Raw genomic sequence first — 70786 nt, forward strand, 5'->3', positions numbered from 1 at the left:
AGCAGAATCCATGTAGCGTTATTCAGGTTGGTTCTTGAGCTCTAGGAAGCATTCCAGGTCTCTTAGTACAGGGGGGTCTGTACTAGGATGAGACAACTACAGGAAGGATGGCCTGTGTGTTTGGTGAGTTGTGAGCAGTGCACCACTGGGAACAACTAGATGCCGAGTCATGGCAAGTGATTGGCTTCTTTTCTTAGACTCCAGAAAGTAGTCAGTTGAAACAGCTCAAGTAGCTCCCTTCTAAAGCACGTTGGAGGTACTAAACAGAGAAAGACACATGAGAGTCAGGGCTCTGCGGGCCATTTTGAATATAATACTGAAGGGAATCTTTATTTTCCTCATTGGTATTTAGAGAGTTGTGGGCTCAGTTCTCCCTGAGAAACTCTTTACTTGCATAGGTTCTCTTCATAGCACAATTGGCTTAGTGATGACAAGTGAGTTGCTAGGAAAGAAACTTGGATCTTGCCATTCTTTGATAGCTGCTCATCCTTCAGTAATCTGTAGTGAATTGGCGACCCCATTGAACACTAGCCTCAAGCTAACGTTCCTCTTGTATCATGCCACAGGTTGGCATGCAGCAGTATCCATGTAGCGTTTTTCAGTGTGGTTCTTGAGGTCTAGGAAGCATTCCAAGTCTCTTAGTACGGGCGGGTCTGCACGAGGATGAGAAACGCTCTAAAAGGACGGCCAGTGTGTTTGGGCCTTTGTGAGCAATGCAGCGTTGGGAACAGCTAGATGCCGAGTCAGGAGCAGTGAAGGGCTTATTTGGTAAAACCTCTAGATTGTGGCAAGTTGAAACAACGGAAGTATCTCCCTTCTAAAGCAACTTTAAGGTACAAAATAAAGACCTAGCAGGGTTAGGGCTCTGAGGACCCTTTTGAACATAAGGCTTGAAGGGAAACTTTATTTTCCTCTTTGGGATTTAGAGAGTTGTGGGCTCAGTTCCCCCTGAGAAACTCTTTAGTTGCACATTTTCTCTTCATAGCACAAATGGCTTTGTGATAAGTGAGTTTCTAGGAAAGAAATATGGAGGTGGCCGTTCTTTGGTAGCTACTCCTCCTTCCGTAATCTGTAGTGAATGGGCGACCCCACTGAACACTAGCCTCAAGCTAACGTTCCTCTTGTATCATGCTGCAGGTTGCAGGCAGCAGAATCCATGTAGCGTGATTCACTGTGGTTCTTGAGCTCTAGGAAGCATTCCAGGTCTCTTAGTACTGGCGGGTCAAGACTAGGATGAGCAACGTACTAGAAGGACGGCCTGTGTGTTTGGGCCTTTGTGAGCAATGCAGCGTTGGGAAGAGCTAGATGCCGAGTCAGAGGCTGTGAAGGGCTTCTTTGGTTAAACCTCTACATTTTTGCAAGTTGAAAGAACTCATGTATCTCCCTTCTAAAGCACCTTGGAGGTACAAAGTAGAGAAAGAATCAGCAAGGTCAATGCTCTGCTGGCCCCTTTGAAAATCAGTCTTGAAGGGAAACTTCATTTTCCTCATTGGGATTTAGAGAGTTGGGGGCTCAATTCTCCCTGAGAAACACTGTAGTTGCACGAGTTCCCTTCATAGCACAATTGCCTTTGTGATGACAAGTGAGTTTCTAGGAAAGAAACTCGGAGTTTGCCATTCTTCGCTGGTGCTCGTCCTTTGGTAATCTTCAGTGATTTGGCCATCCCGTTTGACCACTAGCCTCAAGCTAACGTTCCTCTTGTATCATGCCACTTGTTGGCATGCAGCAGAATCCTTGTAGCCTTATTCAGTGTGGTTCTGGAGCTCTAGGAAGCACTCCAGGTCTCTTAGTACTGGCGGATCTGCTCTTGGATGAGAAACGTACAAAAAGGATGGCCTGCTTGTTTGGGGAGTTGTGAGCAGTGCACCCGTGGGAACAGCTAGATGCCGAGTCATGGGAAGTGATTTGCTTCTTTTGTGAAACCTGTAGAATGTGGCAACTTGAAACAACTCAAGTATCTCCCTTCTAAAGCACGTTGGAGGTACTAAAGAGAGAAAGACACATGAGAGTCAGGGCTCTGCGGGCCATTTTCAATATAATGCTGAAGGGAAACTTTATTTTCCTCATTGGCATTTAGAGAGTTGTGGGCTCAGTTCTCCCTGAGAAACTCTTTACGTGCACATGTTCTCTTCATAGCACAATTGGCTTAGTGATGACAAGTGAGTTGCTAGGAAAGAAACTCGGAGTTTGCCATTCTTTGCTGGTGCTCGTCCTTTGGTAATCATCAGTGAATTGGCGACCCCGTTTGACCACTAGCCTCAAGCTAACGTTCCTCTTGTATCATGCCACAGGTTGGCATGCAGCAGAATCCATGTAGCGTTATTCAGTGTGGTTCTTGAGCTCTAAGAAGCATTCCAGGTCTCCTAGTACTGGCCGGTCTGCACGAGGATGAGAAACGTACTGGAAGGACGGCCTGTGTGTTTGGGCCTTTGTGAGCAATGCAGCATTGAGAACAGCTAGATGCCGAGTCAGGGGCAGTGAAGGGCTTATTTGGAAAAACCACTAGATTGTGGCAAGTTGAAACAACGGAAGGATCTCCCTTCTAAAGCCCCTTTAAGGTACAAAATGGAGAAAGAACGAGCAGGGTTAAGGCTCTGAGGACCCTTTTGAAAATAAGGCTTGAAGGGAAACTTTATTTTCCTCTTTGGGATTTAGAGAGTTGTGGGCTCAGTTCCCCCTGAGAAACTCTTTAGTTGCACATGTTCTCTTCATAGCACAATTGCCTTTGTGATGACAAGAGAGTTTCTAGGAAAGAAATTTGGAGGTTGCCATTCTTTGGTAGCTGCTCATCCTTCCATAATCTGTAGTGCATTTGCGAGACCATTGAACACTAGCCTCAAGCTAAAGTTCCCCTTGTTTCATGCCGCAGGTTGCAGGCAGCAGAATCCATGTAGCGTTATTCAGGTTGGTTCTTGAGCTCTAGGAAGCATTCCAGGTCTCTTAGTACAGGGGGGTCTGTACTAGGATGAGACAACTACAGGAAGGATGGCCTGTGTGTTTGGTGAGTTGTGAGCAGTGCACCACTGGGAACAACTAGATGCCGAGTCATGGCAAGTGATTGGCTTCTTTTCTTAGACTCCAGAAAGTAGTCAGTTGAAACAGCTCAAGTAGCTCCCTTCTAAAGCACGTTGGAGGTACTAAACAGAGAAAGACACATGAGAGTCAGGGCTCTGCGGGCCATTTTGAATATAATACTGAAGGGAATCTTTATTTTCCTCATTGGTATTTAGAGAGTTGTGGGCTCAGTTCTCCCTGAGAAACTCTTTACTTGCATAGGTTCTCTTCATAGCACAATTGGCTTAGTGATGACAAGTGAGTTGCTAGGAAAGAAACTTGGATCTTGCCATTCTTTGATAGCTGCTCATCCTTCAGTAATCTGTAGTGAATTGGCGACCCCATTGAACACTAGCCTCAAGCTAACGTTCCTCTTGTATCATGCCACAGGTTGGCATGCAGCAGTATCCATGTAGCGTTTTTCAGTGTGGTTCTTGAGGTCTAGGAAGCATTCCAAGTCTCTTAGTACGGGCGGGTCTGCACGAGGATGAGAAACGCTCTAAAAGGACGGCCAGTGTGTTTGGGCCTTTGTGAGCAATGCAGCGTTGGGAACAGCTAGATGCCGAGTCAGGAGCAGTGAAGGGCTTATTTGGTAAAACCTCTAGATTGTGGCAAGTTGAAACAACGGAAGTATCTCCCTTCTAAAGCAACTTTAAGGTACAAAATAAAGACCTAGCAGGGTTAGGGCTCTGAGGACCCTTTTGAACATAAGGCTTGAAGGGAAACTTTATTTTCCTCTTTGGGATTTAGAGAGTTGTGGGCTCAGTTCCCCCTGAGAAACTCTTTAGTTGCACATTTTCTCTTCATAGCACAAATGGCTTTGTGATAAGTGAGTTTCTAGGAAAGAAATATGGAGGTGGCCGTTCTTTGGTAGCTACTCCTCCTTCCGTAATCTGTAGTGAATGGGCGACCCCACTGAACACTAGCCTCAAGCTAACGTTCCTCTTGTATCATGCTGCAGGTTGCAGGCAGCAGAATCCATGTAGCGTGATTCACTGTGGTTCTTGAGCTCTAGGAAGCATTCCAGGTCTCTTAGTACTGGCGGGTCAAGACTAGGATGAGCAACGTACTAGAAGGACGGCCTGTGTGTTTGGGCCTTTGTGAGCAATGCAGCGTTGGGAAGAGCTAGATGCCGAGTCAGAGGCTGTGAAGGGCTTCTTTGGTTAAACCTCTACATTTTTGCAAGTTGAAAGAACTCATGTATCTCCCTTCTAAAGCACCTTGGAGGTACAAAGTAGAGAAAGAATCAGCAAGGTCAATGCTCTGCTGGCCCCTTTGAAAATCAGTCTTGAAGGGAAACTTCATTTTCCTCATTGGGATTTAGAGAGTTGGGGGCTCAATTCTCCCTGAGAAACACTGTAGTTGCACGAGTTCCCTTCATAGCACAATTGCCTTTGTGATGACAAGTGAGTTTCTAGGAAAGAAACTCGGAGTTTGCCATTCTTCGCTGGTGCTCGTCCTTTGGTAATCTTCAGTGATTTGGCCATCCCGTTTGACCACTAGCCTCAAGCTAACGTTCCTCTTGTATCATGCCACTTGTTGGCATGCAGCAGAATCCTTGTAGCCTTATTCAGTGTGGTTCTGGAGCTCTAGGAAGCACTCCAGGTCTCTTAGTACTGGCGGATCTGCTCTTGGATGAGAAACGTACAAAAAGGATGGCCTGCTTGTTTGGGGAGTTGTGAGCAGTGCACCCGTGGGAACAGCTAGATGCCGAGTCATGGGAAGTGATTTGCTTCTTTTGTGAAACCTGTAGAATGTGGCAACTTGAAACAACTCAAGTATCTCCCTTCTAAAGCACGTTGGAGGTACTAAAGAGAGAAAGACACATGAGAGTCAGGGCTCTGCGGGCCATTTTCAATATAATGCTGAAGGGAAACTTTATTTTCCTCATTGGCATTTAGAGAGTTGTGGGCTCAGTTCTCCCTGAGAAACACTTTACGTGCACATGTTCTCTTCATAGCACAATTGGCTTAGTGATGACAAGTGAGTTGCTAGGAAAGAAACTCGGAGTTTGCCATTCTTTGCTGGTGCTCGTCCTTTGGTAATCATCATTGAATTGGCGACCCCGTTTGACCACTAGCCTCAAGCTAACGTTCCTCTTGTATCATGCCACAGGTTGGCATGCAGCAGAATCCATGTAGCGTTATTCAGTGTGGTTCTTGAGCTCTAAGAAGCATTCCAGGTCTCCTAGTACTGGCCGGTCTGCACGAGGATGAGAAACGTACTGGAAGGACGGCCTGTGTGTTTGGGCCTTTGTGAGCAATGCAGCATTGAGAACAGCTAGATGCCGAGTCAGGGGCAGTGAAGGGCTTATTTGGAAAATCCACTAGATTGTGGCAAGTTGAAACAACGGAAGGATCTCCCTTCTAAAGCCCCTTTAAGGTACAAAATGGAGAAAGAACGAGCAGGGTTAAGGCTCTGAGGACCCTTTTGAAAATAAGGCTTGAAGGGAAACTTTATTTTCCTCTTTGGGATTTAGAGAGTTGTGGGCTCAATTCCCCCTGAGAAACTCTTTAGTTGCACATGTTCTCTTCATAGCACAATTGCCTTTGTGATGACAAGAGAGTTTCAGGAAAGAAATTTGGAGGTTGCCATTCTTTGGTAGCTGCTCATCCTTCCATAATCTGTAGTGCATTTGCGAGACCATTGAACACTAGCCTCAAGCTAAAGTTCCCCTTGTTTCATGCCGCAGCTTGCAGGCAGCAGAATCCATGTAGCGTTATTCAGGTTGGTTCTTGAGCTCTAGGAAGCATTCCAGGTCTCTTAGTACAGGAGGGTCTGTACTAGGATGAGACAACTACAGGAAGGATGGCCTGTGTGTTTGGTGAGTTGTGAGCAGTGCACCACTGGGAACAGCTAGATGCCGAGTCATGGCAAGTGATTGGCTTCTTTTCTTAGACTCCAGAAAGTAGTCAGTTGAAACAGCTCAAGTAGCTCCCTTCTAAAGCACGTTGGAGGTACTAAACAGAGAAAGACACATGAGAGTCAGGGCTCTGCGGGCCATTTTGAATATAATGCTGAAGGGAATCTTTATTTTCCTCATTGGTATTTAGAGAGTTGTGGGCTCAGTTCTCCCTGAGAAACTCTTTACTTGCATAGGTTCTCTTCATAGCACAATTGGCTTAGTGATGACAAGTGAGTTGCTAGGAAAGAAACTTGGATCTTGCCATTCTTTGATAGCTGCTCATCCTTCAGTAATCTGTAGTGAATTGGCGACCCCATTGAACACTAGCCTCAAGCTAACGTTCCTCTTGTATCATGCCACAGGTTGGCATGCAGCAGTATCCATGTAGCGTTTTTCAGTGTGGTTCTTGAGCTCTAGGAAGAATTCCAAGTCTCTTAGTACGGACGGGTCTGCACGAGGATGAGAAACGCACTAAAAGGGCGGCCTGTGTGTTTGGGCCTTTGTGAGCAATGCAGCGTTGGGAACAGCTAGATGCCGAGTCAGGAGCAGTGAAGGGCTTATTTGGTAAAACCTCTAGATTGTGGCAAGTTGAAACAACGGAAGTATCTCCCTTCTAAAGCAACTTTAAGGTACAAAATAAAGACCTAGCAGGGTTAGGGCTCTGAGGACCCTTTTGAAAATAAGGCTTGAAGGGAAACTTTATTTTCCTCTTTGGGATTTAGAGAGTTGTGGGCTCAGTTCCCCCTGAGAAACTCTTTAGTTGCACATGTTCTCTTCATAGCACAAATGGCTTTGTGATAAGTGAGTTTCTAGGAAAGAAATATGGAGGTGGCCGTTCTTTGGTAGCTACTCCTCCTTCCGTAATCTGTAGTGAATGGGCGACCCCACTGAACACTAGCCTCAAGCTAACGTTCCTCTTGTATCATGCTGCAGGTTGCAGGCAGCAGAATCCATGTAGCGTGATTCACTGTGGTTCTTGAGCTCTAGGAAGCATTCCAGGTCTCTTAGTACTGGCGGGTCAAGACTAGGATGAGCAACGTACTAGAAGGACGGCCTGTGTGTTTGGGCCTTTGTGAGCAATGCAGCGTTGGGAAGAGCTAGATGCCGAGTCAGAGGCTGTGAAGGGCTTCTTTGGTTAAACCTCTACATTTTTGCAAGTTGAAAATCTCATGTATCTCCCTTCTAAAGCACCTTGGAGGTACAAAGTAGAGAAAGAACCAGCAAGGTCAATGCTCTGCTGGCCCCTTTGAAAATCAGTCTTGAAGGGAAACTTCATTTTCCTCATTGGGATTTAGAGAGTTGGGGGCTCAATTCTCCCTGAGAAACACTGTAGTTGCACGAGTTCCCTTCATAGCACAATTGCCTTTGTGATGACAAGAGAGTTTCTAGGAAAGAAATTTGGAGGTTGCCATTCTTTGGTAGCTGCTCATCCTTCCATAATCTGTAGTGCATTTGCGAGACCATTGAACACTAGCCTCAAGCTAAAGTTCCCCTTGTTTCATGCCGCAGGTTGCAGGCAGCAGAATCCATGTAGCGTTATTCAGGTTGGTTCTTGAGCTCTAGGAAGCATTCCAGGTCTCTTAGTACAGGGGGGTCTGTACTAGGATGAGACAACTACAGGAAGGATGGCCTGTGTGTTTGGTGAGTTGTGAGCAGTGCACCACTGGGAACAACTAGATGCCGAGTCATGGCAAGTGATTGGCTTCTTTTCTTAGACTCCAGAAAGTAGTCAGTTGAAACAGCTCAAGTAGCTCCCTTCTAAAGCACGTTGGAGGTACTAAACAGAGAAAGACACATGAGAGTCAGGGCTCTGCGGGCCATTTTGAATATAATGCTGAAGGGAATCTTTATTTTCCTCATTGGTATTTAGAGAGTTGTGGGCTCAGTTCTCCCTGAGAAACTCTTTACTTGCATAGGTTCTCTTCATAGCACAATTGGCTTAGTATTGACAAGTGAGTTGCTAGGAAAGAAACTTGGATCTTGCCATTCTTTGATAGCTGCTCATCCTTCAGTAATCTGTAGTGAATTGGCGACCCCATTGAACACTAGCCTCAAGCTAACGTTCCTCTTGTATCATGCCACAGGTTGGCATGCAGCAGTATCCATGTAGCGTTTTTCAGTGTGGTTCTTGAGCTCTAGGAAGCATTCCAAGTCTCTTAGTACGGGCGGGTCTGCACGAGGATGAGAAACGCTCTAAAAGGACGGCCTGTGTGTTTGGGCCTTTGTGAGCAATGCAGCGTTGGGAACAGCTAGATGCCGAGTCAGGAGCAGTGAAGGGCTTATTTGGTAAAACCTCTAGATTGTGGCAAGTTGAAACAACGGAAGTATCTCCCTTCTAAAGCAACTTTAAGGTACAAAATAAAGACCTAGCAGGGTTAGGGCTCTGAGGACCCTTTTGAACATAAGGCTTGAAGGGAAACTTTATTTTCCTCTTTGGGATTTAGAGAGTTGTGGGCTCAGTTCCCCCTGAGAAACTCTTTAGTTGCACATGTTCTCTTCATAGCACAAATGGCTTTGTGATAAGTGAGTTTCTAGGAAAGAAATATGGAGGTGGCCGTTCTTTGGTAGCTACTCCTCCTTCCGTAATCTGTAGTGAATGGGCGACCCCACTGAACACTAGCCTCAAGCTAACGTTCCTCTTGTATCATGCTGCAGGTTGCAGGCAGCAGAATCCATGTAGCGTGATTCACTGTGGTTCTTGAGCTCTAGGAAGCATTCCAGGTCTCTTAGTACTGGCGGGTCAAGACTAGGATGAGCAACGTACTAGAAGGACGGCCTGTGTGTTTGGGCCTTTGTGAGCAATGCAGCGTTGGGAAGAGCTAGATGCCGAGTCAGAGGCTGTGAAGGGCTTCTTTGGTTAAACCTCTACATTTTTGCAAGTTGAAAGAACTCATGTATCTCCCTTCTAAAGCACCTTGGAGGTACAAAGTAGAGAAAGAATCAGCAAGGTCAATGCTCTGCTGGCCCCTTTGAAAATCAGTCTTGAAGGGAAACTTCATTTTCCTCATTGGGATTTAGAGAGTTGGGGGCTCAATTCTCCCTGAGAAACACTGTAGTTGCACGAGTTCCCTTCATAGCACAATTGCCTTTGTGATGACAAGTGAGTTTCTAGGAAAGAAACTCGGAGTTTGCCATTCTTCGCTGGTGCTCGTCCTTTGGTAATCTTCAGTGATTTGGCCATCCCGTTTGACCACTAGCCTCAAGCTAACGTTCCTCTTGTATCATGCCACTTGTTGGCATGCAGCAGAATCCTTGTAGCCTTATTCAGTGTGGTTCTGGAGCTCTAGGAAGCACTCCAGGTCTCTTAGTACTGGCGGATCTGCTCTTGGATGAGAAACGTACAAAAAGGATGGCCTGCTTGTTTGGGGAGTTGTGAGCAGTGCACCCGTGGGAACAGCTAGATGCCGAGTCATGGGAAGTGATTTGCTTCTTTTGTGAAACCTGTAGAATGTGGCAACTTGAAACAACTCAAGTATCTCCCTTCTAAAGCACGTTGGAGGTACTAAAGAGAGAAAGACACATGAGAGTCAGGGCTCTGCGGGCCATTTTCAATATAATGCTGAAGGGAAACTTTATTTTCCTCATTGGCATTTAGAGAGTTGTGGGCTCAGTTCTCCCTGAGAAACTCTTTACGTGCACATGTTCTCTTCATAGCACAATTGGCTTAGTGATGACAAGTGAGTTGCTAGGAGAGAAACTCGGAGTTTGCCATTCTTTGCTGGTGCTCGTCCTTTGGTAATCATCAGTGAATTGGCGACCCCGTTTGACCACTAGCCTCAAGCTAACGTTCCTCTTGTATCATGCCACAGGTTGGCATGCAGCAGAATCCATGTAGCGTTATTCAGTGTGGTTCTTGAGCTCTAAGAAGCATTCCAGGTCTCCTAGTACTGGCCGGTCTGCACGAGGATGAGAAACGTACTGGAAGGACGGCCTGTGTGTTTGGGCCTTTGTGAGCAATGCAGCATTGAGAACAGCTAGATGCCGAGTCAGGGGCAGTGAAGGGCTTATTTGGAAAATCCACTAGATTGTGGCAAGTTGAAACAACGGAAGGATCTCCCTTCTAAAGCCCCTTTAAGGTACAAAATGGAGAAAGAACGAGCAGGGTTAAGGCTTGAGGACCCTTTTGAAAATAAGGCTTGAAGGGAAACTTTATTTTCCTCTTTGGGATTTAGAGAGTTGTGGGCTCAATTCCCCCTGAGAAACTCTTTAATTGCACATGTTCTCTTCATAGCACAATTGCCTTTGTGATGACAAGAGAGTTTCAGGAAAGAAATTTGGAGGTTGCCATTCTTTGGTAGCTGCTCATCCTTCCATAATCTGTAGTGCATTTGCGAGACCATTGAACACTAGCCTCAAGCTAAAGTTCCCCTTGTTTCATGCCGCAGCTTACAGGCAGCAGAATCCATGTAGCGTTATTCAGGTTGGTTCTTGAGCTCTAGGAAGCATTCCAGGTCTCTTAGTACAGGGGGGTGTGTACTAGGATGAGACAACTACAGGAAGGATGGCCTGTGTGTTTGGTGAGTTGTGAGCAGTGCACCACTGGGAACAGCTAGATGCCGAGTCATGGCAAGTGATTGGCTTCTTTTCTTAGACTCCAGAAAGTAGTCAGTTGAAACAGCTCAAGTAGCTCCCTTCTAAAGCACGTTGGAGGTACTAAACAGAGAAAGACACATGAGAGTCAGGGCTCTGCGGGCCATTTTGAATATAATGCTGAAGGGAATCTTTATTTTCCTCATTGGTATTTAGAGAGTTGTGGGCTCAGTTCTCCCTGAGAAACTCTTTACTTGCATAGGTTCTCTTCATAGCACAATTGGCTTAGTGATGACAAGTGAGTTGCTAGGAAAGAAACTTGGATCTTGCCATTCTTTGATAGCTGCTCATCCTTCAGTAATCTGTAGTGAATTGGCGACCCCATTGAACACTAGCCTCAAGCTAATGTTCCTCTTGTATCATGCCACAGGTTGGCATGCAGCAGTATCCATGTAGCGTTTTTCAGTGTGGTTCTTGAGCTCTAGGAAGCATTCCAAGTCTCTTAGTACGGACGGGTCTGCACGAGGATGAGAAACGCACTAAAAGGGCGGCCTGTGTGTTTGGGCCTTTGTGAGCAATGCAGCGTTGGGAACAGCTAGATGCCGAGTCAGGAGCAGTGAAGGGCTTATTTGGTAAAACCTCTAGATTGTGGCAAGTTGAAACAACGGAAGTATCTCCCTTCTAAAGCAACTTTAAGGTACAAAATAAAGACCTAGCAGGGTTAGGGCTCTGAGGAACCTTTTGAAAATAAGGCTTGAAGGGAAACTTTATTTTCCTCTTTGGGATTTAGAGAGTTGTGGGCTCAGTTCCCCCTGAGAAACTCTTTAGTTGCACATGTTCTCTTCATAGCACAAATGGCTTTGTGATAAGTGAGTTTCTAGGAAAGAAATATGGAGGTGGCCGTTCTTTGGTAGCTACTCCTCCTTCCGTAATCTGTAGTGAATGGGCGACCCCACTGAACACTAGCCTCAAGCTAACGTTCCTCTTGTATCATGCTGCAGGTTGCAGGCAGCAGAATCCATGTAGCGTGATTCACTGTGGTTCTTGAGCTCTAGGAAGCATTCCAGGTCTCTTAGTACTGGCGGGTCAAGACTAGGATGAGCAACGTACTAGAAGGACGGCCTGTGTGTTTGGGCCTTTGTGAGCAATGCAGCGTTGGGAAGAGCTAGATGCCGAGTCAGAGGCTGTGAAGGGCTTCTTTGGTTAAACCTCTACATTTTTGCAAGTTGAAAGAACTCATGTATCTCCCTTCTAAAGCACCTTGGAGGTACAAAGTAGAGAAAGAACCAGCAAGGTCAATGCTCTGCTGGCCCCTTTGAAAATCAGTCTTGAAGGGAAACTTCATTTTCCTCATTGGGATTTAGAGAGTTGGGGGCTCAATTCTCCCTGAGAAACACTGTAGTTGCACGAGTTCCCTTCATAGCACAATTGCCTTTGTGATGACAAGTGAGTTTCTAGGAAAGAAACTCGGAGTTTGCCATTCTTCGCTGGTGCTCGTCCTTTGGTAATCTTCAGTGATTTGGCCATCCCGTTTGACCACTAGCCTCAAGCTAACGTTCCTCTTGTATCATGCCACTTGTTGGCATGCAGCAGAATCCTTGTAGCCTTATTCAGTGTGGTTCTGGAGCTCTAGGAAGCACTCCAGGTCTCTTAGTACTGGCGGATCTGCTCTTGGATGAGAAACGTACAAAAAGGATGGCCTGCTTGTTTGGGGAGTTGTGAGCAGTGCACCCGTGGGAACAGCTAGATGCCGAGTCATGGGAAGTGATTTGCTTCTTTTGTGAAACCTGTAGAATGTGGCAACTTGAAACAACTCAAGTATCTCCCTTCTAAAGCACGTTGGAGGTACTAAAGAGAGAAAGACACATGAGAGTCAGGGCTCTGCGGGCCATTTTCAATATAATGCTGAAGGGAAACTTTATTTTCCTCATTGGCATTTAGAGAGTTGTGGGCTCAGTTCTCCCTGAGAAACTCTTTACGTGCACATGTTCTCTTCATAGCACAATTGGCTTAGTGATGACAAGTGAGTTGCTAGAAGAGAAACTCGGAGTTTGCCATTCTTTGCTGGTGCTCATCCTTTGGTAATCATCAGTGAATTGGCGACCCCGTTTGACCACTAGCCTCAAGCTAACGTTCCTCTTGTATCATGCCACAGGTTGGCATGCAGCAGAATCCATGTAGCGTTATTCAGTGTGGTTCTTGAGCTCTAAGAAGCATTCCAGGTCTCCTAATACTGGCCGGTCTGCACGAGGATGAGAAACGTACTGGAAGGACGGCCTGTGTGTTTGGGCCTTTGTGAGCAATGCAGCATTGAGAACAGCTAGATGCCGAGTCAGGGGCAGTGAAGGGCTTATTTGGAAAAACCACTAGATTGTGGCAAGTTGAAACAATGGAAGGATCTCCCTTCTAAAGCCCCTTTAAGGTACAAAATAGAGAAAGAACGAGCAGGGTTAAGCCTCTGAGGACCCTTTTGAAAATAAGGCTTGAAGGGAAACTTTATTTTCCTCTTTGGGATTTAGAGAGTTGTGGGCTCAGTTCCCCCTGAGAAACTCTTTAGTTGCACATGTTCTCTTCATAACACAAATGGCTTTGTGATAAGTGAGTTTCTAGGAAAGAAATATGGAGGTGGCCGTTCTTTGGTAGCTACTCCTCCTTCCGTAATCTGTAGTGAATGGGCGACCCCACTGAACACTAGCCTCAAGCTAACGTTCCTCTTGTATCATGCTGCAGGTTGCAGGCAGCAGAATCCATGTAGCGTGATTCACTGTGGTTCTTGAGCTCTAGGAAGCATTCCAGGTCTCTTAGTACTGGCGGGTCAAGACTAGGATGAGCAACGTACTAGAAGGACGGCCTGTGTGTTTGGGCCTTTGTGAGCAATGCAGCGTTGGGAAGAGCTAGATGCCGAGTCAGAGGCCGTGAAGGGCTTCTTTGGTTAAACCTCTACTTTTTTGCAAGTTGAAAGAACTCATGTATCTCCCTTCTAAAGCACCTTGGAGGTACAAAGTAGAGAAAGAATCAGCAAGGTCAATGCTCTGCTGGCCCCTTTGAAAATCAGTCTTGAAGGGAAACTTCATTTTCCTCATTGGGATTTAGAGAGTTGGGGGCTCAATTCTCCCTGAGAAACACTGTAGTTGCACGAGTTCCCTTCATAGCACAATTGCCTTTGTGATGACAAGTGAGTTTCTAGGAAAGAAACTCGGAGTTTGCCATTCTTCGCTGGTGCTCGTCCTTTGGTAATCTTCAGTGATTTGGCCATCCCGTTTGACCACTAGCCTCAAGCTAACGTTCCTCTTGTATCATGCCACTTGTTGGCATGCAGCAGAATCCTTGTAGCCTTATTCAGTGTGGTTCTGGAGCTCTAGGAAGCACTCCAGGTCTCTTAGTACTGGCGGATCTGCTCTTGGATGAGAAACGTACAAAAAGGATGGCCTGCTTGTTTGGGGAGTTGTGAGCAGTGCACCCGTGGGAACAGCTAGATGCCGAGTCATGGGAAGTGATTTGCTTCTTTTGTGAAACCTGTAGAATGTGGCAACTTGAAACAACTCAAGTATCTCCCTTCTAAAGCACGTTGGAGGTACTAAAGAGAGAAAGACACATGAGAGTCAGGGCTCTGCGGGCCATTTTCAATATAATGCTGAAGGGAAACTTTATTTTCCTCATTGGCATTTAGAGAGTTGTGGGCTCAGTTCTCCCTGAGAAACTCTTTACGTGCACATGTTCTCTTCATAGCACAATTGGCTTAGTGATGACAAGTGAGTTGCTAGGAGAGAAACTCGGAGTTTGCCATTCTTTGCTGGTGCTCGTCCTTTGGTAATCATCAGTGAATTGGCGACCCCGTTTGACCACTAGCCTCAAGCTAACGTTCCTCTTGTATCATGCCACAGGTTGGCATGCAGCAGAATCCATGTAGCGTTATTCAGTGTGGTTCTTGAGCTCTAAGAAGCATTCCAGGTCTCCTAGTACTGGCCGGTCTGCACGAGGATGAGAAACGTACTGGAAGGACGGCCTGTGTGTTTGGGCCTTTGTGAGCAATGCAGCATTGAGAACAGCTAGATGCCGAGTCAGGGGCAGTGAAGGGCTTATTTGGAAAAACCACTAGATTGTGGCAAGTTGAAACAACGGAAGGATCTCCCTTCTAAAGCCCCTTTAAGGTACAAAATGGAGAAAGAACGAGCAGGGTTAAGGCTCTGAGGACCCTTTTGAAAATAAGGCTTGAAGGGAAACTTTATTTTCCTCTTTGGGATTTAGAGAGTTGTGGGCTCAGTTCCCCCTGAGAAACTCTTTAGTTGCACATGTTCTCTTCATAGCACAATTGCCTTTGTGATGACAAGAGAGTTTCTAGGAAAGAAATTTGGAGGTTGCCATTCTTTGGTAGCTGCTCATCCTTCCATAATCTGTAGTGCATTTGCGAGACCATTGAACACTAGCCTCAAGCTAAAGTTCCCCTTGTTTCATGCCGCAGGTTGCAGGCAGCAGAATCCATGTAGCGTTATTCAGGTTGGTTCTTGAGCTCTAGGAAGCATTCCAGGTCTCTTAGTACAGGGGGGTCTGTACTAGGATGAGACAACTACAGGAAGGATGGCCTGTGTGTTTGGTGAGTTGTGAGCAGTGCACCACTGGGAACAACTAGATGCCGAGTCATGGCAAGTGATTGGCTTCTTTTCTTAGACTCCAGAAAGTAGTCAGTTGAAACAGCTCAAGTAGCTCCCTTCTAAAGCACGTTGGAGGTACTAAACAGAGAAAGACACATGAGAGTCAGGGCTCTGTGGGCCATTTTGAATATAATGCTGAAGGGAATCTTTATTTTCCTCATTGGTATTTAGAGAGTTGTGGGCTCAGTTCTCCCTGAGAAACTCTTTACTTGCATAGGTTCTCTTCATAGCACAATTGGCTTAGTGATGACAAGTGAGTTGCTAGGAAAGAAACTTGGATCTTGCCATTCTTTGATAGCTGCTCATCCTTCAGTAATCTGTAGTGAATTGGCGACCCTATTGAACACTAGCCTCAAGCTAACGTTCCTCTTGTATCATGCCACAGGTTGGCATGCAGCAGTATCCATGTAGCGTTTTTCAGTGTGGTTCTTGAGGTCTAGGAAGCATTCCAAGTCTCTTAGTACGGGCGGGTCTGCACGAGGATGAGAAACGCTCTAAAAGGACGGCCTGTGTGTTTGGGCCTTTGTGAGCAATGCAGCGTTGGGAACAGCTAGATGCCGAGTCAGGAGCAGTGAAGGGCTTATTTGGTAAAACCTCTAGATTGTGGCAAGTTGAAACAACGGAAGTATCTCCCTTCTAAAGCAACTTTAAGGTACAAAATAAAGACCTAGCAGGGTTAGGGCTCTGAGGACCCTTTTGAACATAAGGCTTGAAGGGAAACTTTATTTTCCTCTTTGGGATTTAGAGAGTTGTGGGCTCAGTTCCCCCTGAGAAACTCTTTAGTTGCACATGTTCTCTTCATAACACAAATGGCTTTGTGATAAGTGAGTTTCTAGGAAAGAAATATGGAGGTGGCCGTTCTTTGGTAGCTACTCCTCCTTCCGTAATCTGTAGTGAATGGGCGACCCCACTGAACACTAGCCTCAAGCTAACGTTCTTCTTGTATCATGCTGCAGGTTGCAGGCAGCAGAATCCATGTAGCGTGATTCACTGTGGTTCTTGAGCTCTAGGAAGCATTCCAGGTCTCTTAGTACTGGCGGGTCAAGACTAGGATGAGCAACGTACTAGAAGGACGGCCTGTGTGTTTGGGCCTTTGTGAGCAATGCAGCGTTGGGAAGAGCTAGATGCCGAGTCAGAGGCTGTGAAGGGCTTCTTTGGTTAAACCTATACATTTTTGCAAGTTGAAAGAACTCATGTATCTCCCTTCTAAAGCACCTTGGAGGTACAAAGTAGAGAAAGAATCAGCAAGGTCAATGCTCTGCTGGCCCCTTTGAAAATCAGTCTTGAAGGGAAACTTCATTTTCCTCATTGGGATTTAGAGAGTTGGGGGCTCAATTCTCCCTGAGAAACACTGTAGTTGCACGAGTTCCCTTCATAGCACAATTGCCTTTGTGATGACAAGTGAGTTTCTAGGAAAGAAACTCGGAGTTTGCCATTCTTCGCTGGTGCTCGTCCTTTGGTAATCTTCAGTGATTTGGCCATCCCGTTTGACCACTAGCCTCAAGCTAACGTTCCTCTTGTATCATGCCACTTGTTGGCATGCAGCAGAATCCTTGTAGCCTTATTCAGTGTGGTTCTGGAGCTCTAGGAAGCACTCCAGGTCTCTTAGTACTGGCGGATCTGCTCTTGGATGAGAAACGTACAAAAAGGATGGCCTGCTTGTTTGGGGAGTTGTGAGCAGTGCACCCGTGGGAACAGCTAGATGCCGAGTCATGGGAAGTGATTTGCTTCTTTTGTGAAACCTGTAGAATGTGGCAACTTGAAACAACTCAAGTATCTCCCTTCTAAAGCACGTTGGAGGTACTAAAGAGAGAAAGACACATGAGAGTCAGGGCTCTGCGGGCCATTTTCAATATAATGCTGAAGGGAAACTTTATTTTCCTCATTGGCATTTAGAGAGTTGTGGGCTCAGTTCTCCCTGAGAAACTCTTTACGTGCACATGTTCTCTTCATAGCACAATTGGCTTAGTGATGACAAGTGAGTTGCTAGGAAAGAAACTCGGAGTTTGCCATTCTTTGCTGGTGCTCGTCCTTTGGTAATCATCAGTGAATTGGCGACCCCGTTTGACCACTAGCCTCAAGCTAACGTTCCTCTTGTATCATGCCACAGGTTGGCATGCAGCAGAATCCATGTAGCGTTATTCAGTGTGGTTCTTGAGCTCTAAGAAGCATTCCAGGTCTCCTAGTACTGGCCGGTCTGCACGAGGATGAGAAACGTACTGGAAGGACGGCCTGTGTGTTTGGGCCTTTGTGAGCAATGCAGCATTGAGAACAGCTAGATGCCGAGTCAGGGGCAGTGAAGGGCTTATTTGGAAAAACCACTAGATTGTGGCAAGTTGAAACAACGGAAGGATCTCCCTTCTAAAGCCCCTTTAAGGTACAAAATGGAGAAAGAACGAGCAGGGTTAAGGCTCTGAGGACCCTTTTGAAAATAAGGCTTGAAGGGAAACTTTATTTTCCTCTTTGGGATTTAGAGAGTTGTGGGCTCAGTTCCCCCTGAGAAACTCTTTAGTTGCACATGTTCTCTTCATAGCACAATTGCCTTTGTGATGACAAGAGAGTTTCTAGGAAAGAAATTTGGAGGTTGCCATTCTTTGGTAGCTGCTCATCCTTCCATAATCTGTAGTGCATTTGCGAGACCATTGAACACTAGCCTCAAGCTAAAGTTCCCCTTGTTTCATGCCGCAGGTTGCAGGCAGCAGAATCCATGTAGCGTTATTCAGGTTGGTTCTTGAGCTCTAGGAAGCATTCCAGGTCTCTTAGTACAGGGGGGTCTGTACTAGGATGAGACAACTACAGGAAGGATGGCCTGTGTGTTTGGTGAGTTGTGAGCAGTGCACCACTGGGAACAACTAGATGCCGAGTCATGGCAAGTGATTGGCTTCTTTTCTTAGACTCCAGAAAGTAGTCAGTTGAAACAGCTCAAGTAGCTCCCTTCTAAAGCACGTTGGAGGTACTAAACAGAGAAAGACACATGAGAGTCAGGGCTCTGCGGGCCATTTTGAATATAATGCTGAAGGGAATCTTTATTTTCCTCATTGGTATTTAGAGAGTTGTGGGCTCAGTTCTCCCTGAGAAACTCTTTACTTGCATAGGTTCTCTTCATAGCACAATTGGCTTAGTGATGACAAGTGAGTTGCTAGGAAAGAAACTTGGATCTTGCCATTCTTTGATAGCTGCTCATCCTTCAGTAATCTGTAGTGAATTGGCGACCCCATTGAACACTAGCCTCAAGCTAACGTTCCTCTTGTATCATGCCACAGGTTGGCATGCAGCAGTATCCATGTAGCGTTTTTCAGTGTGGTTCTTGAGGTCTAGGAAGCATTCCAAGTCTCTTAGTACGGGCGGGTCTGCACGAGGATGAGAAACGCTCTAAAAGGACGGCCTGTGTGTTTGGGCCTTTGTGAGCAATGCAGCGTTGGGAACAGCTAGATGCCGAGTCAGGAGCAGTGAAGGGCTTATTTGGTAAAACCTCTAGATTGTGGCAAGTTGAAACAACGGAAGTATCTCCCTTCTAAAGCAACTTTAAGGTACAAAATAAAGACCTAGCAGGGTTAGGGCTCTGAGGACCCTTTTGAACATAAGGCTTGAAGGGAAACTTTATTTTCCTCTTTGGGATTTAGAGAGTTGTGGGCTCAGTTCCCCCTGAGAAACTCTTTAGTTGCACATGTTCTCTTCATAACACAAATGGCTTTGTGATAAGTGAGTTTCTAGGAAAGAAATATGGAGGTGGCCGTTCTTTGGTAGCTACTCCTCCTTCCGTAATCTGTAGTGAATGGGCGACCCCACTGAACACTAGCCTCAAGCTAACGTTCCTCTTGTATCATGCTGCAGGTTGCAGGCAGCAGAATCCATGTAGCGTGATTCACTGCGGTTCTTGAGCTCTAGGAAGCATTCCAGGTCTCTTAGTACTGGCGGGTCAAGACTAGGATGAGCAACGTACTAGAAGGACGGCCTGTGTGTTTGGGCCTTTGTGAGCAATGCAGCGTTGGGAAGAGCTAGATGCCGAGTCAGAGGCTGTGAAGGGCTTCTTTGGTTAAACCTCTACATTTTTGCAAGTTGAAAGAACTCATGTATCTCCCTTCTAAAGCACCTTGGAGGTACAAAGTAGAGAAAGAACCAGCAAGGTCAATGCTGTGCTGGCCCCTTTGAAAATCCGTCTTGAAGGGAAACTTCATTTTCCTCATTGGGATTTAGAGAGTTGGGGGCTCAATTCTCCCTGAGAAACACTGTAGTTGCACGAGTTCCCTTCATAGCACAATTGCCTTTGTGATGACAAGTGAGTTTCTAGGAAAGAAACTCGGAGTTTGCCATTCTTCGCTGGTGCTCGTCCTTTGGTAATCTTCAGTGATTTGGCCATCCCGTTTGACCACTAGCCTCAAGCTAACGTTCCTCTTGTATCATGCCACTTGTTGGCATGCAGCAGAATCCTTGTAGCCTTATTCAGTGTGGTTCTGGAGCTCTAGGAAGCACTCCAGGTCTCTTAGTACTGGCGGATCTGCTCTTGGATGGGAAACGTACAAAAAGGATGGCCTGCTTGTTTGGGGAGTTGTGAGCAGTGCACCCGTGGGAACAGCTAGATGCCGAGTCATGGGAAGTGATTTGCTTCTTTTGTGAAACCTGTAGAATGTGGCAACTTGAAACAACTCAAGTATCTCCCTTCTAAAGCACGTTGGAGGTACTAAAGAGAGAAAGACACATGAGAGTCAGGGCTCTGCGGGCCATTTTCAATATAATGCTGAAGGGAAACTTTATTTTCCTCATTGGCATTTAGAGAGTTGTGGGCTCAGTTCTCCCTGAGAAACTCTTTACGTGCACATGTTCTCTTCATAGCACAATTGGCTTAGTGATGACAAGTGAGTTGCTAGGAGAGAAACTCGGAGTTTGCCATTCTTTGCTGGTGCTCATCCTTTGGTAATCATCAGTGAATTGGCGACCCCGTTTGACCACTAGCCTCAAGCTAACGTTCCTCTTGTATCATGCCACAGGTTGGCATGCAGCAGAATCCATGTAGCGTTATTCAGTGTGGTTCTTGAGCTCTAAGAAGCATTCCAGGTCTCCTAGTACTGCCCGGTCTGCACGAGGATGAGAAACGTACTGGAAGGACGGCCTGTGTGTTTGGGCCTTTGTGAGCAATGCAGCATTGAGAACAGCTAGATGCCGAGTCAGGGGCAGTGAAGGGCTTATTTGGAAAAACCACTAGATTGTGGCAAGTTGAAACAATGGAAGGATCTCCCTTCTAAAGCCCCTTTAAGGTACAAAATAGAGAAAGAACGAGCAGGGTTAAGGCTCTGAGGACCCTTTTGAAAATAAGGCTTGAAGAGAAACTTTATTTTCCTCTTTGGGATTTAGAGAGTTGTGGGCTCAGTTCCCCCTGAGAAACTCTTTAGTTGCACATGTTCTCTTCATAGCACAAATGGCTTTGTGATAAGTGAGTTTCTAGGAAAGAAATATGGAGGTGGCCGTTCTTTGGTAGCTACTCCTCCTTCCGTAATCTGTAGTGAATGGGCGACCCCACTGAACACTAGCCTCAAGCTAACGTTCCTCTTGTATCATGCTGCAGGTTGCAGGCAGCAGAATCCATGTAGCGTGATTCACTGTGGTTCTTGAGCTCTAGGAAGCATTCCAGGTCTCTTAGTACTGGCGGGTCAAGACTAGGATGAGCAACGTACTAGAAGGACGGCCTGTGTGTTTGGGCCTTTGTGAGCAATGCAGCGTTGGGAAGAGCTAGATGCCGAGTCAGAGGCTGTGAAGGGCTTCTTTGGTTAAACCTCTACATTTTTGCAAGTTGAAAGAACTCATGTATCTCCCTTCTAAAGCACCTTGGAGGTACAAAGTAGAGAAAGAATCAGCAAGGTCAATGCTCTGCTGGCCCCTTTGAAAATCAGTCTTGAAGGGAAACTTCATTTTCCTCATTGGGATTTAGAGAGTTGGGGGCTCAATTCTCCCTGAGAAACACTGTAGTTGCACGAGTTCCCTTCATAGCACAATTGCCTTTGTGATGACAAGTGAGTTTCTAGGAAAGAAACTCGGAGTTTGCCATTCTTCGCTGGTGCTCGTCCTTTGGTAATCTTCAGTGATTTGGCCATCCCGTTTGACCACTAGCCTCAAGCTAACGTTCCTCTTGTATCATGCCACTTGTTGGCATGCAGCAGAATCCTTGTAGCCTTATTCAGTGTGGTTCTGGAGCTCTAGGAAGCACTCCAGGTCTCTTAGTACTGGCGGATCTGCTCTTGGATGAGAAACGTACAAAAAGGATGGCCTGCTTGTTTGGGGAGTTGTGAGCAGTGCACCCGTGGGAACAGCTAGATGCCGAGTCATGGGAAGTGATTTGCTTCTTTTGTGAAACCTGTAGAATGTGGCAACTTGAAACAACTCAAGTATCTCCCTTCTAAAGCACGTTGGAGGTACTAAAGAGAGAAAGACACATGAGAGTCAGGGCTCTGCGGGCCATTTTCAATATAATGCTGAAGGGAAACTTTATTTTCCTCATTGGCATTTAGAGAGTTGTGGGCTCAGTTCTCCCTGAGAAACTCTTTACGTGCACATGTTCTCTTCATAGCACAATTGGCTTAGTGATGACAAGTGAGTTGCTAGGAAAGAAACTCGGAGTTTGCCATTCTTTGCTGGTGCTCGTCCTTTGGTAATCATCAGTGAATTGGCGACCCCGTTTGACCACTAGCCTCAAGCTAACGTTCCTCTTGTATCATGCCACAGGTTGGCATGCAGCAGAATCCATGTAGCGTTATTCAGTGTGGTTCTTGAGCTCTAAGAAGCATTCCAGGTCTCCTAGTACTGGCCGGTCTGCACGAGGATGAGAAACGTACTGGAAGGACGGCCTGTGTGTTTGGGCCTTTGTGAGCAATGCAGCATTGAGAACAGCTAGATGCCGAGTCAGGGGCAGTGAAGGGCTTATTTGGAAAAACCACTAGATTGTGGCAAGTTGAAACAACGGAAGGATCTCCCTTCTAAAGCCCCTTTAAGGTACAAAATGGAGAAAGAACGAGCAGGGTTAAGGCTCTGAGGACCCTTTTGAAAATAAGGCTTGAAGGGAAACTTTATTTTCCTCTTTGGGATTTAGAGAGTTGTGGGCTCAGTTCCCCCTGAGAAACTCTTTAGTTGCACATGTTCTCTTCATAGCACAATTGCCTTTGTGATGACAAGAGAGTTTCTAGGAAAGAAATTTGGAGGTTGCCATTCTTTGGTAGCTGCTCATCCTTCCATAATCTGTAGTGCATTTGCGAGACCATTGAACACTAGCCTCAAGCTAAAGTTCCCCTTGTTTCATGCCGCAGGTTGCAGGCAGCAGAATCCATGTAGCGTTATTCAGGTTGGTTCTTGAGCTCTAGGAAGCATTCCAGGTCTCTTAGTACAGGGGGGTCTGTACTAGGATGAGACAACTACAGGAAGGATGGCCTGTGTGTTTGGTGAGTTGTGAGCAGTGCACCACTGGGAACAACTAGATGCCGAGTCATGGCAAGTGATTGGCTTCTTTTCTTAGACTCCAGAAAGTAGTCAGTTGAAACAGCTCAAGTAGCTCCCTTCTAAAGCACGTTGGAGGTACTAAACAGAGAAAGACACATGAGAGTCAGGGCTCTGCGGGCCATTTTGAATATAATACTGAAGGGAATCTTTATTTTCCTCATTGGTATTTAGAGAGTTGTGGGCTCAGTTCTCCCTGAGAAACTCTTTACTTGCATAGGTTCTCTTCATAGCACAATTGGCTTAGTGATGACAAGTGAGTTGCTAGGAAAGAAACTTGGATCTTGCCATTCTTTGATAGCTGCTCATCCTTCAGTAATCTGTAGTGAATTGGCGACCCCATTGAACACTAGCCTCAAGCTAACGTTCCTCTTGTATCATGCCACAGGTTGGCATGCAGCAGTATCCATGTAGCGTTTTTCAGTGTGGTTCTTGAGGTCTAGGAAGCATTCCAAGTCTCTTAGTACGGGCGGGTCTGCACGAGGATGAGAAACGCTCTAAAAGGACGGCCAGTGTGTTTGGGCCTTTGTGAGCAATGCAGCGTTGGGAACAGCTAGATGCCGAGTCAGGAGCAGTGAAGGGCTTATTTGGTAAAACCTCTAGATTGTGGCAAGTTGAAACAACGGAAGTATCTCCCTTCTAAAGCAACTTTAAGGTACAAAATAAAGACCTAGCAGGGTTAGGGCTCTGAGGACCCTTTTGAACATAAGGCTTGAAGGGAAACTTTATTTTCCTCTTTGGGATTTAGAGAGTTGTGGGCTCAGTTCCCCCTGAGAAACTCTTTAGTTGCACATTTTCTCTTCATAGCACAAATGGCTTTGTGATAAGTGAGTTTCTAGGAAAGAAATATGGAGGTGGCCGTTCTTTGGTAGCTACTCCTCCTTCCGTAATCTGTAGTGAATGGGCGACCCCACTGAACACTAGCCTCAAGCTAACGTTCCTCTTGTATCATGCTGCAGGTTGCAGGCAGCAGAATCCATGTAGCGTGATTCACTGCGGTTCTTGAGCTCTAGGAAGCATTCCAGGTCTCTTAGTACTGGCGGGTCAAGACTAGGATGAGCAACGTACTAGAAGGACGGCCTGTGTGTTTGGGCCTTTGTGAGCAATGCAGCGTTGGGAAGAGCTAGATGCCGAGTCAGAGGCTGTGAAGGGCTTCTTTGGTTAAACCTCTACATTTTTGCAAGTTGAAAGAACTCATGTATCTCCCTTCTAAAGCACCTTGGAGGTACAAAGTAGAGAAAGAACCAGCAAGGTCAATGCTGTGCTGGCCCCTTTGAAAATCCGTCTTGAAGGGAAACTTCATTTTCCTCATTGGGATTTAGAGAGTTGGGGGCTCAATTCTCCCTGAGAAACACTGTAGTTGCACGAGTTCCCTTCATAGCACAATTGCCTTTGTGATGACAAGTGAGTTTCTAGGAAAGAAACTCGGAGTTTGCCATTCTTCGCTGGTGCTCGTCCTTTGGTAATCTTCAGTGATTTGGCCATCCCGTTTGACCACTAGCCTCAAGCTAACGTTCCTCTTGTATCATGCCACTTGTTGGCATGCAGCAGAATCCTTGTAGCCTTATTCAGTGTGGTTCTGGAGCTCTAGGAAGCACTCCAGGTCTCTTAGTACTGGCGGATCTGCTCTTGGATGGGAAACGTACAAAAAGGATGGCCTGCTTGTTTGGGGAGTTGTGAGCAGTGCACCCGTGGGAACAGCTAGATGCCGAGTCATGGGAAGTGATTTGCTTCTTTTGTGAAACCTGTAGAATGTGGCAACTTGAAACAACTCAAGTATCTCCCTTCTAAAGCACGTTGGAGGTACTAAAGAGAGAAAGACACATGAGAGTCAGGGCTCTGCGGGCCATTTTCAATATAATGCTGAAGGGAAACTTTATTTTCCTCATTGGCATTTAGAGAGTTGTGGGCTCAGTTCTCCCTGAGAAACTCTTTACGTGCACATGTTCTCTTCATAGCACAATTGGCTTAGTGATGACAAGTGAGTTGCTAGGAGAGAAACTCGGAGTTTGCCATTCTTTGCTGGTGCTCATCCTTTGGTAATCATCAGTGAATTGGCGACCCCGTTTGACCACTAGCCTCAAGCTAACGTTCCTCTTGTATCATGCCACAGGTTGGCATGCAGCAGAATCCATGTAGCGTTATTCAGTGTGGTTCTTGAGCTCTAAGAAGCATTCCAGGTCTCCTAGTACTGGCCGGTCTGCACGAGGATGAGAAACGTACTGGAAGGACGGCCTGTGTGTTTGGGCCTTTGTGAGCAATGCAGCATTGAGAACAGCTAGATGCCGAGTCAGGGGCAGTGAAGGGCTTATTTGGAAAAACCACTAGATTGTGGCAAGTTGAAACAATGGAAGGATCTCCCTTCTAAAGCCCCTTTAAGGTACAAAATAGAGAAAGAACGAGCAGGGTTAAGGCTCTGAGGACCCTTTTGAAAATAAGGCTTGAAGAGAAACTTTATTTTCCTCTTTGGGATTTAGAGAGTTGTGGGCTCAGTTCCCCCTGAGAAACTCTTTAGTTGCACATGTTCTCTTCATAGCACAAATGGCTTTGTGATAAGTGAGTTTCTAGGAAAGAAATATGGAGGTGGCCGTTCTTTGGTAGCTACTCCTCCTTCCGTAATCTGTAGTGAATGGGCGACCCCACTGAACACTAGCCTCAAGCTAACGTTCCTCTTGTATCATGCTGCAGGTTGCAGGCAGCAGAATCCATGTAGCGTGATTCACTGTGGTTCTTGAGCTCTAGGAAGCATTCCAGGTCTCTTAGTACTGGCGGGTCAAGACTAGGATGAGCAACGTACTAGAAGGACGGCCTGTGTGTTTGGGCCTTTGTGAGCAATGCAGCGTTGGGAAGAGCTAGATGCCGAGTCAGAGGCCGTGAAGGGCTTCTTTGGTTAAACCTCTACTTTTTTGCAAGTTGAAAGAACTCATGTATCTCCCTTCTAAAGCACCTTGGAGGTACAAAGTAGAGAAAGAATCAGCAAGGTCAATGCTCTGCTGGCCCCTTTGAAAATCAGTCTTGAAGGGAAACTTCATTTTCCTCATTGGGATTTAGAGAGTTGGGGGCTCAATTCTCCCTGAGAAACACTGTAGTTGCACGAGTTCCCTTCATAGCACAATTGCCTTTGTGATGACAAGTGAGTTTCTAGGAAAGAAACTCGGAGTTTGCCATTCTTCGCTGGTGCTCGTCCTTTGGTAATCTTCAGTGATTTGGCCATCCCGTTTGACCACTAGCCTCAAGCTAACGTTCCTCTTGTATCATGCCACTTGTTGGCATGCAGCAGAATCCTTGTAGCCTTATTCAGTGTGGTTCTGGAGCTCTAGGAAGCACTCCAGGTCTCTTAGTACTGGCGGATCTGCTCTTGGATGAGAAACGTACAAAAAGGATGGCCTGCTTGTTTGGGGAGTTGTGAGCAGTGCACCCGTGGGAACAGCTAGATGCCGAGTCATGGGAAGTGATTTGCTTCTTTTGTGAAACCTGTAGAATGTGGCAACTTGAAACAACTAAAGTATCTCCCTTCTAAAGCACGTTGGAGGTACTAAAGAGAGAAAGACACATGAGAGTCAGGGCTCTGCGGGCCATTTTCAATATAATGCTGAAGGGAAACTTTATTTTCCTCATTGGCATTTAGAGAGTTGTGGGCTCAGTTCTCCCTGAGAAACTCTTTACGTGCACATGTTCTCTTCATAGCACAATTGGCTTAGTGATGACAAGTGAGTTGCTAGGAAAGAAACTCGGAGTTTGCCATTCTTTGCTGGTGCTCGTCCTTTGGTAATCATCAGTGAATTGGCGACCCCGTTTGACCACTAGCCTCAAGCTAACGTTCCTCTTGTATCATGCCACAGGTTGGCATGCAGCAGAATCCATGTAGCGTTATTCAGTGTGGTTCTTGAGCTCTAAGAAGCATTCCAGGTCTCCTAGTACTGGCCGGTCTGCACGAGGATGAGAAACGTACTGGAAGGACGGCCTGTGTGTTTGGGCCTTTGTGAGCAATGCAGCATTGAGAACAGCTAGATGCCGAGTCAGGGGCAGTGAAGGGCTTATTTGGAAAAACCACTAGATTGTGGCAAGTTGAAACAACGGAAGGATCTCCCTTCTAAAGCCCCTTTAAGGTACAAAATGGAGAAAGAACGAGCAGGGTTAAGGCTCTGAGGACCCTTTTGAAAATAAGGCTTGAAGGGAAACTTTATTTTCCTCTTTGGGATTTAGAGAGTTGTGGGCTCAGTTCCCCCTGAGAAACTCTTTAGTTGCACATGTTCTCTTCATAGCACAATTGCCTTTGTGATGACAAGAGAGTTTCTAGGAAAGAAATTTGGAGGTTGCCATTCTTTGGTAGCTGCTCATCCTTCCATAATCTGTAGTGCATTTGCGAGACCATTGAACACTAGCCTCAAGCTAAAGTTCCCCTTGTTTCATGCCGCAGGTTGCAGGCAGCAGAATCCATGTAGCATTATTCAGGTTGGTTCTTGAGCTCTAGGAAGCATTCCAGGTCTCTTAGTACAGGGGGGTCTGTACTAGGATGAGACAACTACAGGAAGGATGGCCTGTGTGTTTGGTGAGTTGTGAGCAGTGCACCACTGGGAACAACTAGATGCCGAGTCATGGCAAGTGATTGGCTTCTTTTCTTAGACTCCAGAAAGTAGTCAGTTGAAACAGCTCAAGTAGCTCCCTTCTAAAGCACGTTGGAGGTACTAAACAGAGAAAGACACATGAGAGTCAGGGCTCTGTGGGCCATTTTGAATATAATGCTGAAGGGAATCTTTATTTTCCTCATTGGTATTTAGAGAGTTGTGGGCTCAGTTCTCCCTGAGAAACTCTTTACTTGCATAGGTTCTCTTCATAGCACAATTGGCTTAGTGATGACAAGTGAGTTGCTAGGAAAGAAACTTGGATCTTGCCATTCTTTGATAGCTGCTCATCCTGCAGTAATCTGTAGTGAATTGGCGACCCCATTGAACACTAGCCTCAAGCTAACGTTCCTCTTGTATCATGCCACAGGTTGGCATGCAGCAGTATCCATGTAGCGTTTTTCAGTGTGGTTCTTGAGGTCTAGGAAGCATTCCAAGTCTCTTAGTACGGGCGGGTCTGCACGAGGATGAGAAACGCTCTAAAAGGACGGCCTGTGTGTTTGGGCCTTTGTGAGCAATGCAGCGTTGGGAACAGCTAGATGCCGAGTCAGGAGCAGTGAAGGGCTTATTTGGTAAAACCTCTAGATTGTGGCAAGTTGAAACAACGGAAGTATCTCCCTTCTAAAGCAACTTTAAGGTACAAAATAAAGACCTAGCAGGGTTAGGGCTCTGAGGACCCTTTTGAACATAAGGCTTGAAGGGAAACTTTATTTTCCTCTTTGGGATTTAGAGAGTTGTGGGCTCAGTTCCCCCTGAGAAACTCTTTAGTTGCACATGTTCTCTTCATAACACAAATGGCTTTGTGATAAGTGAGTTTCTAGGAAAGAAATATGGAGGTGGCCGTTCTTTGGTAGCTACTCCTCCTTCCGTAATCTGTAGTGAATGGGCGACCCCTCTGAACACTAGCCTCAAGCTAACGTTCTTCTTGTATCATGCTGCAGGTTGCAGGCAGCAGAATCCATGTAGCGTGATTCACTGTGGTTCTTGAGCTCTAGGAAGCATTCCAGGTCTCTTAGTACTGGCGGGTCAAGACTAGGATGAGCAACGTACTAGAAGGACGGCCTGTGTGTTTGGGCCTTTGTGAGCAATGCAGCGTTGGGAAGAGCTAGATGCCGAGTCAGAGGCTGTGAAGGGCTTCTTTGGTTAAACCTCTACATTTTTGCAAGTTGAAAGAACTCATGTATCTCCCTTCTAAAGCACCTTGGAGGTACAAAGTAGAGAAAGAATCAGCAAGGTCAATGCTCTGCTGGCCCCTTTGAAAATCAGTCTTGAAGGGAAACTTCATTTTCCTCATTGGGATTTAGAGAGTTGGGGGCTCAATTCTCCCTGAGAAACACTGTAGTTGCACGAGTTCCCTTCATAGCACAATTGCCTTTGTGATGACAAGTGAGTTTCTAGGAAAGAAACTCGGAGTTTGCCATTCTTCGCTGGTGCTCGTCCTTTGGTAATCTTCAGTGATTTGGCCATCCCGTTTGACCACTAGCCTCAAGCTAACGTTCCTCTTGTATCATGCCACTTGTTGGCATGCAGCAGAATCCTTGTAGCCTTATTCAGTGTGGTTCTGGAGCTCTAGGAAGCACTCCAGGTCTCTTAGTACTGGCGGATCTGCTCTTGGATGAGAAACGTACAAAAAGGATGGCCTGCTTGTTTGGGGAGTTGTGAGCAGTGCACCCGTGGGAACAGCTAGATGCCGAGTCATGGGAAGTGATTTGCTTCTTTTGTGAAACCTGTAGAATGTGGCAACTTGAAACAACTCAAGTATCTCCCTTCTAAAGCACGTTGGAGGTACTAAAGAGAGAAAGACACATGAGAGTCAGGGCTCTGCGGGCCATTTTCAATATAATGCTGAAGGGAAACTTTATTTTCCTCATTGGCATTTAGAGAGTTGTGGGCTCAGTTCTCCCTGAGAAACTCTTTACGTGCACATGTTCTCTTCATAGCACAATTGGCTTAGTGATGACAAGTGAGTTGCTAGGAAAGAAACTCGGAGTTTGCCATTCTTTGCTGGTGCTCGTCCTTTGGTAATCATCAGTGAATTGGCGACCCCGTTTGACCACTAGCCTCAAGCTAACGTTCCTCTTGTATCATGCCACAGGTTGGCATGCAGCAGAATCCATGTAGCGTTATTCAGTGTGGTTCTTGAGCTCTAAGAAGCATTCCAGGTCTCCTAGTACTGGCCGGTCTGCACGAGGATGAGAAACGTACTGGAAGGACGGCCTGTGTGTTTGGGCCTTTGTGAGCAATGCAGCATTGAGAACAGCTAGATGCCGAGTCAGGGGCAGTGAAGGGCTTATTTGGAAAAACCACTAGATTGTGGCAAGTTGAAACAACGGAAGGATCTCCCTTCTAAAGCCCCTTTAAGGTACAAAATGGAGAAAGAACGAGCAGGGTTAAGGCTCTGAGGACCCTTTTGAAAATAAGGCTTGAAGGGAAACTTTATTTTCCTCTTTGGGATTTAGAGAGTTGTGGGCTCAGTTCCCCCTGAGAAACTCTTTAGTTGCACATGTTCTCTTCATAGCACAATTGCCTTTGTGATGACAAGAGAGTTTCTAGGAAAGAAATTTGGAGGTTGCCATTCTTTGGTAGCTGCTCATCCTTCCATAATCTGTAGTGCATTTGCGAGACCATTGAACACTAGCCTCAAGCTAAAGTTCCCCTTGTTTCATGCCGCAGGTTGCAGGCAGCAGAATCCATGTAGCGTTATTCAGGTTGGTTCTTGAGCTCTAGGAAGCATTCCAGGTCTCTTAGTACAGGGGGGTCTGTACTAGGATGAGACAACTACAGGAAGGATGGCCTGTGTGTTTGGTGAGTTGTGAGCAGTGCACCACTGGGAACAACTAGATGCCGAGTCATGGCAAGTGATTGGCTTCTTTTCTTAGACTCCAGAAAGTAGTCAGTTGAAACAGCTCAAGTAGCTCCCTTCTAAAGCACGTTGGAGGTACTAAACAGAGAAAGACACATGAGAGTCAGGGCTCTGCGGGCCATTTTGAATATAATACTGAAGGGAATCTTTATTTTCCTCATTGGTATTTAGAGAGTTGTGGGCTCAGTTCTCCCTGAGAAACTCTTTACTTGCATAGGTTCTCTTCATAGCACAATTGGCTTAGTGATGACAAGTGAGTTGCTAGGAAAGAAACTTGGATCTTGCCATTCTTTGATAGCTGCTCATCCTTCAGTAATCTGTAGTGAATTGGCGACCCCATTGAACACTAGCCTCAAGCTAACGTTCCTCTTGTATCATGCCACAGGTTGGCATGCAGCAGTATCCATGTAGCGTTTTTCAGTGTGGTTCTTGAGGTCTAGGAAGCATTCCAAGTCTCTTAGTACGGGCGGGTCTGCACGAGGATGAGAAACGCTCTAAAAGGACGGCCAGTGTGTTTGGGCCTTTGTGAGCAATGCAGCGTTGGGAACAGCTAGATGCCGAGTCAGGAGCAGTGAAGGGCTTATTTGGTAAAACCTCTAGATTGTGGCAAGTTGAAACAACGGAAGTATCTCCCTTCTAAAGCAACTTTAAGGTACAAAATAAAGACCTAGCAGGGTTAGGGCTCTGAGGACCCTTTTGAACATAAGGCTTGAAGGGAAACTTTATTTTCCTCTTTGGGATTTAGAGAGTTGTGGGCTCAGTTCCCCCTGAGAAACTCTTTAGTTGCACATTTTCTCTTCATAGCACAAATGGCTTTGTGATAAGTGAGTTTCTAGGAAAGAAATATGGAGGTGGCCGTTCTTTGGTAGCTACTCCTCCTTCCGTAATCTGTAGTGAATGGGCGACCCCACTGAACACTAGCCTCAAGCTAACGTTCCTCTTGTATCATGCTGCAGGTTGCAGGCAGCAGAATCCATGTAGCGTGATTCACTGTGGTTCTTGAGCTCTAGGAAGCATTCCAGGTCTCTTAGTACTGGCGGGTCAAGACTAGGATGAGCAACGTACTAGAAGGACGGCCTGTGTGTTTGGGCCTTTGTGAGCAATGCAGCGTTGGGAAGAGCTAGATGCCGAGTCAGAGGCTGTGAAGGGCTTCTTTGGTTAAACCTCTACATTTTTGCAAGTTGAAAGAACTCATGTATCTCCCTTCTAAAGCACCTTGGAGGTACAAAGTAGAGAAAGAATCAGCAAGGTCAATGCTCTGCTGGCCCCTTTGAAAATCAGTCTTGAAGGGAAACTTCATTTTCCTCATTGGGATTTAGAGAGTTGGGGGCTCAATTCTCCCTGAGAAACACTGTAGTTGCACGAGTTCCCTTCATAGCACAATTGCCTTTGTGATGACAAGTGAGTTTCTAGGAAAGAAACTCGGAGTTTGCCATTCTTCGCTGGTGCTCGTCCTTTGGTAATCTTCAGTGATTTGGCCATCCCGTTTGACCACTAGCCTCAAGCTAACGTTCCTCTTGTATCATGCCACTTGTTGGCATGCAGCAGAATCCTTGTAGCCTTATTCAGTGTGGTTCTGGAGCTCTAGGAAGCACTCCAGGTCTCTTAGTACTGGCGGATCTGCTCTTGGATGAGAAACGTACAAAAAGGATGGCCTGCTTGTTTGGGGAGTTGTGAGCAGTGCACCCGTGGGAACAGCTAGATGCCGAGTCATGGGAAGTGATTTGCTTCTTTTGTGAAACCTGTAGAATGTGGCAACTTGAAACAACTCAAGTATCTCCCTTCTAAAGCACGTTGGAGGTACTAAAGAGAGAAAGACACATGAGAGTCAGGGCTCTGCGGGCCATTTTCAATATAATGCTGAAGGGAAACTTTATTTTCCTCATTGGCATTTAGAGAGTTGTGGGCTCAGTTCTCCCTGAGAAACTCTTTACGTGCACATGTTCTCTTCATAGCACAATTGGCTTAGTGATGACAAGTGAGTTGCTAGGAGAGAAACTCGGAGTTTGCCATTCTTTGCTGGTGCTCGTCCTTTGGTAATCATCAGTGAATTGGCGACCCCGTTTGACCACTAGCCTCAAGCTAACGTTCCTCTTGTATCATGCCACAGGTTGGCATGCAGCAGAATCCATGTAGCGTTATTCAGTGTGGTTCTTGAGCTCTAAGAAGCATTCCAGGTCTCCTAGTACTGGCCGGTCTGCACGAGGATGAGAAACGTACTGGAAGGACGGCCTGTGTGTTTGGGCCTTTGTGAGCAATGCAGCATTGAGAACAGCTAGATGCCGAGTCAGGGGCAGTGAAGGGCTTATTTGGAAAAACCACTAGATTGTGGCAAGTTGAAACAACGGAAGGATCTCCCTTCTAAAGCCCCTTTAAGGTACAAAATGGAGAAAGAACGAGCAGGGTTAAGGCTCTGAGGACCCTTTTGAAAATAAGGCTTGAAGGGAAACTTTATTTTCCTCTTTGGGATTTAGAGAGTTGTGGGCTCAGTTCCCCCTGAGAAACTCTTTAGTTGCACATGTTCTCTTCATAGCACAATTGCCTTTGTGATGACAAGAGAGTTTCTAGGAAAGAAATTTGGAGGTTGCCATTCTTTGGTAGCTGCTCATCCTTCCATAATCTGTAGTGCATTTGCGAGACCATTGAACACTAGCCTCAAGCTAAAGTTCCCCTTGTTTCATGCCGCAGGTTGCAGGCAGCAGAATCCATGTAGCGTTATTCAGGTTGGTTCTTGAGCTCTAGGAAGCATTCCAGGTCTCTTAGTACAGGGGGGTCTGTACTAGGATGAGACAACTACAGGAAGGATGGCCTGTGTGTTTGGTGAGTTGTGAGCAGTGCACCACTGGGAACAGCTAGATGCCGAGTCATGGCAAGTGATTGGCTTCTTTTCTTAGACTCCAGAAAGTAGTCAGTTGAAACAGCTCAAGTAGCTCCCTTCTAAAGCACGTTGGAGGTACTAAACAGAGAAAGACACATGAGAGTCAGGGCTCTGCGGGCCATTTTGAATATAATACTGAAGGGAATCTTTATTTTCCTCATTGGTATTTAGAGAGTTGTGGGCTCAGTTCTCCCTGAGAAACTCTTTACTTGCATAGGTTCTCTTCATAGCACAATTGGCTTAGTGATGACAAGTGAGTTGCTAGGAAAGAAACTTGGATCTTGCCATTCTTTGATAGCTGCTCATCCTTCAGTAATCTGTAGTGAATTGGCGACCCCATTGAACACTAGCCTCAAGCTAACGTTCCTCTTGTATCATGCCACAGGTTGGCATGCAGCAGTATCCATGTAGCGTTTTTCAGTGTGGTTCTTGAGGTCTAGGAAGCATTCCAAGTCTCTTAGTACGGGCGGGTCTGCACGAGGATGAGAAACGCTCTAAAAGGACGGCCAGTGTGTTTGGGCCTTTGTGAGCAATGCAGCGTTGGGAACAGCTAGATGCCGAGTCAGGAGCAGTGAAGGGCTTATTTGGTAAAACCTCTAGATTGTGGCAAGTTGAAACAACGGAAGTATCTCCCTTCTAAAGCAACTTTAAGGTACAAAATAAAGACCTAGCAGGGTTAGGGCTCTGAGGACCCTTTTGAACATAAGGCTTGAAGGGAAACTTTATTTTCCTCTTTGGGATTTAGAGAGTTGTGGGCTCAGTTCCCCCTGAGAAACTCTTTAGTTGCACATTTTCTCTTCATAGCACAAATGGCTTTGTGATAAGTGAGTTTCTAGGAAAGAAATATGGAGGTGGCCGTTCTTTGGTAGCTACTCCTCCTTCCGTAATCTGTAGTGAATGGGCGACCCCACTGAACACTAGCCTCAAGCTAACGTTCCTCTTGTATCATGCTGCAGGTTGCAGGCAGCAGAATCCATGTAGCGTGATTCACTGTGGTTCTTGAGCTCTAGGAAGCATTCCAGGTCTCTTAGTACTGGCGGGTCAAGACTAGGATGAGCAACGTACTAGAAGGACGGCCTGTGTGTTTGGGCCTTTGTGAGCAATGCAGCGTTGGGAAGAGCTAGATGCCGAGTCAGAGGCTGTGAAGGGCTTCTTTGGTTAAACCTCTACATTTTTGCAAGTTGAAAGAACTCATGTATCTCCCTTCTAAAGCACCTTGGAGGTACAAAGTAGAGAAAGAATCAGCAAGGTCAATGCTCTGCTGGCCCCTTTGAAAATCAGTCTTGAAGGGAAACTTCATTTTCCTCATTGGGATTTAGAGAGTTGGGGGCTCAATTCTCCCTGAGAAACACTGTAGTTGCACGAGTTCCCTTCATAGCACAATTGCCTTTGTGATGACAAGTGAGTTTCTAGGAAAGAAACTCGGAGTTTGCCATTCTTCGCTGGTGCTCGTCCTTTGGTAATCTTCAGTGATTTGGCCATCCCGTTTGACCACTAGCCTCAAGCTAACGTTCCTCTTGTATCATGCCACTTGTTGGCATGCAGCAGAATCCTTGTAGCCTTATTCAGTGTGGTTCTGGAGCTCTAGGAAGCACTCCAGGTCTCTTAGTACTGGCGGATCTGCTCTTGGATGAGAAACGTACAAAAAGGATGGCCTGCTTGTTTGGGGAGTTGTGAGCAGTGCACCCGTGGGAACAGCTAGATGCCGAGTCATGGGAAGTGATTTGCTTCTTTTGTGAAACCTGTAGAATGTGGCAACTTGAAACAACTCAAGTATCTCCCTTCTAAAGCACGTTGGAGGTACTAAAGAGAGAAAGACACATGAGAGTCAGGGCTCTGCGGGCCATTTTCAATATAATGCTGAAGGGAAACTTTATTTTCCTCATTGGCATTTAGAGAGTTGTGGGCTCAGTTCTCCCTGAGAAACACTTTACGTGCACATGTTCTCTTCATAGCACAATTGGCTTAGTGATGACAAGTGAGTTGCTAGGAAAGAAACTCGGAGTTTGCCATTCTTTGCTGGTGCTCGTCCTTTGGTAATCATCATTGAATTGGCGACCCCGTTTGACCACTAGCCTCAAGCTAACGTTCCTCTTGTATCATGCCACAGGTTGGCATGCAGCAGAATCCATGTAGCGTTATTCAGTGTGGTTCTTGAGCTCTAAGAAGCATTCCAGGTCTCCTAGTACTGGCCGGTCTGCACGAGGATGAGAAACGTACTGGAAGGACGGCCTGTGTGTTTGGGCCTTTGTGAGCAATGCAGCATTGAGAACAGCTAGATGCCGAGTCAGGGGCAGTGAAGGGCTTATTTGGAAAATCCACTAGATTGTGGCAAGTTGAAACAACGGAAGGATCTCCCTTCTAAAGCCCCTTTAAGGTACAAAATGGAGAAAGAACGAGCAGGGTTAAGGCTCTGAGGACCCTTTTGAAAATAAGGCTTGAAGGGAAACTTTATTTTCCTCTTTGGGATTTAGAGAGTTGTGGGCTCAATTCCCCCTGAGAAACTCTTTAGTTGCACATGTTCTCTTCATAGCACAATTGCCTTTGTGATGACAAGAGAGTTTCAGGAAAGAAATTTGGAGGTTGCCATTCTTTGGTAGCTGCTCATCCTTCCATAATCTGTAGTGCATTTGCGAGACCATTGAACACTAGCCTCAAGCTAAAGTTCCCCTTGTTTCATGCCGCAGCTTGCAGGCAGCAGAATCCATGTAGCGTTATTCAGGTTGGTTCTTGAGCTCTAGGAAGCATTCCAGGTCTCTTAGTACAGGAGGGTCTGTACTAGGATGAGACAACTACAGGAAGGATGGCCTGTGTGTTTGGTGAGTTGTGAGCAGTGCACCACTGGGAACAGCTAGATGCCGAGTCATGGCAAGTGATTGGCTTCTTTTCTTAGACTCCAGAAAGTAGTCAGTTGAAACAGCTCAAGTAGCTCCCTTCTAAAGCACGTTGGAGGTACTAAACAGAGAAAGACACATGAGAGTCAGGGCTCTGCGGGCCATTTTGAATATAATGCTGAAGGGAATCTTTATTTTCCTCATTGGTATTTAGAGAGTTGTGGGCTCAGTTCTCCCTGAGAAACTCTTTACTTGCATAGGTTCTCTTCATAGCACAATTGGCTTAGTGATGACAAGTGAGTTGCTAGGAAAGAAACTTGGATCTTGCCATTCTTTGATAGCTGCTCATCCTTCAGTAATCTGTAGTGAATTGGCGACCCCATTGAACACTAGCCTCAAGCTAACGTTCCTCATGTATCATGCCACAGGTTGGCATGCAGCAGTATCCATGTAGCGTTTTTCAGTGTGGTTCTTGAGCTCTAGGAAGAATTCCAAGTCTCTTAGTACGGACGGGTCTGCACGAGGATGAGAAACGCACTAAAAGGGCGGCCTGTGTGTTTGGGCCTTTGTGAGCAATGCAGCGTTGGGAACAGCTAGATGCCGAGTCAGGAGCAGTGAAGGGCTTATTTGGTAAAACCTCTAGATTGTGGCAAGTTGAAACAACGGAAGTATCTCCCTTCTAAAGCAACTTTAAGGTACAAAATAAAGACCTAGCAGGGTTAGGGCTCTGAGGACCCTTTTGAAAATAAGGCTTGAAGGGAAACTTTATTTTCCTCTTTGGGATTTAGAGAGTTGTGGGCTCAGTTCCCCCTGAGAAACTCTTTAGTTGCACATGTTCTCTTCATAGCACAAATGGCTTTGTGATAAGTGAGTTTCTAGGAAAGAAATATGGAGGTGGCCGTTCTTTGGTAGCTACTCCTCCTTCCGTAATCTGTAGTGAATGGGCGACCCCACTGAACACTAGCCTCAAGCTAACGTTCCTCTTGTATCATGCTGCAGGTTGCAGGCAGCAGAATCCATGTAGCGTGATTCACTGTGGTTCTTGAGCTCTAGGAAGCATTCCAGGTCTCTTAGTACTGGCGGGTCAAGACTAGGATGAGCAACGTACTAGAAGGACGGCCTGTGTGTTTGGGCCTTTGTGAGCAATGCAGCGTTGGGAAGAGCTAGATGCCGAGTCAGAGGCTGTGAAGGGCTTCTTTGGTTAAACCTCTACATTTTTGCAAGTTGAAAATCTCATGTATCTCCCTTCTAAAGCACCTTGGAGGTACAAAGTAGAGAAAGAACCAGCAAGGTCAATGCTCTGCTGGCCCCTTTGAAAATCAGTCTTGAAGGGAAACTTCATTTTCCTCATTGGGATTTAGAGAGTTGGGGGCTCAATTCTCCCTGAGAAACACTGTAGTTGCACGAGTTCCCTTCATAGCACAATTGCCTTTGTGATGACAAGAGAGTTTCTAGGAAAGAAATTTGGAGGTTGCCATTCTTTGGTAGCTGCTCATCCTTCCATAATCTGTAGTGCATTTGCGAGACCATTGAACACTAGCCTCAAGCTAAAGTTCCCCTTGTTTCATGCCGCAGGTTGCAGGCAGCAGAATCCATGTAGCGTTATTCAGGTTGGTTCTTGAGCTCTAGGAAGCATTCCAGGTCTCTTAGTACAGGGGGGTCTGTACTAGGATGAGACAACTACAGGAAGGATGGCCTGTGTGTTTGGTGAGTTGTGAGCAGTGCACCACTGGGAACAACTAGATGCCGAGTCATGGCAAGTGATTGGCTTCTTTTCTTAGACTCCAGAAAGTAGTCAGTTGAAACAGCTCAAGTAGCTCCCTTCTAAAGCACGTTGGAGGTACTAAACAGAGAAAGACACATGAGAGTCAGGGCTCTGCGGGCCATTTTGAATATAATGCTGAAGGGAATCTTTATTTTCCTCATTGGTATTTAGAGAGTTGTGGGCTCAGTTCTCCCTGAGAAACTCTTTACTTGCATAGGTTCTCTTCATAGCACAATTGGCTTAGTATTGACAAGTGAGTTGCTAGGAAAGAAACTTGGATCTTGCCATTCTTTGATAGCTGCTCATCCTTCAGTAATCTGTAGTGAATTGGCGACCCCATTGAACACTAGCCTCAAGCTAACGTTCCTCTTGTATCATGCCACAGGTTGGCATGCAGCAGTATCCATGTAGCGTTTTTCAGTGTGGTTCTTGAGCTCTAGGAAGCATTCCAAGTCTCTTAGTACGGGCGGGTCTGCACGAGGATGAGAAACGCTCTAAAAGGACGGCCTGTGTGTTTGGGCCTTTGTGAGCAATGCAGCGTTGGGAACAGCTAGATGCCGAGTCAGGAGCAGTGAAGGGCTTATTTGGTAAAACCTCTAGATTGTGGCAAGTTGAAACAACGGAAGTATCTCCCTTCTAAAGCAACTTTAAGGTACAAAATAAAGACCTAGCAGGGTTAGGGCTCTGAGGACCCTTTTGAACATAAGGCTTGAAGGGAAACTTTATTTTCCTCTTTGGGATTTAGAGAGTTGTGGGCTCAGTTCCCCCTGAGAAACTCTTTAGTTGCACATGTTCTCTTCATAGCACAAATGGCTTTGTGATAAGTGAGTTTCTAGGAAAGAAATATGGAGGTGGCCGTTCTTTGGTAGCTACTCCTCCTTCCGTAATCTGTAGTGAATGGGCGACCCCACTGAACACTAGCCTCAAGCTAACGTTCCTCTTGTATCATGCTGCAGGTTGCAGGCAGCAGAATCCATGTAGCGTGATTCACTGTGGTTCTTGAGCTCTAGGAAGCATTCCAGGTCTCTTAGTACTGGCGGGTCAAGACTAGGATGAGCAACGTACTAGAAGGACGGCCTGTGTGTTTGGGCCTTTGTGAGCAATGCAGCGTTGGGAAGAGCTAGATGCCGAGTCAGAGGCTGTGAAGGGCTTCTTTGGTTAAACCTCTACATTTTTGCAAGTTGAAAGAACTCATGTATCTCCCTTCTAAAGCACCTTGGAGGTACAAAGTAGAGAAAGAATCAGCAAGGTCAATGCTCTGCTGGCCCCTTTGAAAATCAGTCTTGAAGGGAAACTTCATTTTCCTCATTGGGATTTAGAGAGTTGGGGGCTCAATTCTCCCTGAGAAACACTGTAGTTGCACGAGTTCCCTTCATAGCACAATTGCCTTTGTGATGACAAGTGAGTTTCTAGGAAAGAAACTCGGAGTTTGCCATTCTTCGCTGGTGCTCGTCCTTTGGTAATCTTCAGTGATTTGGCCATCCCGTTTGACCACTAGCCTCAAGCTAACGTTCCTCTTGTATCATGCCACTTGTTGGCATGCAGCAGAATCCTTGTAGCCTTATTCAGTGTGGTTCTGGAGCTCTAGGAAGCACTCCAGGTCTCTTAGTACTGGCGGATCTGCTCTTGGATGAGAAACGTACAAAAAGGATGGCCTGCTTGTTTGGGGAGTTGTGAGCAGTGCACCCGTGGGAACAGCTAGATGCCGAGTCATGGGAAGTGATTTGCTTCTTTTGTGAAACCTGTAGAATGTGGCAACTTGAAACAACTCAAGTATCTCCCTTCTAAAGCACGTTGGAGGTACTAAAGAGAGAAAGACACATGAGAGTCAGGGCTCTGCGGGCCATTTTCAATATAATGCTGAAGGGAAACTTTATTTTCCTCATTGGCATTTAGAGAGTTGTGGGCTCAGTTCTCCCTGAGAAACTCTTTACGTGCACATGTTCTCTTCATAGCACAATTGGCTTAGTGATGACAAGTGAGTTGCTAGGAGAGAAACTCGGAGTTTGCCATTCTTTGCTGGTGCTCGTCCTTTGGTAATCATCAGTGAATTGGCGACCCCGTTTGACCACTAGCCTCAAGCTAACGTTCCTCTTGTATCATGCCACAGGTTGGCATGCAGCAGAATCCATGTAGCGTTATTCAGTGTGGTTCTTGAGCTCTAAGAAGCATTCCAGGTCTCCTAGTACTGGCCGGTCTGCACGAGGATGAGAAACGTACTGGAAGGACGGCCTGTGTGTTTGGGCCTTTGTGAGCAATGCAGCATTGAGAACAGCTAGATGCCGAGTCAGGGGCAGTGAAGGGCTTATTTGGAAAATCCACTAGATTGTGGCAAGTTGAAACAACGGAAGGATCTCCCTTCTAAAGCCCCTTTAAGGTACAAAATGGAGAAAGAACGAGCAGGGTTAAGGCTTGAGGACCCTTTTGAAAATAAGGCTTGAAGGGAAACTTTATTTTCCTCTTTGGGATTTAGAGAGTTGTGGGCTCAATTCCCCCTGAGAAACTCTTTAATTGCACATGTTCTCTTCATAGCACAATTGCCTTTGTGATGACAAGAGAGTTTCAGGAAAGAAATTTGGAGGTTGCCATTCTTTGGTAGCTGCTCATCCTTCCATAATCTGTAGTGCATTTGCGAGACCATTGAACACTAGCCTCAAGCTAAAGTTCCCCTTGTTTCATGCCGCAGCTTACAGGCAGCAGAATCCATGTAGCGTTATTCAGGTTGGTTCTTGAGCTCTAGGAAGCATTCCAGGTCTCTTAGTACAGGGGGGTGTGTACTAGGATGAGACAACTACAGGAAGGATGGCCTGTGTGTTTGGTGAGTTGTGAGCAGTGCACCACTGGGAACAGCTAGATGCCGAGTCATGGCAAGTGATTGGCTTCTTTTCTTAGACTCCAGAAAGTAGTCAGTTGAAACAGCTCAAGTAGCTCCCTTCTAAAGCACGTTGGAGGTACTAAACAGAGAAAGACACATGAGAGTCAGGGCTCTGCGGGCCATTTTGAATATAATGCTGAAGGGAATCTTTATTTTCCTCATTGGTATTTAGAGAGTTGTGGGCTCAGTTCTCCCTGAGAAACTCTTTACTTGCATAGGTTCTCTTCATAGCACAATTGGCTTAGTGATGACAAGTGAGTTGCTAGGAAAGAAACTTGGATCTTGCCATTCTTTGATAGCTGCTCATCCTTCAGTAATCTGTAGTGAATTGGCGACCCCATTGAACACTAGCCTCAAGCTAATGTTCCTCTTGTATCATGCCACAGGTTGGCATGCAGCAGTATCCATGTAGCGTTTTTCAGTGTGGTTCTTGAGCTCTAGGAAGCATTCCAAGTCTCTTAGTACGGACGGGTCTGCACGAGGATGAGAAACGCACTAAAAGGGCGGCCTGTGTGTTTGGGCCTTTGTGAGCAATGCAGCGTTGGGAACAGCTAGATGCCGAGTCAGGAGCAGTGAAGGGCTTATTTGGTAAAACCTCTAGATTGTGGCAAGTTGAAACAACGGAAGTATCTCCCTTCTAAAGCAACTTTAAGGTACAAAATAAAGACCTAGCAGGGTTAGGGCTCTGAGGAACCTTTTGAAAATAAGGCTTGAAGGGAAACTTTATTTTCCTCTTTGGGATTTAGAGAGTTGTGGGCTCAGTTCCCCCTGAGAAACTCTTTAGTTGCACATGTTCTCTTCATAGCACAAATGGCTTTGTGATAAGTGAGTTTCTAGGAAAGAAATATGGAGGTGGCCGTTCTTTGGTAGCTACTCCTCCTTCCGTAATCTGTAGTGAATGGGCGACCCCACTGAACACTAGCCTCAAGCTAACGTTCCTCTTGTATCATGCTGCAGGTTGCAGGCAGCAGAATCCATGTAGCGTGATTCACTGTGGTTCTTGAGCTCTAGGAAGCATTCCAGGTCTCTTAGTACTGGCGGGTCAAGACTAGGATGAGCAACGTACTAGAAGGACGGCCTGTGTGTTTGGGCCTTTGTGAGCAATGCAGCGTTGGGAAGAGCTAGATGCCGAGTCAGAGGCTGTGAAGGGCTTCTTTGGTTAAACCTCTACATTTTTGCAAGTTGAAAGAACTCATGTATCTCCCTTCTAAAGCACCTTGGAGGTACAAAGTAGAGAAAGAACCAGCAAGGTCAATGCTCTGCTGGCCCCTTTGAAAATCAGTCTTGAAGGGAAACTTCATTTTCCTCATTGGGATTTAGAGAGTTGGGGGCTCAATTCTCCCTGAGAAACACTGTAGTTGCACGAGTTCCCTTCATAGCACAATTGCCTTTGTGATGACAAGTGAGTTTCTAGGAAAGAAACTCGGAGTTTGCCATTCTTCGCTGGTGCTCGTCCTTTGGTAATCTTCAGTGATTTGGCCATCCCGTTTGACCACTAGCCTCAAGCTAACGTTCCTCTTGTATCATGCCACTTGTTGGCATGCAGCAGAATCCTTGTAGCCTTATTCAGTGTGGTTCTGGAGCTCTAGGAAGCACTCCAGGTCTCTTAGTACTGGCGGATCTGCTCTTGGATGAGAAACGTACAAAAAGGATGGCCTGCTTGTTTGGGGAGTTGTGAGCAGTGCACCCGTGGGAACAGCTAGATGCCGAGTCATGGGAAGTGATTTGCTTCTTTTGTGAAACCTGTAGAATGTGGCAACTTGAAACAACTCAAGTATCTCCCTTCTAAAGCACGTTGGAGGTACTAAAGAGAGAAAGACACATGAGAGTCAGGGCTCTGCGGGCCATTTTCAATATAATGCTGAAGGGAAACTTTATTTTCCTCATTGGCATTTAGAGAGTTGTGGGCTCAGTTCTCCCTGAGAAACTCTTTACGTGCACATGTTCTCTTCATAGCACAATTGGCTTAGTGATGACAAGTGAGTTGCTAGAAGAGAAACTCGGAGTTTGCCATTCTTTGCTGGTGCTCATCCTTTGGTAATCATCAGTGAATTGGCGACCCCGTTTGACCACTAGCCTCAAGCTAACGTTCCTCTTGTATCATGCCACAGGTTGGCATGCAGCAGAATCCATGTAGCGTTATTCAGTGTGGTTCTTGAGCTCTAAGAAGCATTCCAGGTCTCCTAATACTGGCCGGTCTGCACGAGGATGAGAAACGTACTGGAAGGACGGCCTGTGTGTTTGGGCCTTTGTGAGCAATGCAGCATTGAGAACAGCTAGATGCCGAGTCAGGGGCAGTGAAGGGCTTATTTGGAAAAACCACTAGATTGTGGCAAGTTGAAACAATGGAAGGATCTCCCTTCTAAAGCCCCTTTAAGGTACAAAATAGAGAAAGAACGAGCAGGGTTAAGCCTCTGAGGACCCTTTTGAAAATAAGGCTTGAAGGGAAACTTTATTTTCCTCTTTGGGATTTAGAGAGTTGTGGGCTCAGTTCCCCCTGAGAAACTCTTTAGTTGCACATGTTCTCTTCATAACACAAATGGCTTTGTGATAAGTGAGTTTCTAGGAAAGAAATATGGAGGTGGCCGTTCTTTGGTAGCTACTCCTCCTTCCGTAATCTGTAGTGAATGGGCGACCCCACTGAACACTAGCCTCAAGCTAACGTTCCTCTTGTATCATGCTGCAGGTTGCAGGCAGCAGAATCCATGTAGCGTGATTCACTGTGGTTCTTGAGCTCTAGGAAGCATTCCAGGTCTCTTAGTACTGGCGGGTCAAGACTAGGATGAGCAACGTACTAGAAGGACGGCCTGTGTGTTTGGGCCTTTGTGAGCAATGCAGCGTTGGGAAGAGCTAGATGCCGAGTCAGAGGCCGTGAAGGGCTTCTTTGGTTAAACCTCTACTTTTTTGCAAGTTGAAAGAACTCATGTATCTCCCTTCTAAAGCACCTTGGAGGTACAAAGTAGAGAAAGAATCAGCAAGGTCAATGCTCTGCTGGCCCCTTTGAAAATCAGTCTTGAAGGGAAACTTCATTTTCCTCATTGGGATTTAGAGAGTTGGGGGCTCAATTCTCCCTGAGAAACACTGTAGTTGCACGAGTTCCCTTCATAGCACAATTGCCTTTGTGATGACAAGTGAGTTTCTAGGAAAGAAACTCGGAGTTTGCCATTCTTCGCTGGTGCTCGTCCTTTGGTAATCTTCAGTGATTTGGCCATCCCGTTTGACCACTAGCCTCAAGCTAACGTTCCTCTTGTATCATGCCACTTGTTGGCATGCAGCAGAATCCTTGTAGCCTTATTCAGTGTGGTTCTGGAGCTCTAGGAAGCACTCCAGGTCTCTTAGTACTGGCGGATCTGCTCTTGGATGAGAAACGTACAAAAAGGATGGCCTGCTTGTTTGGGGAGTTGTGAGCAGTGCACCCGTGGGAACAGCTAGATGCCGAGTCATGGGAAGTGATTTGCTTCTTTTGTGAAACCTGTAGAATGTGGCAACTTGAAACAACTCAAGTATCTCCCTTCTAAAGCACGTTGGAGGTACTAAAGAGAGAAAGACACATGAGAGTCAGGGCTCTGCGGGCCATTTTCAATATAATGCTGAAGGGAAACTTTATTTTCCTCATTGGCATTTAGAGAGTTGTGGGCTCAGTTCTCCCTGAGAAACTCTTTACGTGCACATGTTCTCTTCATAGCACAATTGGCTTAGTGATGACAAGTGAGTTGCTAGGAGAGAAACTCGGAGTTTGCCATTCTTTGCTGGTGCTCGTCCTTTGGTAATCATCAGTGAATTGGCGACCCCGTTTGACCACTAGCCTCAAGCTAACGTTCCTCTTGTATCATGCCACAGGTTGGCATGCAGCAGAATCCATGTAGCGTTATTCAGTGTGGTTCTTGAGCTCTAAGAAGCATTCCAGGTCTCCTAGTACTGGCCGGTCTGCACGAGGATGAGAAACGTACTGGAAGGACGGCCTGTGTGTTTGGGCCTTTGTGAGCAATGCAGCATTGAGAACAGCTAGATGCCGAGTCAGGGGCAGTGAAGGGCTTATTTGGAAAAACCACTAGATTGTGGCAAGTTGAAACAACGGAAGGATCTCCCTTCTAAAGCCCCTTTAAGGTACAAAATGGAGAAAGAACGAGCAGGGTTAAGGCTCTGAGGACCCTTTTGAAAATAAGGCTTGAAGGGAAACTTTATTTTCCTCTTTGGGATTTAGAGAGTTGTGGGCTCAGTTCCCCCTGAGAAACTCTTTAGTTGCACATGTTCTCTTCATAGCACAATTGCCTTTGTGATGACAAGAGAGTTTCTAGGAAAGAAATTTGGAGGTTGCCATTCTTTGGTAGCTGCTCATCCTTCCATAATCTGTAGTGCATTTGCGAGACCATTGAACACTAGCCTCAAGCTAAAGTTCCCCTTGTTTCATGCCGCAGGTTGCAGGCAGCAGAATCCATGTAGCGTTATTCAGGTTGGTTCTTGAGCTCTAGGAAGCATTCCAGGTCTCTTAGTACAGGGGGGTCTGTACTAGGATGAGACAACTACAGGAAGGATGGCCTGTGTGTTTGGTGAGTTGTGAGCAGTGCACCACTGGGAACAACTAGATGCCGAGTCATGGCAAGTGATTGGCTTCTTTTCTTAGACTCCAGAAAGTAGTCAGTTGAAACAGCTCAAGTAGCTCCCTTCTAAAGCACGTTGGAGGTACTAAACAGAGAAAGACACATGAGAGTCAGGGCTCTGTGGGCCATTTTGAATATAATGCTGAAGGGAATCTTTATTTTCCTCATTGGTATTTAGAGAGTTGTGGGCTCAGTTCTCCCTGAGAAACTCTTTACTTGCATAGGTTCTCTTCATAGCACAATTGGCTTAGTGATGACAAGTGAGTTGCTAGGAAAGAAACTTGGATCTTGCCATTCTTTGATAGCTGCTCATCCTTCAGTAATCTGTAGTGAATTGGCGACCCCATTGAACACTAGCCTCAAGCTAACGTTCCTCTTGTATCATGCCACAGGTTGGCATGCAGCAGTATCCATGTAGCGTTTTTCAGTGTGGTTCTTGAGGTCTAGGAAGCATTCCAAGTCTCTTAGTACGGGCGGGTCTGCACGAGGATGAGAAACGCTCTAAAAGGACGGCCTGTGTGTTTGGGCCTTTGTGAGCAATGCAGCGTTGGGAACAGCTAGATGCCGAGTCAGGAGCAGTGAAGGGCTTATTTGGTAAAACCTCTAGATTGTGGCAAGTTGAAACAACGGAAGTATCTCCCTTCTAAAGCAACTTTAAGGTACAAAATAAAGACCTAGCAGGGTTAGGGCTCTGAGGACCCTTTTGAACATAAGGCTTGAAGGGAAACTTTATTTTCCTCTTTGGGATTTAGAGAGTTGTGGGCTCAGTTCCCCCTGAGAAACTCTTTAGTTGCACATGTTCTCTTCATAACACAAATGGCTTTGTGATAAGTGAGTTTCTAGGAAAGAAATATGGAGGTGGCCGTTCTTTGGTAGCTACTCCTCCTTCCGTAATCTGTAGTGAATGGGCGACCCCACTGAACACTAGCCTCAAGCTAACGTTCTTCTTGTATCATGCTGCAGGTTGCAGGCAGCAGAATCCATGTAGCGTGATTCACTGTGGTTCTTGAGCTCTAGGAAGCATTCCAGGTCTCTTAGTACTGGCGGGTCAAGACTAGGATGAGCAACGTACTAGAAGGACGGCCTGTGTGTTTGGGCCTTTGTGAGCAATGCAGCGTTGGGAAGAGCTAGATGCCGAGTCAGAGGCTGTGAAGGGCTTCTTTGGTTAAACCTATACATTTTTGCAAGTTGAAAGAACTCATGTATCTCCCTTCTAAAGCACCTTGGAGGTACAAAGTAGAGAAAGAATCAGCAAGGTCAATGCTCTGCTGGCCCCTTTGAAAATCAGTCTTGAAGGGAAACTTCATTTTCCTCATTGGGATTTAGAGAGTTGGGGGCTCAATTCTCCCTGAGAAACACTGTAGTTGCACGAGTTCCCTTCATAGCACAATTGCCTTTGTGATGACAAGTGAGTTTCTAGGAAAGAAACTCGGAGTTTGCCATTCTTCGCTGGTGCTCGTCCTTTGGTAATCTTCAGTGATTTGGCCATCCCGTTTGACCACTAGCCTCAAGCTAACGTTCCTCTTGTATCATGCCACTTGTTGGCATGCAGCAGAATCCTTGTAGCCTTATTCAGTGTGGTTCTGGAGCTCTAGGAAGCACTCCAGGTCTCTTAGTACTGGCGGATCTGCTCTTGGATGAGAAACGTACAAAAAGGATGGCCTGCTTGTTTGGGGAGTTGTGAGCAGTGCACCCGTGGGAACAGCTAGATGCCGAGTCATGGGAAGTGATTTGCTTCTTTTGTGAAACCTGTAGAATGTGGCAACTTGAAACAACTCAAGTATCTCCCTTCTAAAGCACGTTGGAGGTACTAAAGAGAGAAAGACACATGAGAGTCAGGGCTCTGCGGGCCATTTTCAATATAATGCTGAAGGGAAACTTTATTTTCCTCATTGGCATTTAGAGAGTTGTGGGCTCAGTTCTCCCTGAGAAACTCTTTACGTGCACATGTTCTCTTCATAGCACAATTGGCTTAGTGATGACAAGTGAGTTGCTAGGAAAGAAACTCGGAGTTTGCCATTCTTTGCTGGTGCTCGTCCTTTGGTAATCATCAGTGAATTGGCGACCCCGTTTGACCACTAGCCTCAAGCTAACGTTCCTCTTGTATCATGCCACAGGTTGGCATGCAGCAGAATCCATGTAGCGTTATTCAGTGTGGTTCTTGAGCTCTAAGAAGCATTCCAGGTCTCCTAGTACTGGCCGGTCTGCACGAGGATGAGAAACGTACTGGAAGGACGGCCTGTGTGTTTGGGCCTTTGTGAGCAATGCAGCATTGAGAACAGCTAGATGCCGAGTCAGGGGCAGTGAAGGGCTTATTTGGAAAAACCACTAGATTGTGGCAAGTTGAAACAACGGAAGGATCTCCCTTCTAAAGCCCCTTTAAGGTACAAAATGGAGAAAGAACGAGCAGGGTTAAGGCTCTGAGGACCCTTTTGAAAATAAGGCTTGAAGGGAAACTTTATTTTCCTCTTTGGGATTTAGAGAGTTGTGGGCTCAGTTCCCCCTGAGAAACTCTTTAGTTGCACATGTTCTCTTCATAGCACAATTGCCTTTGTGATGACAAGAGAGTTTCTAGGAAAGAAATTTGGAGGTTGCCATTCTTTGGTAGCTGCTCATCCTTCCATAATCTGTAGTGCATTTGCGAGACCATTGAACACTAGCCTCAAGCTAAAGTTCCCCTTGTTTCATGCCGCAGCTTGCAGGCAGCAGAATCCATGTAGCGTTATTCAGGTTGGTTCTTGAGCTCTAGGAAGCATTCCAGGTCTCTTAGTACAGGGGGGTCTGTACTAGGATGAGACAACTACAGGAAGGATGGCCTGTGTGTTTGGTGAGTTGTGAGCAGTGCACCACTGGGAACAACTAGATGCCGAGTCATGGCAAGTGATTGGCTTCTTTTCTTAGACTCCAGAAAGTAGTCAGTTGAAACAGCTCAAGTAGCTCCCTTCTAAAGCACGTTGGAGGTACTAAACAGAGAAAGACACATGAGAGTCAGGGCTCTGCGGGCCATTTTGAATATAATGCTGAAGGGAATCTTTATTTTCCTCATTGGTATTTAGAGAGTTGTGGGCTCAGTTCTCCCTGAGAAACTCTTTACTTGCATAGGTTCTCTTCATAGCACAATTGGCTTAGTGATGACAAGTGAGTTGCTAGGAAAGAAACTTGGATCTTGCCATTCTTTGATAGCTGCTCATCCTTCAGTAATCTGTAGTGAATTGGCGACCCCATTGAACACTAGCCTCAAGCTAACGTTCCTCTTGTATCATGCCACAGGTTGGCATGCAGCAGTATCCATGTAGCGTTTTTCAGTGTGGTTCTTGAGGTCTAGGAAGCATTCCAAGTCTCTTAGTACGGGCGGGTCTGCACGAGGATGAGAAACGCACTAAAAGGGCGGCCTGTGTGTTTGGGCCTTTGTGAGCAATGCAGCGTTGGGAACAGCTAGATGCCGAGTCAGGAGCAGTGAAGGGCTTATTTGGTAAAACCTCTAGATTGTGGCAAGTTGAAACAACGGAAGTATCTCCCTTCTAAAGCAACTTTAAGGTACAAAATAAAGACCTAGCAGGGTTAGGGCTCTGAGGACCCTTTTGAACATAAGGCTTGAAGGGAAACTTTATTTTCCTCTTTGGGATTTAGAGAGTTGTGGGCTCAGTTCCCCCTGAGAAACTCTTTAGTTGCACATGTTCTCTTCATAACACAAATGGCTTTGTGATAAGTGAGTTTCTAGGAAAGAAATATGGAGGTGGCCGTTCTTTGGTAGCTACTCCTCCTTCCGTAATCTGTAGTGAATGGGCGACCCCACTGAACACTAGCCTCAAGCTAACGTTCCTCTTGTATCATGCTGCAGGTTGCAGGCAGCAGAATCCATGTAGCGTGATTCACTGCGGTTCTTGAGCTCTAGGAAGCATTCCAGGTCTCTTAGTACTGGCGGGTCAAGACTAGGATGAGCAACGTACTAGAAGGACGGCCTGTGTGTTTGGGCCTTTGTGAGCAATGCAGCGTTGGGAAGAGCTAGATGCCGAGTCAGAGGCTGTGAAGGGCTTCTTTGGTTAAACCTCTACATTTTTGCAAGTTGAAAGAACTCATGTATCTCCCTTCTAAAGCACCTTGGAGGTACAAAGTAGAGAAAGAACCAGCAAGGTCAATGCTGTGCTGGCCCCTTTGAAAATCCGTCTTGAAGGGAAACTTCATTTTCCTCATTGGGATTTAGAGAGTTGGGGGCTCAATTCTCCCTGAGAAACACTGTAGTTGCACGAGTTCCCTTCATAGCACAATTGCCTTTGTGATGACAAGTGAGTTTCTAGGAAAGAAACTCGGAGTTTGCCATTCTTCGCTGGTGCTCGTCCTTTTGTAATCTTCAGTGATTTGGCCATCCCGTTTGACCACTAGCCTCAAGCTAACGTTCCTCTTGTATCATGCCACTTGTTGGCATGCAGCAGAATCCTTGTAGCCTTATTCAGTGTGGTTCTGGAGCTCTAGGAAGCACTCCAGGTCTCTTAGTACTGGCGGATCTGCTCTTGGATGGGAAACGTACAAAAAGGATGGCCTGCTTGTTTGGGGAGTTGTGAGCAGTGCACCCGTGGGAACAGCTAGATGCCGAGTCATGGGAAGTGATTTGCTTCTTTTGTGAAACCTGTAGAATGTGGCAACTTGAAACAACTCAAGTATCTCCCTTCTAAAGCACGTTGGAGGTACTAAAGAGAGAAAGACACATGAGAGTCAGGGCTCTGCGGGCCATTTTCAATATAATGCTGAAGGGAAACTTTATTTTCCTCATTGGCATTTAGAGAGTTGTGGGCTCAGTTCTCCCTGAGAAACTCTTTACGTGCACATGTTCTCTTCATAGCACAATTGGCTTAGTGATGACAAGTGAGTTGCTAGGAGAGAAACTCGGAGTTTGCCATTCTTTGCTGGTGCTCATCCTTTGGTAATCATCAGTGAATTGGCGACCCCGTTTGACCACTAGCCTCAAGCTAACGTTCCTCTTGTATCATGCCACAGGTTGGCATGCAGCAGAATCCATGTAGCGTTATTCAGTGTGGTTCTTGAGCTCTAAGAAGCATTCCAGGTCTCCTAGTACTGCCCGGTCTGCACGAGGATGAGAAACGTACTGGAAGGACGGCCTGTGTGTTTGGGCCTTTGTGAGCAATGCAGCATTGAGAACAGCTAGATGCCGAGTCAGGGGCAGTGAAGGGCTTATTTGGAAAAACCACTAGATTGTGGCAAGTTGAAACAATGGAAGGATCTCCCTTCTAAAGCCCCTTTAAGGTACAAAATAGAGAAAGAACGAGCAGGGTTAAGGCTCTGAGGACCCTTTTGAAAATAAGGCTTGAAGAGAAACTTTATTTTCCTCTTTGGGATTTAGAGAGTTGTGGGCTCAGTTCCCCCTGAGAAACTCTTTAGTTGCACATGTTCTCTTCATAGCACAAATGGCTTTGTGATAAGTGAGTTTCTAGGAAAGAAATATGGAGGTGGCCGTTCTTTGGTAGCTACTCCTCCTTCCGTAATCTGTAGTGAATGGGCGACCCCACTGAACACTAGCCTCAAGCTAACGTTCCTCTTGTATCATGCTGCAGGTTGCAGGCAGCAGAATCCATGTAGCGTGATTCACTGTGGTTCTTGAGCTCTAGGAAGCATTCCAGGTCTCTTAGTACTGGCGGGTCAAGACTAGGATGAGCAACGTACTAGAAGGACGGCCTGTGTGTTTGGGCCTTTGTGAGCAATGCAGCGTTGGGAAGAGCTAGATGCCGAGTCAGAGGCCGTGAAGGGCTTCTTTGGTTAAACCTCTACTTTTTTGCAAGTTGAAAGAACTCATGTATCTCCCTTCTAAAGCACCTTGGAGGTACAAAGTAGAGAAAGAATCAGCAAGGTCAATGCTCTGCTGGCCCCTTTGAAAATCAGTCTTGAAGGGAAACTTCATTTTCCTCATTGGGATTTAGAGAGTTGGGGGCTCAATTCTCCCTGAGAAACACTGTAGTTGCACGAGTTCCCTTCATAGCACAATTGCCTTTGTGATGACAAGTGAGTTTCTAGGAAAGAAACTCGGAGTTTGCCATTCTTCGCTGGTGCTCGTCCTTTGGTAATCTTCAGTGATTTGGCCATCCCGTTTGACCACTAGCCTCAAGCTAACGTTCCTCTTGTATCATGCCACTTGTTGGCATGCAGCAGAATCCTTGTAGCCTTATTCAGTGTGGTTCTGGAGCTCTAGGAAGCACTCCAGGTCTCTTAGTACTGGCGGATCTGCTCTTGGATGAGAAACGTACAAAAAGGATGGCCTGCTTGTTTGGGGAGTTGTGAGCAGTGCACCCGTGGGAACAGCTAGATGCCGAGTCATGGGAAGTGATTTGCTTCTTTTGTGAAACCTGTAGAATGTGGCAACTTGAAACAACTAAAGTATCTCCCTTCTAAAGCACGTTGGAGGTACTAAAGAGAGAAAGACACATGAGAGTCAGGGCTCTGCGGGCCATTTTCAATATAATGCTGAAGGGAAACTTTATTTTCCTCATTGGCATTTAGAGAGTTGTGGGCTCAGTTCTCCCTGAGAAACTCTTTACGTGCACATGTTCTCTTCATAGCACAATTGGCTTAGTGATGACAAGTGAGTTGCTAGGAAAGAAACTCGGAGTTTGCCATTCTTTGCTGGTGCTCGTCCTTTGGTAATCATCAGTGAATTGGCGACCCCGTTTGACCACTAGCCTCAAGCTAACGTTCCTCTTGTATCATGCCACAGGTTGGCATGCAGCAGAATCCATGTAGCGTTATTCAGTGTGGTTCTTGAGCTCTAAGAAGCATTCCAGGTCTCCTAGTACTGGCCGGTCTGCACGAGGATGAGAAACGTACTGGAAGGACGGCCTGTGTGTTTGGGCCTTTGTGAGCAATGCAGCATTGAGAACAGCTAGATGCCGAGTCAGGGGCAGTGAAGGGCTTATTTGGAAAAACCACTAGATTGTGGCAAGTTGAAACAACGGAAGGATCTCCCTTCTAAAGCCCCTTTAAGGTACAAAATGGAGAAAGAACGAGCAGGGTTAAGGCTCTGAGGACCCTTTTGAAAATAAGGCTTGAAGGGAAACTTTATTTTCCTCTTTGGGATTTAGAGAGTTGTGGGCTCAGTTCCCCCTGAGAAACTCTTTAGTTGCACATGTTCTCTTCATAGCACAATTGCCTTTGTGATGACAAGAGAGTTTCTAGGAAAGAAATTTGGAGGTTGCCATTCTTTGGTAGCTGCTCATCCTTCCATAATCTGTAGTGCATTTGCGAGACCATTGAACACTAGCCTCAAGCTAAAGTTCCCCTTGTTTCATGCCGCAGGTTGCAGGCAGCAGAATCCATGTAGCGTTATTCAGGTTGGTTCTTGAGCTCTAGGAAGCATTCCAGGTCTCTTAGTACAGGGGGGTCTGTACTAGGATGAGACAACTACAGGAAGGATGGCCTGTGTGTTTGGTGAGTTGTGAGCAGTGCACCACTGGGAACAACTAGATGCCGAGTCATGGCAAGTGATTGGCTTCTTTTCTTAGACTCCAGAAAGTAGTCAGTTGAAACAGCTCAAGTAGCTCCCTTCTAAAGCACGTTGGAGGTACTAAACAGAGAAAGACACATGAGAGTCAGGGCTCTGTGGGCCATTTTGAATATAATGCTGAAGGGAATCTTTATTTTCCTCATTGGTATTTAGAGAGTTGTGGGCTCAGTTCTCCCTGAGAAACTCTTTACTTGCATAGGTTCTCTTCATAGCACAATTGGCTTAGTGATGACAAGTGAGTTGCTAGGAAAGAAACTTGGATCTTGCCATTCTTTGATAGCTGCTCATCCTTCAGTAATCTGTAGTGAATTGGCGACCCCATTGAACACTAGCCTCAAGCTAACGTTCCTCTTGTATCATGCCACAGGTTGGCATGCAGCAGTATCCATGTAGCGTTTTTCAGTGTGGTTCTTGAGGTCTAGGAAGCATTCCAAGTCTCTTAGTACGGGCGGGTCTGCACGAGGATGAGAAACGCTCTAAAAGGACGGCCTGTGTGTTTGGGCCTTTGTGAGCAATGCAGCGTTGGGAACAGCTAGATGCCGAGTCAGGAGCAGTGAAGGGCTTATTTGGTAAAACCTCTAGATTGTGGCAAGTTGAAACAACGGAAGTATCTCCCTTCTAAAGCAACTTTAAGGTACAAAATAAAGACCTAGCAGGGTTAGGGCTCTGAGGACCCTTTTGAACATAAGGCTTGAAGGGAAACTTTATTTTCCTCTTTGGGATTTAGAGAGTTGTGGGCTCAGTTCCCCCTGAGAAACTCTTTAGTTGCACATGTTCTCTTCATAACACAAATGGCTTTGTGATAAGTGAGTTTCTAGGAAAGAAATATGGAGGTGGCCGTTCTTTGGTAGCTACTCCTCCTTCCGTAATCTGTAGTGAATGGGCGACCCCTCTGAACACTAGCCTCAAGCTAACGTTCTTCTTGTATCATGCTGCAGGTTGCAGGCAGCAGAATCCATGTAGCGTGATTCACTGTGGTTCTTGAGCTCTAGGAAGCATTCCAGGTCTCTTAGTACTGGCGGGTCAAGACTAGGATGAGCAACGTACTAGAAGGACGGCCTGTGTGTTTGGGCCTTTGTGAGCAATGCAGCGTTGGGAAGAGCTAGATGCCGAGTCAGAGGCTGTGAAGGGCTTCTTTGGTTAAACCTCTACATTTTTGCAAGTTGAAAGAACTCATGTATCTCCCTTCTAAAGCACCTTGGAGGTACAAAGTAGAGAAAGAATCAGCAAGGTCAATGCTCTGCTGGCCCCTTTGAAAATCAGTCTTGAAGGGAAACTTCATTTTCCTCATTGGGATTTAGAGAGTTGGGGGCTCAATTCTCCCTGAGAAACACTGTAGTTGCACGAGTTCCCTTCATAGCACAATTGCCTTTGTGATGACAAGTGAGTTTCTAGGAAAGAAACTCGGAGTTTGCCATTCTTCGCTGGTGCTCGTCCTTTGGTAATCTTCAGTGATTTGGCCATCCCGTTTGACCACTAGCCTCAAGCTAACGTTCCTCTTGTATCATGCCACTTGTTGGCATGCAGCAGAATCCTTGTAGCCTTATTCAGTGTGGTTCTGGAGCTCTAGGAAGCACTCCAGGTCTCTTAGTACTGGCGGATCTGCTCTTGGATGAGAAACGTACAAAAAGGATGGCCTGCTTGTTTGGGGAGTTGTGAGCAGTGCACCCGTGGGAACAGCTAGATGCCGAGTCATGGGAAGTGATTTGCTTCTTTTGTGAAACCTGTAGAATGTGGCAACTTGAAACAACTCAAGTATCTCCCTTCTAAAGCACGTTGGAGGTACTAAAGAGAGAAAGACACATGAGAGTCAGGGCTCTGCGGGCCATTTTCAATATAATGCTGAAGGGAAACTTTATTTTCCTCATTGGCATTTAGAGAGTTGTGGGCTCAGTTCTCCCTGAGAAACTCTTTACGTGCACATGTTCTCTTCATAGCACAATTGGCTTAGTGATGACAAGTGAGTTGCTAGGAAAGAAACTCGGAGTTTGCCATTCTTTGCTGGTGCTCGTCCTTTGGTAATCATCAGTGAATTGGCGACCCCGTTTGACCACTAGCCTCAAGCTAACGTTCCTCTTGTATCATGCCACAGGTTGGCATGCAGCAGAATCCATGTAGCGTTATTCAGTGTGGTTCTTGAGCTCTAAGAAGCATTCCAGGTCTCCTAGTACTGGCCGGTCTGCACGAGGATGAGAAACGTACTGGAAGGACGGCCTGTGTGTTTGGGCCTTTGTGAGCAATGCAGCATTGAGAACAGCTAGATGCCGAGTCAGGGGCAGTGAAGGGCTTATTTGGAAAAACCACTAGATTGTGGCAAGTTGAAACAACGGAAGGATCTCCCTTCTAAAGCCCCTTTAAGGTACAAAATGGAGAAAGAACGAGCAGGGTTAAGGCTCTGAGGACCCTTTTGAAAATAAGGCTTGAAGAGAAACTTTATTTTCCTCTTTGGGATTTAGAGAGTTGTGGGCTCAGTTCCCCCTGAGAAACTCTTTAGTTGCACATGTTCTCTTCATAGCACAATTGCCTTTGTGATGACAAGAGAGTTTCTAGGAAAGAAATTTGGAGGTTGCCATTCTTTGGTAGCTGCTCATCCTTCCATAATCTGTAGTGCATTTGCGAGACCATTGAACACTAGCCTCAAGCTAAAGTTCCCCTTGTTTCATGCCGCAGGTTGCAGGCAGCAGAATCCATGTAGCGTTATTCAGGTTGGTTCTTGAGCTCTAGGAAGCATTCCAGGTCTCTTAGTACAGGGGGGTCTGTACTAGGATGAGACAACTACAGGAAGGATGGCCTGTGTGTTTGGTGAGTTGTGAGCAGTGCACCACTGGGAACAACTAGATGCCGAGTCATGGCAAGTGATTGGCTTCTTTTCTTAGACTCCAGAAAGTAGTCAGTTGAAACAGCTCAAGTAGCTCCCTTCTAAAGCACGTTGGAGGTACTAAACAGAGAAAGACACATGAGAGTCAGGGCTCTGCGGGCCATTTTGAATATAATGCTGAAGGGAATCTTTATTTTCCTCATTGGTATTTAGAGAGTTGTGGGCTCAGTTCTCCCTGAGAAACTCTTTACTTGCATAGGTTCTCTTCATAGCACAATTGGCTTAGTGATGACAAGTGAGTTGCTAGGAAAGAAACTTGGATCTTGCCATTCTTTGATAGCTGCTCATCCTTCAGTAATCTGTAGTGAATTGGCGACCCCATTGAACACTAGCCTCAAGCTAACGTTCCTCTTGTATCATGCCACAGGTTGGCATGCAGCAGTATCCATGTAGCGTTTTTCAGTGTGGTTCTTGAGGTCTAGGAAGCATTCCAAGTCTCTTAGTACGGGCGGGTCTGCACGAGGATGAGAAACGCTCTAAAAGGACGGCCTGTGTGTTTGGGCCTTTGTGAGCAATGCAGCGTTGGGAACAGCTAGATGCCGAGTCAGGAGCAGTGAAGGGCTTATTTGGTAAAACCTCTAGATTGTGGCAAGTTGAAACAACGGAAGTATCTCCCTTCTAAAGCAACTTTAAGGTACAAAATAAAGACCTAGCAGGGTTAGGGCTCTGAGGACCCTTTTGAACATAAGGCTTGAAGGGAAACTTTATTTTCCTCTTTGGGATTTAGAGAGTTGTGGGCTCAGTTCCCCCTGAGAAACTCTTTAGTTGCACATGTTCTCTTCATAACACAAATGGCTTTGTGATAAGTGAGTTTCTAGGAAAGAAATATGGAGGTGGCCGTTCTTTGATAGCTACTCCTCCTTCCGTAATCTGTAGTGAATGGGCGACCCCACTGAACACTAGCCTCAAGCTAACGTTCCTCTTGTATCATGCTGCAGGTTGCAGGCAGCAGAATCCATGTAGCGTGATTCACTGCGGTTCTTGAGCTCTAGGAAGCATTCCAGGTCTCTTAGTACTGGCGGGTCAAGACTAGGATGAGCAACGTACTAGAAGGACGGCCTGTGTGTTTGGGCCTTTGTGAGCAATGCAGCGTTGGGAAGAGCTAGATGCCGAGTCAGAGGCTGTGAAGGGCTTCTTTGGTTAAACCTCTACATTTTTGCAAGTTGAAAGAACTCATGTATCTCCCTTCTAAAGCACCTTGGAGGTACAAAGTAGAGAAAGAACCAGCAAGGTCAATGCTGTGCTGGCCCCTTTGAAAATCCGTCTTGAAGGGAAACTTCATTTTCCTCATTGGGATTTAGAGAGTTGGGGGCTCAATTCTCCCTGAGAAACACTGTAGTTGCACGAGTTCCCTTCATAGCACAATTGCCTTTGTGATGACAAGTGAGTTTCTAGGAAAGAAACTCGGAGTTTGCCATTCTTCGCTGGTGCTCGTCCTTTGGTAATCTTCAGTGATTTGGCCATCCCGTTTGACCACTAGCCTCAAGCTAACGTTCCTCTTGTATCATGCCACTTGTTGGCATGCAGCAGAATCCTTGTAGCCTTATTCAGTGTGGTTCTGGAGCTCTAGGAAGCACTCCAGGTCTCTTAGTACTGGCGGATCTGCTCTTGGATGGGAAACGTACAAAAAGGATGGCCTGCTTGTTTGGGGAGTTGTGAGCAGTGCACCCGTGGGAACAGCTAGATGCCGAGTCATGGGAAGTGATTTGCTTCTTTTGTGAAACCTGTAGAATGTGGCAACTTGAAACAACTCAAGTATCTCCCTTCTAAAGCACGTTGGAGGTACTAAAGAGAGAAAGACACATGAGAGTCAGGGCTCTGCGGGCCATTTTCAATATAATGCTGAAGGGAAACTTTATTTTCCTCATTGGCATTTAGAGAGTTGTGGGCTCAGTTCTCCCTGAGAAACTCTTTACGTGCACATGTTCTCTTCATAGCACAATTGGCTTAGTGATGACAAGTGAGTTGCTAGGAAAGAAACTCGGAGTTTGCCATTCTTTGCTGGTGCTCGTCCTTTGGTAATCATCAGTGAATTGGCGACCCCGTTTGACCACTAGCCTCAAGCTAACGTTCCTCTTGTATCATGCCACAGGTTGGCATGCAGCAGAATCCATGTAGCGTTATTCAGTGTGGTTCTTGAGCTCTAAGAAGCATTCCAGGTCTCCTAGTACTGGCCGGTCTGCACGAGGATGAGAAACGTACTGGAAGGACGGCCTGTGTGTTTGGGCCTTTGTGAGCAATGCAGCATTGAGAACAGCTAGATGCCGAGTCAGGGGCAGTGAAGGGCTTATTTGGAAAAACCACTAGATTGTGGCAAGTTGAAACAACGGAAGGATCTCCCTTCTAAAGCCCCTTTAAGGTACAAAATGGAGAAAGAACGAGCAGGGTTAAGGCTCTGAGGACCCTTTTGAAAATAAGGCTTGAAGGGAAACTTTATTTTCCTCTTTGGGATTTAGAGAGTTGTGGGCTCAGTTCCCCCTGAGAAACTCTTTAGTTGCACATGTTCTCTTCATAGCACAATTGCCTTTGTGATGACAAGAGAGTTTCTAGGAAAGAAATTTGGAGGTTGCCATTCTTTGGTAGCTGCTCATCCTTCCATAATCTGTAGTGCATTTGCGAGACCATTGAACACTAGCCTCAAGCTAAAGTTCCCCTTGTTTCATGCCGCAGGTTGCAGGCAGCAGAATCCATGTAGCGTTATTCAGGTTGGTTCTTGAGCTCTAGGAAGCATTCCAGGTCTCTTAGTACAGGGGGGTCTGTACTAGGATGAGACAACTACAGGAAGGATGGCCTGTGTGTTTGGTGAGTTGTGAGCAGTGCACCACTGGGAACAACTAGATGCCGAGTCATGGCAAGTGATTGGCTTCTTTTCTTAGACTCCAGAAAGTAGTCAGTTGAAACAGCTCAAGTAGCTCCCTTCTAAAGCACGTTGGAGGTACTAAACAGAGAAAGACACATGAGAGTCAGGGCTCTGTGGGCCATTTTGAATATAATGCTGAAGGGAATCTTTATTTTCCTCATTGGTATTTAGAGAGTTGTGGGCTCAGTTCTCCCTGAGAAACTCTTTACTTGCATAGGTTCTCTTCATAGCACAATTGGCTTAGTGATGACAAGTGAGTTGCTAGGAAAGAAACTTGGATCTTGCCATTCTTTGATAGCTGCTCATCCTTCAGTAATCTGTAGTGAATTGGCGACCCCATTGAACACTAGCCTCAAGCTAACGTTCCTCTTGTATCATGCCACAGGTTGGCATGCAGCAGTATCCATGTAGCGTTTTTCAGTGTGGTTCTTGAGGTCTAGGAAGCATTCCAAGTCTCTTAGTACGGGCGGGTCTGCACGAGGATGAGAAACGCTCTAAAAGGACGGCCTGTGTGTTTGGGCCTTTGTGAGCAATGCAGCGTTGGGAACAGCTAGATGCCGAGTCAGGAGCAGTGAAGGGCTTATTTGGTAAAACCTCTAGATTGTGGCAAGTTGAAACAACGGAAGTATCTCCCTTCTAAAGCAACTTTAAGGTACAAAATAAAGACCTAGCAGGGTTAGGGCTCTGAGGACCCTTTTGAAAATAAGGCTTGAAGGGAAACTTTATTTTCCTCTTTGGGATTTAGAGAGTTGTGGGCTCAGTTCCCCCTGAGAAACTCTTTAGTTGCACATGTTCTCTTCATAACACAAATGGCTTTGTGATAAGTGAGTTTCTAGGAAAGAAATATGGAGGTGGCCGTTCTTTGGTAGCTACTCCTCCTTCCGTAATCTGTAGTGAATGGGCGACCCCTCTGAACACTAGCCTCAAGCTAACGTTCTTCTTGTATCATGCTGCAGGTTGCAGGCAGCAGAATCCATGTAGCGTGATTCACTGTGGTTCTTGAGCTCTAGGAAGCATTCCAGGTCTCTTAGTACTGGCGGGTCAAGACTAGGATGAGCAACGTACTAGAAGGACGGCCTGTGTGTTTGGGCCTTTGTGAGCAATGCAGCGTTGGGAAGAGCTAGATGCCGAGTCAGAGGCTGTGAAGGGCTTCTTTGGTTAAACCTCTACATTTTTGCAAGTTGAAAGAACTCATGTATCTCCCTTCTAAAGCACCTTGGAGGTACAAAGTAGAGAAAGAATCAGCAAGGTCAATGCTCTGCTGGCCCCTTTGAAAATCAGTCTTGAAGGGAAACTTCATTTTCCTCATTGGGATTTAGAGAGTTGGGGGCTCAATTCTCCCTGAGAAACACTGTAGTTGCACGAGTTCCCTTCATAGCACAATTGCCTTTGTGATGACAAGTGAGTTTCTAGGAAAGAAACTCGGAGTTTGCCATTCTTCGCTGGTGCTCGTCCTTTGGTAATCTTCAGTGATTTGGCCATCCCGTTTGACCACTAGCCTCAAGCTAACGTTCCTCTTGTATCATGCCACTTGTTGGCATGCAGCAGAATCCTTGTAGCCTTATTCAGTGTGGTTCTGGAGCTCTAGGAAGCACTCCAGGTCTCTTAGTACTGGCGGATCTGCTCTTGGATGAGAAACGTACAAAAAGGATGGCCTGCTTGTTTGGGGAGTTGTGAGCAGTGCACCCGTGGGAACAGCTAGATGCCGAGTCATGGGAAGTGATTTGCTTCTTTTGTGAAACCTGTAGAATGTGGCAACTTGAAACAACTCAAGTATCTCCCTTCTAAAGCACGTTGGAGGTACTAAAGAGAGAAAGACACATGAGAGTCAGGGCTCTGCGGGCCATTTTCAATATAATGCTGAAGGGAAACTTTATTTTCCTCATTGGCATTTAGAGAGTTGTGGGCTCAGTTCTCCCTGAGAAACTCTTTACGTGCACATGTTCTCTTCATAGCACAATTGGCTTAGTGATGACAAGTGAGTTGCTAGGAAAGAAACTCGGAGTTTGCCATTCTTTGCTGGTGCTCGTCCTTTGGTAATCATCAGTGAATTGGCGACCCCGTTTGACCACTAGCCTCAAGCTAACGTTCCTCTTGTATCATGCCACAGGTTGGCATGCAGCAGAATCCATGTAGCGTTATTCAGTGTGGTTCTTGAGCTCTAAGAAGCATTCCAGGTCTCCTAGTACTGGCCGGTCTGCACGAGGATGAGAAACGTACTGGAAGGACGGCCTGTGTGTTTGGGCCTTTGTGAGCAATGCAGCATTGAGAACAGCTAGATGCCGAGTCAGGGGCAGTGAAGGGCTTATTTGGAAAAACCACTAGATTGTGGCAAGTTGAAACAACGGAAGGATCTCCCTTCTAAAGCCCCTTTAAGGTACAAAATGGAGAAAGAACGAGCAGGGTTAAGGCTCTGAGGACCCTTTTGAAAATAAGGCTTGAAGAGAAACTTTATTTTCCTCTTTGGGATTTAGAGAGTTGTGGGCTCAGTTCCCCCTGAGAAACTCTTTAGTTGCACATGTTCTCTTCATAGCACAATTGCCTTTGTGATGACAAGAGAGTTTCTAGGAAAGAAATTTGGAGGTTGCCATTCTTTGGTAGCTGCTCATCCTTCCATAATCTGTAGTGCATTTGCGAGACCATTGAACACTAGCCTCAAGCTAAAGTTCCCCTTGTTTCATGCCGCAGGTTGCAGGCAGCAGAATCCATGTAGCGTTATTCAGGTTGGTTCTTGAGCTCTAGGAAGCATTCCAGGTCTCTTAGTACAGGGGGGTCTGTACTAGGATGAGACAACTACAGGAAGGATGGCCTGTGTGTTTGGTGAGTTGTGAGCAGTGCACCACTGGGAACAACTAGATGCCGAGTCATGGCAAGTGATTGGCTTCTTTTCTTAGACTCCAGAAAGTAGTCAGTTGAAACAGCTCAAGTAGCTCCCTTCTAAAGCACGTTGGAGGTACTAAACAGAGAAAGACACATGAGAGTCAGGGCTCTGCGGGCCATTTTGAATATAATGCTGAAGGGAATCTTTATTTTCCTCATTGGTATTTAGAGAGTTGTGGGCTCAGTTCTCCCTGAGAAACTCTTTACTTGCATAGGTTCTCTTCATAGCACAATTGGCTTAGTGATGACAAGTGAGTTGCTAGGAAAGAAACTTGGATCTTGCCATTCTTTGATAGCTGCTCATCCTTCAGTAATCTGTAGTGAATTGGCGACCCCATTGAACACTAGCCTCAAGCTAACGTTCCTCTTGTATCATGCCACAGGTTGGCATGCAGCAGTATCCATGTAGCGTTTTTCAGTGTGGTTCTTGAGGTCTAGGAAGCATTCCAAGTCTCTTAGTACGGGCGGGTCTGCACGAGGATGAGAAACGCACTAAAAGGGCGGCCTGTGTGTTTGGGCCTTTGTGAGCAATGCAGCGTTGGGAACAGCTAGATGCCGAGTCAGGAGCAGTGAAGGGCTTATTTGGTAAAACCTCTAGATTGTGGCAAGTTGAAACAACGGAAGTATCTCCCTTCTAAAGCAACTTTAAGGTACAAAATAAAGACCTAGCAGGGTTAGGGCTCTGAGGACCCTTTTGAACATAAGGCTTGAAGGGAAACTTTATTTTCCTCTTTGGGATTTAGAGAGTTGTGGGCTCAGTTCCCCCTGAGAAACTCTTTAGTTGCACATGTTCTCTTCATAACACAAATGGCTTTGTGATAAGTGAGTTTCTAGGAAAGAAATATGGAGGTGGCCGTTCTTTGGTAGCTACTCCTCCTTCCGTAATCTGTAGTGAATGGGCGACCCCACTGAACACTAGCCTCAAGCTAACGTTCCTCTTGTATCATGCTGCAGGTTGCAGGCAGCAGAATCCATGTAGCGTGATTCACTGCGGTTCTTGAGCTCTAGGAAGCATTCCAGGTCTCTTAGTACTGGCGGGTCAAGACTAGGATGAGCAACGTACTAGAAGGACGGCCTGTGTGTTTGGGCCTTTGTGAGCAATGCAGCGTTGGGAAGAGCTAGATGCCGAGTCAGAGGCTGTGAAGGGCTTCTTTGGTTAAACCTCTACATTTTTGCAAGTTGAAAGAACTCATGTATCTCCCTTCTAAAGCACCTTGGAGGTACAAAGTAGAGAAAGAACCAGCAAGGTCAATGCTGTGCTGGCCCCTTTGAAAATCCGTCTTGAAGGGAAACTTCATTTTCCTCATTGGGATTTAGAGAGTTGGGGGCTCAATTCTCCCTGAGAAACACTGTAGTTGCACGAGTTCCCTTCATAGCACAATTGCCTTTGTGATGACAAGTGAGTTTCTAGGAAAGAAACTCGGAGTTTGCCATTCTTCGCTGGTGCTCGTCCTTTGGTAATCTTCAGTGATTTGGCCATCCCGTTTGACCACTAGCCTCAAGCTAACGTTCCTCTTGTATCATGCCACTTGTTGGCATGCAGCAGAATCCTTGTAGCCTTATTCAGTGTGGTTCTGGAGCTCTAGGAAGCACTCCAGGTCTCTTAGTACTGGCGGATCTGCTCTTGGATGGGAAACGTACAAAAAGGATGGCCTGCTTGTTTGGGGAGTTGTGAGCAGTGCACCCGTGGGAACAGCTAGATGCCGAGTCATGGGAAGTGATTTGCTTCTTTTGTGAAACCTGTAGAATGTGGCAACTTGAAACAACTCAAGTATCTCCCTTCTAAAGCACGTTGGAGGTACTAAAGAGAGAAAGACACATGAGAGTCAGGGCTCTGCGGGCCATTTTCAATATAATGCTGAAGGGAAACTTTATTTTCCTCATTGGCATTTAGAGAGTTGTGGGCTCAGTTCTCCCTGAGAAACTCTTTACGTGCACATGTTCTCTTCATAGCACAATTGGCTTAGTGATGACAAGTGAGTTGCTAGGAGAGAAACTCGGAGTTTGCCATTCTTTGCTGGTGCTCATCCTTTGGTAATCATCAGTGAATTGGCGACCCCGTTTGACCACTAGCCTCAAGCTAACGTTCCTCTTGTATCATGCCACAGGTTGGCATGCAGCAGAATCCATGTAGCGTTATTCAGTGTGGTTCTTGAGCTCTAAGAAGCATTCCAGGTCTCCTAGTACTGGCCGGTCTGCACGAGGATGAGAAACGTACTGGAAGGACGGCCTGTGTGTTTGGGCCTTTGTGAGCAATGCAGCATTGAGAACAGCTAGATGCCGAGTCAGGGGCAGTGAAGGGCTTATTTGGAAAAACCACTAGATTGTGGCAAGTTGAAACAATGGAAGGATCTCCCTTCTAAAGCCCCTTTAAGGTACAAAATAGAGAAAGAACGAGCAGGGTTAAGGCTCTGAGGACCCTTTTGAAAATAAGGCTTGAAGAGAAACTTTATTTTCCTCTTTGGGATTTAGAGAGTTGTGGGCTCAGTTCCCCCTGAGAAACTCTTTAGTTGCACATGTTCTCTTCATAGCACAAATGGCTTTGTGATAAGTGAGTTTCTAGGAAAGAAATATGGAGGTGGCCGTTCTTTGGTAGCTACTCCTCCTTCCGTAATCTGTAGTGAATGGGCGACCCCACTGAACACTAGCCTCAAGCTAACGTTCCTCTTGTATCATGCTGCAGGTTGCAGGCAGCAGAATCCATGTAGCGTGATTCACTGTGGTTCTTGAGCTCTAGGAAGCATTCCAGTCTCTTAGTACTGGCGGGTCAAGACTAGGATGAGCAACGTACTAGAAGGACGGCCTGTGTGTTTGGGCCTTTGTGAGCAATGCAGCGTTGGGAAGAGCTAGATGCCGAGTCAGAGGCCGTGAAGGGCTTCTTTGGTTAAACCTCTACTTTTTTGCAAGTTGAAAGAACTCATGTATCTCCCTTCTAAAGCACCTTGGAGGTACAAAGTAGAGAAAGAATCAGCAAGGTCAATGCTCTGCTGGCCCCTTTGAAAATCAGTCTTGAAGGGAAACTTCATTTTCCTCATTGGGATTTAGAGAGTTGGGGGCTCAATTCTCCCTGAGAAACACTGTAGTTGCACGAGTTCCCTTCATAGCACAATTGCCTTTGTGATGACAAGTGAGTTTCTAGGAAAGAAACTCGGAGTTTGCCATTCTTCGCTGGTGCTCGTCCTTTGGTAATCTTCAGTGATTTGGCCATCCCGTTTGACCACTAGCCTCAAGCTAACGTTCCTCTTGTATCATGCCACTTGTTGGCATGCAGCAGAATCCTTGTAGCCTTATTCAGTGTGGTTCTGGAGCTCTAGGAAGCGCTCCAGGTCTCTTAGTACTGGCGGATCTGCTCTTGGATGAGAAACGTACAAAAAGGATGGCCTGCTTGTTTGGGGAGTTGTGAGCAGTGCACCCGTGGGAACAGCTAGATGCCGAGTCATGGGAAGTGATTTGCTTCTTTTGTGAAACCTGTAGAATGTGGCAACTTGAAACAACTAAAGTATCTCCCTTCTAAAGCACGTTGGAGGTACTAAAGAGAGAAAGACACATGAGAGTCAGGGCTCTGCGGGCCATTTTCAATATAATGCTGAAGGGAAACTTTATTTTCCTCATTGGCATTTAGAGAGTTGTGGGCTCAGTTCTCCCTGAGAAACTCTTTACGTGCACATGTTCTCTTCATAGCACAATTGGCTTAGTGATGACAAGTGAGTTGCTAGGAAAGAAACTCGGAGTTTGCCATTCTTTGCTGGTGCTCGTCCTTTGGTAATCATCAGTGAATTGGCGACCCCGTTTGACCACTAGCCTCAAGCTAACGTTCCTCTTGTATCATGCCACAGGTTGGCATGCAGCAGAATCCATGTAGCGTTATTCAGTGTGGTTCTTGAGCTCTAAGAAGCATTCCAGGTCTCCTAGTACTGGCCGGTCTGCACGAGGATGAGAAACGTACTGGAAGGACGGCCTGTGTGTTTGGGCCTTTGTGAGCAATGCAGCATTGAGAACAGCTAGATGCCGAGTCAGGGGCAGTGAAGGGCTTATTTGGAAAAACCACTAGATTGTGGCAAGTTGAAACAACGGAAGGATCTCCCTTCTAAAGCCCCTTTAAGGTACAAAATGGAGAAAGAACGAGCAGGGTTAAGGCTCTGAGGACCCTTTTGAAAATAAGGCTTGAAGGGAAACTTTATTTTCCTCTTTGGGATTTAGAGAGTTGTGGGCTCAGTTCCCCCTGAGAAACTCTTTAGTTGCACATGTTCTCTTCATAGCACAATTGCCTTTGTGATGACAAGAGAGTTTCTAGGAAAGAAATTTGGAGGTTGCCATTCTTTGGTAGCTGCTCATCCTTCCATAATCTGTAGTGCATTTGCGAGACCATTGAACACTAGCCTCAAGCTAAAGTTCCCCTTGTTTCATGCCGCAGGTTGCAGGCAGCAGAATCCATGTAGCGTTATTCAGGTTGGTTCTTGAGCTCTAGGAAGCATTCCAGGTCTCTTAGTACAGGGGGGTCTGTACTAGGATGAGACAACTACAGGAAGGATGGCCTGTGTGTTTGGTGAGTTGTGAGCAGTGCACCACTGGGAACAACTAGATGCCGAGTCATGGCAAGTGATTGGCTTCTTTTCTTAGACTCCAGAAAGTAGTCAGTTGAAACAGCTCAAGTAGCTCCCTTCTAAAGCACGTTGGAGGTACTAAACAGAGAAAGACACATGAGAGTCAGGGCTCTGTGGGCCATTTTGAATATAATGCTGAAGGGAATCTTTATTTTCCTCATTGGTATTTAGAGAGTTGTGGGCTCAGTTCTCCCTGAGAAACTCTTTACTTGCATAGGTTCTCTTCATAGCACAATTGGCTTAGTGATGACAAGTGAGTTGCTAGGAAAGAAACTTGGATCTTGCCATTCTTTGATAGCTGCTCATCCTTCAGTAATCTGTAGTGAATTGGCGACCCCATTGAACACTAGCCTCAAGCTAACGTTCCTCTTGTATCATGCCACAGGTTGGCATGCAGCAGTATCCATGTAGCGTTTTTCAGTGTGGTTCTTGAGGTCTAGGAAGCATTCCAAGTCTCTTAGTACGGGCGGGTCTGCACGAGGATGAGAAACGCTCTAAAAGGACGGCCTGTGTGTTTGGGCCTTTGTGAGCAATGCAGCGTTGGGAACAGCTAGATGCCGAGTCAGGAGCAGTGAAGGGCTTATTTGGTAAAACCTCTAGATTGTGGCAAGTTGAAACAACGGAAGTATCTCCCTTCTAAAGCAACTTTAAGGTACAAAATAAAGACCTAGCAGGGTTAGGGCTCTGAGGACCCTTTTGAACATAAGGCTTGAAGGGAAACTTTATTTTCCTCTTTGGGATTTAGAGAGTTGTGGGCTCAGTTCCCCCTGAGAAACTCTTTAGTTGCACATGTTCTCTTCATAACACAAATGGCTTTGTGATAAGTGAGTTTCTAGGAAAGAAATATGGAGGTGGCCGTTCTTTGGTAGCTACTCCTCCTTCCGTAATCTGTAGTGAATGGGCGACCCCTCTGAACACTAGCCTCAAGCTAACGTTCTTCTTGTATCATGCTGCAGGTTGCAGGCAGCAGAATCCATGTAGCGTGATTCACTGTGGTTCTTGAGCTCTAGGAAGCATTCCAGGTCTCTTAGTACTGGCGGGTCAAGACTAGGATGAGCAACGTACTAGAAGGACGGCCTGTGTGTTTGGGCCTTTGTGAGCAATGCAGCGTTGGGAAGAGCTAGATGCCGAGTCAGAGGCTGTGAAGGGCTTCTTTGGTTAAACCTCTACATTTTTGCAAGTTGAAAGAACTCATGTATCTCCCTTCTAAAGCACCTTGGAGGTACAAAGTAGAGAAAGAATCAGCAAGGTCAATGCTCTGCTGGCCCCTTTGAAAATCAGTCTTGAAGGGAAACTTCATTTTCCTCATTGGGATTTAGAGAGTTGGGGGCTCAATTCTCCCTGAGAAACACTGTAGTTGCACGAGTTCCCTTCATAGCACAATTGCCTTTGTGATGACAAGTGAGTTTCTAGGAAAGAAACTCGGAGTTTGCCATTCTTCGCTGGTGCTCGTCCTTTGGTAATCTTCAGTGATTTGGCCATCCCGTTTGACCACTAGCCTCAAGCTAACGTTCCTCTTGTATCATGCCACTTGTTGGCATGCAGCAGAATCCTTGTAGCCTTATTCAGTGTGGTTCTGGAGCTCTAGGAAGCACTCCAGGTCTCTTAGTACTGGCGGATCTGCTCTTGGATGAGAAACGTACAAAAAGGATGGCCTGCTTGTTTGGGGAGTTGTGAGCAGTGCACCCGTGGGAACAGCTAGATGCCGAGTCATGGGAAGTGATTTGCTTCTTTTGTGAAACCTGTAGAATGTGGCAACTTGAAACAACTCAAGTATCTCCCTTCTAAAGCACGTTGGAGGTACTAAAGAGAGAAAGACACATGAGAGTCAGGGCTCTGCGGGCCATTTTCAATATAATGCTGAAGGGAAACTTTATTTTCCTCATTGGCATTTAGAGAGTTGTGGGCTCAGTTCTCCCTGAGAAACTCTTTACGTGCACATGTGCTCTTCATAGCACAATTGGCTTAGTGATGACAAGTGAGTTGCTAGGAAAGAAACTCGGAGTTTGCCATTCTTTGCTGGTGCTCGTCCTTTGGTAATCATCAGTGAATTGGCGACCCCGTTTGACCACTAGCCTCAAGCTAACGTTCCTCTTGTATCATGCCACAGGTTGGCATGCAGCAGAATCCATGTAGCGTTATTCAGTGTGGTTCTTGAGCTCTAAGAAGCATTCCAGGTCTCCTAGTACTGGCCGGTCTGCACGAGGATGAGAAACGTACTGGAAGGACGGCCTGTGTGTTTGGGCCTTTGTGAGCAATGCAGCATTGAGAACAGCTAGATGCCGAGTCAGGGGCAGTGAAGGGCTTATTTGGAAAAACCACTAGATTGTGGCAAGTTGAAACAACGGAAGGATCTCCCTTCTAAAGCCCCTTTAAGGTACAAAATGGAGAAAGAACGAGCAGGGTTAAGGCTCTGAGGACCCTTTTGAAAATAAGGCTTGAAGGGAAACTTTATTTTCCTCTTTGGGATTTAGAGAGTTGTGGGCTCAGTTCCCCCTGAGAAACTCTTTAGTTGCACATGTTCTCTTCATAGCACAATTGCCTTTGTGATGACAAGAGAGTTTCTAGGAAAGAAATTTGGAGGTTGCCATTCTTTGGTAGCTGCTCATCCTTCCATAATCTGTAGTGCATTTGCGAGACCATTGAACACTAGCCTCAAGCTAAAGTTCCCCTTGTTTCATGCCGCAGGTTGCAGGCAGCAGAATCCATGTAGCGTTATTCAGGTTGGTTCTTGAGCTCTAGGAAGCATTCCAGGTCTCTTAGTACAGGGGGGTCTGTACTAGGATGAGACAACTACAGGAAGGATGGCCTGTGTGTTTGGTGAGTTGTGAGCAGTGCACCACTGGGAACAACTAGATGCCGAGTCATGGCAAGTGATTGGCTTCTTTTCTTAGACTCCAGAAAGTAGTCAGTTGAAACAGCTCAAGTAGCTCCCTTCTAAAGCACGTTGGAGGTACTAAACAGAGAAAGACACATGAGAGTCAGGGCTCTGCGGGCCATTTTGAATATAATGCTGAAGGGAATCTTTATTTTCCTCATTGGTATTTAGAGAGTTGTGGGCTCAGTTCTCCCTGAGAAACTCTTTACTTGCATAGGTTCTCTTCATAGCACAATTGGCTTAGTGATGACAAGTGAGTTGCTAGGAAAGAAACTTGGATCTTGCCATTCTTTGATAGCTGCTCATCCTTCAGTAATCTGTAGTGAATTGGCGACCCCATTGAACACTAGCCTCAAGCTAACGTTCCTCTTGTATCATGCCACAGGTTGGCATGCAGCAGTATCCATGTAGCGTTTTTCAGTGTGGTTCTTGAGGTCTAGGAAGCATTCCAAGTCTCTTAGTACGGGCGGGTCTGCACGAGGATGAGAAACGCTCTAAAAGGACGGCCAGTGTGTTTGGGCCTTTGTGAGCAATGCAGCGTTGGGAACAGCTAGATGCCGAGTCAGGAGCAGTGAAGGGCTTATTTGGTAAAACCTCTAGATTGTGGCAAGTTGAAACAACGGAAGTATCTCCCTTCTAAAGCAACTTTAAGGTACAAAATAAAGACCTAGCAGGGTTAGGGCTCTGAGGACCCTTTTGAACATAAGGCTTGAAGGGAAACTTTATTTTCCTCTTTGGGATTTAGAGAGTTGTGGGCTCAGTTCCCCCTGAGAAACTCTTTAGTTGCACATGTTCTCTTCATAACACAAATGGCTTTGTGATAAGTGAGTTTCTAGGAAAGAAATATGGAGGTGGCCGTTCTTTGGTAGCTACTCCTCCTTCCGTAATCTGTAGTGAATGGGCGACCCCTCTGAACACTAGCCTCAAGCTAACGTTCTTCTTGTATCATGCTGCAGGTTGCAGGCAGCAGAATCCATGTAGCGTGATTCACTGTGGTTCTTGAGCTCTAGGAAGCATTCCAGGTCTCTTAGTACTGGCGGGTCAAGACTAGGATGAGCAACGTACTAGAAGGACGGCCTGTGTGTTTGGGCCTTTGTGAGCAATGCAGCGTTGGGAAGAGCTAGATGCCGAGTCAGAGGCTGTGAAGGGCTTCTTTGGTTAAACCTCTACATTTTTGCAAGTTGAAAGAACTCATGTATCTCCCTTCTAAAGCACCTTGGAGGTACAAAGTAGAGAAAGAATCAGCAAGGTCAATGCTCTGCTGGCCCCTTTGAAAATCAGTCTTGAAGGGAAACTTCATTTTCCTCATTGGGATTTAGAGAGTTGGGGGCTCAATTCTCCCTGAGAAACACTGTAGTTGCACGAGTTCCCTTCATAGCACAATTGCCTTTGTGATGACAAGTGAGTTTCTAGGAAAGAAACTCGGAGTTTGCCATTCTTCGCTGGTGCTCGTCCTTTGGTAATCTTCAGTGATTTGGCCATCCCGTTTGACCACTAGCCTCAAGCTAACGTTCCTCTTGTATCATGCCACTTGTTGGCATGCAGCAGAATCCTTGTAGCCTTATTCAGTGTGGTTCTGGAGCTCTAGGAAGCACTCCAGGTCTCTTAGTACTGGCGGATCTGCTCTTGGATGAGAAACGTACAAAAAGGATGGCCTGCTTGTTTGGGGAGTTGTGAGCAGTGCACCCGTGGGAACAGCTAGATGCCGAGTCATGGGAAGTGATTTGCTTCTTTTGTGAAACCTGTAGAATGTGGCAACTTGAAACAACTCAAGTATCTCCCTTCTAAAGCACGTTGGAGGTACTAAAGAGAGAAAGACACATGAGAGTCAGGGCTCTGCGGGCCATTTTCAATATAATGCTGAAGGGAAACTTTATTTTCCTCATTGGCATTTAGAGAGTTGTGGGCTCAGTTCTCCCTGAGAAACTCTTTACGTGCACATGTTCTCTTCATAGCACAATTGGCTTAGTGATGACAAGTGAGTTGCTAGGAAAGAAACTCGGAGTTTGCCATTCTTTGCTGGTGCTCGTCCTTTGGTAATCATCAGTGAATTGGCGACCCCGTTTGACCACTAGCCTCAAGCTAACGTTCCTCTTGTATCATGCCACAGGT

The sequence above is a fragment of the Eschrichtius robustus genome, chromosome 12 (genome assembly GCF_028021215.1).
Source record: "Eschrichtius robustus isolate mEscRob2 chromosome 12, mEscRob2.pri, whole genome shotgun sequence".
NCBI lineage: Eukaryota > Metazoa > Chordata > Mammalia > Artiodactyla > Eschrichtiidae > Eschrichtius > Eschrichtius robustus.